Source organism: Pollicipes pollicipes, unplaced genomic scaffold (assembly GCF_011947565.3).
Source record: "Pollicipes pollicipes isolate AB1234 unplaced genomic scaffold, Ppol_2.1 Scaffold_5724;HRSCAF=6776_pilon_pilon_pilon, whole genome shotgun sequence".
Lineage (NCBI taxonomy): Eukaryota > Metazoa > Arthropoda > Thecostraca > Pollicipedomorpha > Pollicipedidae > Pollicipes > Pollicipes pollicipes.
This window is the reverse complement of record NW_023596746.1, coordinates 45521038-45585654: the sequence shown is the minus strand read 5'-3', so window position 1 is coordinate 45585654 and position 64617 is coordinate 45521038. Positions and strand designations below refer to the sequence as shown.

General features: G+C 54.5%; 2 protein-coding genes across 5 annotated transcripts; one reads left to right on the top strand and one right to left on the bottom strand.

Annotated features, from left to right (window-relative positions):
• Positions 1-1919: 1919 nt before the first annotated feature.
• LOC119103723 (uncharacterized) lies at positions 1920-5400 on the bottom strand. Of its 3 annotated transcripts, none has more exons than XM_037227356.1 (4): positions 5232-5400; positions 3265-3573; positions 2714-2933; positions 1920-2410 (listed from the first exon to the last, which is right to left on the bottom strand). In XM_037227356.1, the coding sequence occupies exons 2-4, from the start codon at positions 3557-3559 to the stop codon at positions 2278-2280; spliced, it is 648 nt and encodes a 215-aa protein (XP_037083251.1). In that variant the 5' UTR covers positions 3560-3573; positions 5232-5400; the 3' UTR covers positions 1920-2277. The 3 variants fall into 3 exon arrangements, with proteins under 3 accessions (XP_037083251.1, XP_037083250.1, XP_037083252.1); XM_037227355.1 differs by having other exon boundaries at positions 5298-5400; XM_037227357.1 differs by having other exon boundaries at positions 5305-5395.
• Positions 5401-20199: 14799 nt separating this feature from the next.
• Positions 20200-56922, top strand: LOC119103998 (influenza virus NS1A-binding protein homolog A). Of its 2 annotated transcripts, none has more exons than XM_037227712.1 (13): positions 20200-20332; positions 36962-37120; positions 37404-37588; positions 44628-44826; positions 45495-45677; positions 49749-49862; positions 50193-50337; positions 50757-50969; positions 51277-51522; positions 53478-53603; positions 54331-54504; positions 55112-55282; positions 55660-56922. In XM_037227712.1, the coding sequence occupies exons 1-13, from the start codon at positions 20309-20311 to the stop codon at positions 55980-55982; spliced, it is 2262 nt and encodes a 753-aa protein (XP_037083607.1). In that variant the 5' UTR covers positions 20200-20308; the 3' UTR covers positions 55983-56922. The 2 variants fall into 2 exon arrangements, with proteins under 2 accessions (XP_037083607.1, XP_037083606.1); XM_037227711.1 differs by lacking the exon at positions 20200-20332 and adding an exon at positions 28258-28533.
• The last annotated feature ends 7695 nt before the right edge of the window (positions 56923-64617 follow it).

Below are 64617 nucleotides of genomic sequence, written 5' to 3'. Positions count from 1 at the left end.
AAAGCACGGGCGCACGAAAACCAAAGCGCGTCGAGTCGTGCCGCAATCTTGATCAGACAGCGCGGGGTAAAATGACCTGCTCTTCATTTCCGGCACGTTGTACCGGCACTGGCCGGGACGGCAGGCCTGTGCGTGAGTGTGCTTGCATCTGCGTGTGCGTCAGTACATTCTAAAATGTTGTGTCTGCAACTGAATGGTCCATTACCAACGCCTGCCACGACCAGCTAGCTCGGGTAGTGCGTTTTACAGTTCAGGTGGACGCTAGTTAGTCAGTCCGTGGCATGACAGATTTCCACAATTTTTCGTTCCTACAAACAACCGATCATTGTTGACCGATGGCTGGGCGCGCGCGCTGGCGAGGAGGCCCGTCCAGGATACCTGCACGACGCGGCCGGCTCGCGAGCCGTGGGACGTTCCCACTCAGTTAACCACCGCCCGCTCCGACGAGCCGAGCCGGGACGCCGCTGAGGCGCCCGCGGGGACAGGACCCCGTGTTACGTTGTTTGATCAGAGTATTTCCCGTTGCCGTTGCACGTTGGCTTTTCCGTTCCGATACGTCTATACTGTGCGTTCAATACGAGAGATTACTGCCGCGCCGCCCGGCGGCCGGCGGGCCTCGGACGGCCTTGAGGGCCTTAAGGGCCTTGCCGGCGGGCCTCGGACGGCGTGCTGTGAAAGGTGTACCGTGTGGTTGTTGTTTTATACACACGGCTTCCAGTCCTAGAATACATTTCCAATCCGAGCCCGCGTTTAGCGAAACTCATGTGTCGGGAAGAAGGAAGTGTGCCAGGCGCGTGCAGTGAGGACTTCGCATTGGAAACATGGAGGCTCGGACCTCAGTACGAGCGACACAACTAACAACGACCACCCTGCGACGGCCTGCACGGGCTGCCGGCAAACAACGCGACGCGAGCACTGCCATGCATGACCGAACCGTGAGGTTCCCGCCGCCCGTCTCCGTCATCGGGCGGAATCGCGCTAAGTGCCGCGTGCCAGCGCTCCCGCCAGCCGGCTGGCTCTGTCGCGCCGCCGACAGCTCCCGCCAGCCACCTGGCTCTGTCGCGCCGCCGACTGCTCCCACCAGCCGCCTGGCTCTGTCGCGCCGCCGACTGCTCCCGCCAATCGCCTGACTCTGTCGCGCCGCCGACTGCTCCCACCAGCCGCCTGGCTCTGTCGCGCCGCCGACTGCTCCCGCCAGCCACCTGGCTCTGTCGCGCCGCCGACTGCTCCCGCCAGCCACCTGGCTCTGTCGCGCCGCCGACTGCTCCCGCCAGCCACCTGGCTCTGTCGCGCCGCCGACTGCTCCCGCCAGCCACCTGGCTCTGTCGCGCCGCCGACTGCTCCCGCCAGCCACCTGGCTCTGTCGCGCCGCCGACTGCTCCCGCCAGCCACCTGGCTCTGTCGCGCCGCCGACTGCTCCCGCCAGCCGCCTGGCTCTGTCGCGCCGCCGACTGCTCCCGCCAGCCACCTGGCTCTGTCGCGCCGCCGACTGCTCCCGCCAGCCACCTGGCTCTGTCGCGCCGCCGACTGCTCCCGCCAGCCACCTGGCTCTGTCGCGCCGCCGACTGCTCCCGCCAGCCACCTGGCTCTGTCGCGCCGCCGACTGCTCCCACCAGCCGGCCGGCCGCGATGGCGAGGCACGCTTCCGACGAGCACTCAGCATTGCACGCCTTCTGGGCCGTAACATCTCGGTGTTGCGAAATTCAACGCGAGTTACGCTGGGTGCAAGAGCCTCCAGCCCAGTACCGTTGAATCCGGTGTGAACAGCGCCAATGAAGCTAACTCGCAAGCTTATACTCGTGATGCGCGACATGATCCCTCCGTAACGAAACAGCTGATGGCCCCAGAATGGACATGCTTGACGATTGCACTGTTTGGTATGACTATATCATAATTGTTGCGTCGCACATACTACCGCATCATGAACCGCTGATGCTTGTAATGACTGAACGAACACAGTGCATGCAAACTATTACAGGAGAAACAACAGGAAAGTGATAGTTTGGTTCCAGCGTGAAATGCAGAACCCACTACGTCTCGAAATACATGCCTCAGTATGAAGTCACTTGCATGTAGTGCCATTAGTGTATCAAACATGTTTTCACCTTCGTATAGCATAAAATAAGACCAAAGCAATGCCGTACGTCAGCTTTTTATAATCGGCAAATACATGGCAATGCAACACACAATGCAGGGTTACCAATATGCAGAAGCACTCGCTCCCACAAAACACAAAGTGACACACATCACGGCTGCACAGCACGGGGCGCCGGAGGACTAGGCCTCGACGTCCATTCCCTCCGCGTCCTTCAGCAACCACTGGTGGACGTGCTCAGAAACTATGCCTTCTGGGTCCTCCTGATAGATGGGGTGGTCGATCACTCGCTGAAACTGGGCAATGTCGTCCAGGCTAAAAGGAGAAAATATGTTACTAAATGACACCCAGTCGGAATTTATTACTTCTTCTTCTGACTTCATTATGCTTCGAAACCCGTCTACAACACGAGCGCATACCAACACCACATCGTACGTAAACATTTCACAGAATCCATGTCGCTTGGCGCCTCGAAGAGAACGCCATCGTCTCCTTCACTGGAACAGAGCCAGCGAGCCCCAGCCCTGCCGTCGACAGCCCGCGAGCGAACGCCATCGTCTCTTTAACCGACACAGAGCTAGCGCCCCCCAGCCCTGCCCAGCAGTCAGGCGTACTCACTACTGTTTATGCAGGACTTTCTTCTTGGGCATGCCACGCCGCTTGCGGCTGGGTTGCCGGCGCTGCTCGTGGGCCGCCTTGCGGGCGGCGCGCTCCTTCTCCAGCGTGGCCGGGTTGGGCAGCGCGGCCGCCAGAGGCTGCAGGTCGCCCACCACGGCCGTGGCGCGCCGCGCCTTGGCGGCGCGCGCGCTCCGTAGCGACTCCATCACGGCGTCGAGCTCTGCGGACGGAAGAAAGGGGGCGTGACAGTGTGCCGGCCCCGTGAGTGGCTGCCCGCCGTCGGCCGCGACGGGCGGGGCGTGTGGCCGCTGGGGCCAGGCATCACGGATCTGTCGCAAGTAAGTCATCCTTTGGACGTGGATAAGTTACCAAAGCATACCAAGTGTTGTTGAAGTGTTGCCCACCAAAAGTCGCAGTACGCACAATAGTATTAGATGTTACACACACCGACAGTGAGGAAATAAATTGGGCGGAAGTTTCCAGCGCGAGAGATAAAACACTATGTTTGGTTTCTGATTCCAAGATTATTATCTGATTTCTTTGCTACCCACTTTGCATGAAGGCTTCGTGACGTACTTTCCTCTTGTCCTTCTTCTTCATCGCTGCCTGGCCCCTGATGGTGGACTTGGAACTGCGCACAGATCGGGCGTCAAAGTCCGGCAGCCGCTGCTGCAAAGCCTCCAGTGGGATCGTCAGTCCCGCAAACATTCCTTTGCCGGTTGTTGGCAACGAGGCGGCCGCTGGCGAGGTGCCGGGCGCCACCATGGCAGGTTTGTTACGCCCGCGTTCTTCGCCACTGACTGCCGGCAGGTGCAGTTCCTGTCGTGCTCGCCGGGTTTTCCCCATGCTGCGGAGTGTGCCTAGAAGTGAGTATGAGTCCATGAACTTACACTAATTTTGAAGTTTTTGACACAACCATGACCTCAGAGATGTTAAATTTATGTTTGAATCATGCATGCAACAAAAGGCCATCATCTTCTCCTCATATGCACATCATTCCTTTAGCCAGCCATGTGTGTTTTACACAGTAATATTACAGTAAAGACTGCTATAAAATGGGGTTTGTGGAAAGCTATGAAGTTATCATGGCTTGTGCACTCTGATGCAGTTGTATCACAGGGTTGCAGCAGTGAGGCAAAGCCCATATTGCACCACACATTACACCTTTTGTTCTGTGTCAGTAGCACTAATGCAATTTTTGGCAATGGAAAAGTTATTGTCTTAAAACTAAAAGCCCGAAAGTTTTGAATTATTGGCAGGAACAATTCCTGTAAGTTGGAACACTGACTGACTTTGCAAACTGGCAGCCACACTGACTAATCCATACCTTCCATTTCCTGGGCAAAACACTATAGGCATCCTAGGTACCCACAACCAGAGAGTTCAAACAATCTGATCACTGACTGCCTAGTGATCCTCCAGAGTGGTATGCCACACAGTCACTGAAGCCAACATGACAGCTAGAATGACAGCTGAAACATACTGATCACTATCAAATACCACACATCAGAATTCTACAAGAACCAGGTGCCTGAAACATGCACACGCTGCCCCATTTTTTTTTTGGTCTCCGACTCTGCATGGGCAGGGTGTTCCTGGGATAGCAGAAGGCAAGCTGAGCATATGCCATTGCAGCATCCAGACACATGACCTGAGGAGAGGCATGAAGTCCCCCATGACCCAAGAGATAAGTGCTTTCTTCAGCATCAAGAAACTGTTTCCTTCAGTAATTTATGTAATACAGCTATTTACCATGTTCTTTTCATACCAATGCACCCAAATATGCAAAAAACAGAATATTTCATGTGGTAGAATAGGACAAATAGCAATGCTGGTATCAATCTGTCAACTGAATTGATGCAGTGGTGAATGACCATGCCATACCACTTAAAGTCTGACATCAAAGCCATGGAAAACTGAGGTGATCTGTATAAGGTACCTTTACAATAAGGTAAGCGCAACCTGATACACCTGTGCAATTCTAGCCTTGGTATTGACCACAGACCACTCAAAATTACATGTTTCACAAACAAACAGCAGCTCCAGCAATAGGTGTCAACAAAGTATTGGGACCCATCAGATGCACCATCACAATGCTAGCCAATGTGCTCTACTGCATCTGCCCTTCAGAACTATTGCCAGGCAATATATGTTATCACAAGTAGCCTGATTGTGTATGGGACTTGATACCAGATGAGTTGCTCATGATGCTTTGGATGAAACAGGCAAGCACCATACAACTTGTGCAACCATACAGCAACAAGTGCTACAAGCCAGCACTGAAATGCATTCAGAGATTATCTGTTCATCATGCATAAGCCATTAGTCCCCACAATACAGGGCATTTTTGGTATCTGCCTGAGAGTGAGCAGTGATCACTAATTCGTTCTGCAAGGAGGCCAACAAGCAACCACGGTGATGCAACATGAGCAGGGTGCAGCCCATTCAGTGTAGTAAATACGAAACACCTGCAAGTCAAAATAGAGAAAAGCGAGCACTGTCCACAGCTGTCTTTTACCACATTCCCTTCGTTAATTACGGCTATTTTAACCGCCAGAACACCACAACTTCATAAGATTCCGACCTATCACCGAAATGCTTCCCGTTCACCGCAATTCGACTTCCCGACGGCCGACAATTCTGGGCATCACTCTTCTTCCTATGCACTCCGCTTATGTGATGGCTGTCCCTCCGCCACATGGAATAAATACCTTTAGATATTTCGTCTCACACCAGTCATTAAGGCCTCCAAATCTTATTTGGAAGCAGCGTGTACAGGGAATACAGTAGCATATTTTCATTGTGTGAATTGGCGCTTAGAATGAGGCTTCTTTTTCTTCGCTCCAAAGTCCGCTATGCTCATTTTCAAACGGGGTCCATTACTATCACTTGCTGTCTCTCCATAAATTTGTAGTATTCCTGTACCATTCTGCAAGTCGCACAAATTTCTGGGAATAACATTGGACTCACGTCTAGCCTTCCAAGCCCAGAGGATACCAGTAACCGTTGCTTCAAACGGCTCAACGTCCTCAGGTGCCTTGCTGGTTATACGTGGGGTGCAGACCAAACGACGCTTACCGTACTTCACATAGGTATCATCCGATCAAGACTGGCGTATAATTGCTTCTTATTCAGCACTATCTCGGGCAACCTTTGCAAACTATTGGAAGCCATTCAATCAGCTTGTCCACGTCTGATCACAGGGGCCCTCCGCACGACCCCAGTTCTCTTCATCCGTGCTGACACCAACCTGTCGGCGCTGGCGGGCCGGCGTTACTTTTTGCTGCTTCGGTGCTACCACAAATCTCAAAGTGTGTTGCGCCACGCGGTATGCGCTGCTCTTGAAACTAATAGACCGCTCCGAGGCTGTCCAACAGGCGCGACGAGGTCTTGACATCTCGTGCATGCGTGTTGTTCGTAACCCTCCATTGACGCCTGCCTGGCTTTACAGTTAGCTCTCAAAAAAGTATCTAGTTAGATCTAAGAAATCGGAATGATCTCCTATTGAGGTACAATCTGTTCTCCTGGAGTATTGAAATTCGCACGCCGAATCCGTTTTCTTTCACACTGGTGGATCTGCTCATGGTGACCAGGTTGGTGTAGCAGCCGTCGGTCCGGACTTTCGGTTCACTGTACGTCTTCCAGACTTCAGCACGGTGTTTTCTGCGGAAGTATACGCTTTAATTTAAGAGGCTTTCTGGCATTCGGAGTCACGTTCCTGTCCTTGTTCAGAAAACGGAGTCATGGACGACTCGGGCCCCTACTGACATAGCGTCTCTTGTGAGGCGTACTGCGGCCCCTTATCAACGCAGCAGGTCCTCGTCGTCTCAGAGACCCCCGACCAATGCAAAGGGTCCTCTAACTGACAATCGTTGGGCCCAGGATGGTCCTGGCTTTAGAAAGCGGCGCTAGGCCGCCACGGGGCAGACTGTTCTAAATTCGTGGTCGCGGATCGACTGGTGGGTCCTCATTGCCCCCAGAGGCCTAAATCGGCACAAAAGTCCCTCTGGTGTACATCTGCGGGTCCGGATCCCTTAACACAGTCTCTAGCTAACTCTTCAGTCCCCCTAGTCCGGCCCTTGATCGTCAATCCCGAGGAGCCCTAAGAGCCCGTCTGGACCAAAACGGGACATGTGTGCCCCGGTGCCCCCTCCCCCCGGCCTGTGCCCCGCCTTCAACTTATGTAGGTAGGTAGGTAGGCTCAGAAAGAGCCCTCTTGGTCCGGAAAGGGACATAGTGGACTCAAAATGGCTGTTATTAATCAAGGGGCCATGTATTTTAGGCTGATAAAGTAGGCAGCCCGTGTGTCGAAAAGGCACCTCTCATCCTTCAGACCATGGATGAGCTCACGTCTGGTTAAGCTCAGAATTGGCCCACGTTAGGTCTGGGACGTATACTTTTTCATGCCCAGAAAACGCACAGGTCCTGTCCGCAAAGGATCAATTTTTGCTCTTAGACCTGAGAACATTCCCTCTCAGGCCTGAAAAGACCTGGGATGGGATGATCCCATCTAAGGCCCAAAATGGGGATGCGGATGAACCTCATCTTAGGTTCAGAATGAATTATCACTCATCGGGAGAGGCCCCATGCTGGCACGCCCACCTGCAGGACACATCGGTAGCAAAGCAGTTTTTTCAGCCACCAAGATTTTAATGCTTTGGTAGCATTTGGAAGCTCTAAAATCGTCTCAAGCTTCTGCCTCAGAAACAGTGATGCAGGAAGGGAGAGGAGCACAGGATGCACGTGTCCCCCCCCCCCCCCTAGTTTCAGAGAGGCCCTTCGGGTCCCGAGGGACCTACGATTAAGGGGCAGATTTGAGGGCCCAAAGGCTCGAAAGGTCAGTCGTAAGTCGCATTTAGGGGCCCGGCCCGTAGGGCCGGGCACTCCAATGCGAGCCAAAGGTCTTGCTCGCTGATTTAGGGCCCCTGAGTTGATTAGTCCATGTGTTGGTCAGACGCCATCAGTAATGCAGAGTTTGCTCCGTGGAGACATGGGCCTGAGGGCCCATTTCTCAAGCAGGGATAAAGACGGGGCCAGCGATTTACATTGGTCAGGGCCCCCACAACGCCTAACGGGGCCCTGTGCTGGCAAAGGACCCCAAGTCGGCCAGAGGCGGTGTTCGGGGGGGGGGGGGCGAAGAGCCTGGAGGACCCACCGGGCCCGGTGATCAAGGGCTGGATTGGAGGGTCAAGAACACGAAGGCTGGTCGAAGTCGTATTCAGGGGCTCTGGTTCGCGGGGATGGACCCTTAAATGTCAGTCAGGCGGCCATTTCGAGATAGGGTGTCACCGATCAGGAACACCCTATTTCGATATGCCTCTATATGTTGGTCAGGCACCACCAGTGCCTCACAGTCTGCTCCGAATCGGTATGGGTCTGAGAGCCCACTTCCCAGTCAGCTACGAAGCTGAGGCCAGTGATTTACACTAGCCTGTGTCTCTGTATCTGCCAGGGACCCACAGCGCCTGACAGATGGTGTTGTGCTTGAAAAGGGCCCAGAGGCGGCCAAGGGCAGTTTCGATGAGGCCCGAATAGGGACCCAGGTGGCCCAATGGAACAGACTTTCAAAGGAGAGTAAAGCAACCCGAAGGAGTGGCTGTAGGTCACATAAAGGATGGCGGCCCAGGTTAGGTTGGGGTCGTAACCTGAATTATTAGTCAGAAGACCTCTTTTAGCGTTTGAAGACCTCCTGAGACAGTCCGTGTGTCTAACTCGGCCAGAAACCACGAACACTGAACAGTTAGGTACGTGACGGTCCGAACCCCGGGGCTCATGTTCCAAGCACGAGCAAGACCGGAGCCACAATTTGCATTGGTCTGGGTCCCTGAAACAGTGGTTGGGGCCACCTTATCGTTCTCCACAGGGCATAACAGGGGGCCATGTCTCGGCTAGTGGCTCCTAATCGATCACCGGCTTTGCCGGAAGAGATCTAAAGAAAGACTGGAGGGCCACTCGGAACCAAAGATCAAGGGCCCAACTGGACTCGGCCTCGTAGACCCCATCCCGTAGTGTCATGACCTGAAATGCCAGTCAGAGAGCTTCTACGAAGTCCCTCTTATCAGAGTTCTTTATCCCTGTTATATAGGGCCTCGACACGACGCCAAACAGTCGGCTGTACGTCTGTGTGGGCACTGGATAACCATTTATCAAGCAGGAACGAGGCCGTGGCCCGCGATTTGCAATATGCGGGATCCTTGACATAATGAAGCACTCTTGTGTCGGTCAGGGGCCACAGTTCCTAGCAGGGGTCGTGGGGCGGCACGTGGCCCGAACCGGTCGGGAGCGAAGGAGGCCTGAAAGGGATCGAAGGGTCTCTTGAGACCAAGGATCAAAGGTCCCATTCGAAGACTAAACTGCCCAAAGAGCTGGTTGTAGGTCACATTAAGGAGTGATCTAGGAACCTAAGTGATCTAAGAACCTAAGGAGCCCGAAGGGTCGTGATCTCGAATGCCAGATAGAAAACCTTTCGTGCCGATTGGGGACCCCCTGAGAGGGACCATTACCCCGTTTTGGCCAGAGATCACCAAAACCGAACAGTCGGTTCTGTGTCGGTCTGAGATCTGGGGGGGGGGAGGTGTAGGTATTCATCGCTACCTCATGTTCAAAAACAGCATTGTACATCATTCGTCGTGTTTGAGGCGGAACATATCATAAATAATCATAAAACAGGTAGATTCATGCTCCTTCCTTCGAATTTTAATAATTACGACAGCGAGCTCCCGAACGCCGCACACACGCGACAACCCCGACCGCCTAGCGCCACTGCTGCGTTATCGGCGCATAGTTTCGGCGTTGCTGCATATCAAGGACAATAAAAAATGTACGGGGCAAAGGTAAGAACCATGAATCAATGAAATACGTTTCTTACCGCCTGCAGGTAAGTTTGTGAAACAGCCAGGCCATAATAAACCAGAACCTAGCCTCCACTAGCCTAGTCTAACCTAACCTAACCTAACCTAACCTAACCTAACCTAACCTAACCTAACCTAACCTAACCTAACCTAACCTAACCTAACCTGACCTAATCCAACCTAACCTAACCTAACCTAACCTAATCTCCCCACCCTATCCCCTTCAGCCCAGTGTCTCATTGGTGTCTATGGTCCATGCCACATATATGAACCGTATCAAGAAATTTGTTCCGCCGCCATGTTGTCAGTCTGCTTTTCATTCCCCACCCAAAGAAGTCATATTTGCTCCCCATGTCTGTTGTGAGCACGCCCAGCCGGCCCGGCGGCACAACATGTCATCCCTGCCGTGTCGCGGCGCGGCCTCGGCCGCGCGGTGGAATGCGACCTACCGTCGCGGGCGCTGACCGCCGTCCCGTGGCGGACCGTACGGGACGCTTGGTAGGTGCGTGTATGCAAACTGACTTATGAGTGGTAGTTCGCCCGAACTAAATGTTATGTCGTGCCTGCCTGGGATGGCAGGGGCAGGACGACACTGGACTTGGTCCAATACAAATCGCCGCGTCTCTACACGTATCTCTCTGGCTGAGCTGAGCTGAACCGCTGGACGAAGACATCACAATGTCGACCAATCTACAAACAGTACGGAAGACTGCTTGGATACGCAAGAAACAAATTTCACTGGATTCTTGTCACCTTGGCTCCGTACATTGTTATGGTTCTTGATGCGCAGTAATACTGTGACCACGCGTGGCAATGGCGCCGGGGTCGCGGTTGCTGTGTGTTGGCAGCGCTCGAATGCTCGTTGTTGTAGTTGTTTAAGTTCCAAGGTAAGAGCTTAGATGACCCATTTTACGATTATTTACGATATGTTCTGCCTTAAAAACAAAGATTGATGTCCGATGCTCTTTTTAACATTAGGTACCAATGAATACCATGACCTCTGGGGGCCATTTCCCAAGCAGGGACACGGCTGGGCCCGCGATTGTCATTGTTCGGTGCCCTTGCAAGAATGCGGGGCTCCTGTATCGTTCAGGGGTCCACAGCGCCGAACAAGGCATTCTGTGTCAACAAGGGGACTGGAGTCGGTCAGAGAAAGATGTGCTCAGCAGGGACGGGGACGGGACCCTAAATGACCGAGGCCTCTTGCGTTAGTCGGGACTCTCTGACAATGAAAGGAAACAGAACAGCTTACGATGATTGTTCACATTGAGGCAGTGGAAGGGTTCTATGCCAGCCAGGGCCCCCAGTACCGAACGGTGGGCCCTCCAACCCAATTCCAGCACTGACCCGTTAAGCGGAAATGGGGACTATGTGACAAATATGGGACCACCTGCGGCGATCAGTAATGTTGTTGCGTCACTGGGGGTTCCTGCATCGATCCGGGGTCATCTACAATCTCCGCAGGTCAGAAGAACTCCCGCATCAGGGAGGGGACCAATGTAATATGATGTATCCCTCTAAGGGCCTCCGAATCGGGCAGTGGATTCAGCCCCGTATCGTGAGGATGGCTGCCAGAAGACACCCCGCGGTGGGACGGAATGGCCCCTTAGCCTTTTACCGGGAACAAGAATGTTCCCCCAGAGTTCTTATCAATGGGAATCATTTCCGGAAAGAAATCGTGGGTCTCATAAGTGTTGAAAAGTGTGGGTTGAAATCAGCTAAAAACAAACGTGTCCTTCCCCTGTTTGCCTGAAACCCTTTATTATTTTGTAGAATCGACCAGTGAAACAAGTTATCGAAAGGTTTTAGCCTGCGCGCCTGCGATCTTGGAAGCAAGGACAGCGATAACCTGGGTTGCAGTATGTGTAAAACCGAACAGCGTTGGCTACTGCAAGTAGTGCCAGCCGGCGGGTGCCTGTACGCGCCAGATCGACCATTGTGAAATAATACTTCCGAATGTAATAGAAAATTAATCCGCACCATTCAAATGCTAGGCCGGGCGTATCTTGTTTTCAACCTTGAGGCTGCCCTCTGGACAGATTATGAGGCACAGCAACACGAAATATATATAGAGATTCTTTCGTTACTCCTCCAGTTCTACCATCAGATTCCGATGCAAAACCTACTATTTAAAATTATAAAGCGTTGAAACGTACTTCTATCAAATTTATCATCATTTTCGTCCCTCCGTTGACCAAGGCTTGATGCTAGCCACGGTGCCGAAGCTGCGCGGCTTATGGAGACTGCAACGCCTGGTGTCAAGGCTTTGTTGCCGAGATTTGCGAGCGCGCGTGCTTGAAACTGCGTTACATAATTTGGATCAATTAACTAACGTTACTTAATTCTGACTGAATTTTGAGCCCTTCCAGTCAAACATGGCCTGGCTCCGTAAATACAAAATGTTGGTCGATTTCGATCTACATTCGCGTGTCCTTAATATCTCTGTACAGCCCAGATAAGATTCTGATAAAGTTTCTGAATTGATTCATTCAGCAGAGGTCAGTAAGTCAGTAAAACACTGGACCACTGTAGAATGAAGAGCGCTCTTTATTAAAGATGTATTTCACGCAGTCGTTCAACGCATGATTTCTTCAATTGATTGACTATAAGGTTCAGTCAAAATTTATCTCGCAGTAGCTTCTGGCTTCTATCCCTGTTATGGACGGTAAAAATAAAACTATGATAGGCACGCCCCCATTACAAATTGGCCATATTTGGTGAGTTTTGGTTGGGGCTATTATATTATATATATATATATATATATATATATATATATATATATATATATATATTATATCAGGAGACCCTTTGTCAACCCTGTAGCCTCCCTTGTCATGGCTTGAGCTGCGCGCCTGTACTGAAATATAGGGGCTGTCGGTTTGGGGGCCTTCTTAAATTATTTGTGCCCATTCCGAATTGGGATACGCCTCCCCTGATTCCAGCTGATAATCGTGCTGACGACAGATCGAGCGAGGCCCATGACACATTTCTTATAAAGTGGTGTTTGTTGATGTGGCTCCAGCTCCGGTATTACCACTATTTGTCCCATCCGTAAGTTGAGTTCTTCCCAATTCATTTTCATTTGAATTGCTTCCCTTCTCATTTTAAGCATCCAGTCCATTTCTTGTGCAAAAGTTCCATCGATCCTTTACTGCTACTTGTGCTGGCATGAAGCCCATCATTTCATTGACCTCCCACTTGTACTGACAAAGCCCGTGTCCAAGATGCGGCCCGCTTCGTTCCTGTTCTCCATATTTTACTATCACTCTAACGTTATGAATTTTCTGGGGAACGCTACTACACAGCATGCTAATCACTGCCGCTTGCCTTTTCATTGTTTCTCTTCGCCGTTGAAGCAAATGTGGACCACGTTATAAAGTATCTAGCTACCACGTAGGTTCTCCACATGACACAAATCATTAAGGAAGTTCCTTGCCGCACATGGAGTGATCGGATAATCCCGGTAGGCTTCGCGCAATTTTCAGCTATATATCACTCGGCTCCCGGCAGTAGTACTTCTTTTGCATTATGCTTGGTGACAGCACATTCGCCACCGCCCGTGCCATTTTTCGCCATTGCCTGAAAAGGCAGACTGTAATCCCCGTAAACAGGTGGAGAATCGGTGGAAGAAAGGGAGAAGGGGGTGCGAAATTCACAGGGCTTCGGGTAATTCCTGTGGAAATAAGTGCAAGGTAGCAACAAGGGGATGTCTGTGCGTGGGGATGACGGCACGATAGCTACCACTACCTAAAGGGTTTTTTCGTTGGAATTTTGAGAGACGAGGCTGTCAGCAAGTCACCTCCGCAAGTATGAAGCATTTTATTGTGCAATTTTATTTGTTAAGAACTTATGTGAAAAGGCAGAGCAAATGTGGAAGGGTATTTGAAGGCCATCTTGGAATGCACGACCCACAATAACTTTATTTAATTCCTGCAATTTCACAGTCCACACGCCGATCAGGGGCACAATTTGTAGTTATAACGGCGTCAATCGCCAGCACATTGACTCTCTCACATATCTGCGGCCTTTAAGCTCAGGGACTGGAGGGTTTAGATCTTAAAAACGTCATTATCGTGGGCTGCATCGAAAAGTATTCAGTATGGCTATTTCAGTTCAAGACCTCATATAAATGTGGAACACTCCCCTTAATTGCAATATTTTGCATGTATAAGTGATACGTGATGCCTGATTACTGTTTGGTTGAAATCGCTCGCATGCATCACTGATATGCAATGCATGATGTCTGTTTACTTGCATTCGTTTGCATGTACACGTAGTTTTGGCGTACTTTATTTCTTAGATATAGACTGTACCATGGTAATGGATGACAACTGTACTTGTTTAATCCTCTGAATGCCGGTGATCTGTAAAAACTGTGGCTCGCTGTTTCAAAAAAGATAAAAAATTGAATAGGATCATCGGTAGGCAATTTTGAGCTCACTTCTGTTATCCGTTTCAGTAAAGGCATATCACCGAAATATCAATCAATCTATCGCTCAATTCTCCCGATTATTCTGCGAGGAATAAAGCTATTAGTACTGTCTTATCGGTAGCTACAATGCCTTTAGTTTGGGACAAATGGGCCTCCCAAATATTTTGAAAGGCAAAAATATCCTCTTTAAAAATGGGGCAAATACATAGGTTAGATGAGCTCAGTGGGTTAGGGTGAGCCGTACCGGAACAGCACTAGTTGACCTTTTACCACATTACTCCGATAGTTAGCTTGAATTTAACGATCGGATAGCGGACGGTTCAGATTTTAGACAAACACAGGCAAACATAGGCTCTGCTCCAATGATGCAGGCAGGGGGGCACACGGGTCACGTGCCTTTTTTTAGGTTCCAGGGACCGAGTGGCTCTGGGACTGCCGGTGTAAGACTAGCTTTAGGGGCCCGAGCTCTACGGAGATTGGAAGAGCATACTTTTGGCGTTTTGAACGTATGAGCCAATTATAATTTGGCAATTTGTAATACTGGCGGTGTTATACAGTCCATGGAAGATATTTCATATGGGTGGTTTTGTGCAGAAGGGAGGTCCAAAAGTAAATATGCACTCTTTGCCGACGACTGTTCAATGAAGTAGCTGAGATCTGACGGGAAATACAAATTTGGGGCAGATTGGACCGTCCTTGACAATGCCTTGAGCTTGCTAGTAAAACCCGGAGCACTCTGGGGCCCAGGAGGAATGGTTAATGACACAGAATCCAAATATATAATGAATTTCAATATGAGATCATGTGCCTAAAACGTACAGTAACACATCTGTGATTGTTTTGTTATCCATGTCTGAATTAAGCTCATTTTTCTTACATGCCTATAACCGAAGAACCAAAACGTTTTCAGATCCCAGCTTTCTGTTAAGATTCACGTGCGATAAGTGTAAGGCATAATCCCAAGTGACAAAGTGAGGTACTAAGGTAAGCGGTAACTGCCCCCCCCCCCCGCCCCCCCCCCCCCCCCCCCCCGCCCCCCCCCCCCCCGCCCCCCCCTCCTCCCCGAACAGAAACCTGTGTATATGCATACCCTATCTCCATCGCAATACAACATACCACGGCTTCCTTCCGCTCTTCCTTCCGGCTACAGTTTTCCAAATCGTCCAGCGATGAGAAACGCTCGAAATATCAGAGACGGCACCAGCGACATAGCGTCCTTCCCCAGTCTTATGACGCCGGACATGGTGCCCCCGACTCTCAGCATACGACACTCTGCAACAAATATAGCACGTTTAGCTACCACATTTATTGAGCCCATTTAGCCTGATGCACTGCTGCAGATAGGAAAAAACAATGTCCAAAGATTGTCAGCGTTGGTTAGTAGTCACCTGTTGGCATCACACGGATCAAAGGTAACCTTGGCGCTCGCCGAGTATGAACACTGCAACGTTGGCTGGCATAGGTGAGGTGAGTGGCGGAAATAGACGCCTTGCCGTGAACACGACTTATGAAGGATAGTGGACTGGCAGGACAGCCGGGACCAGGGCCAAGACCACCATCATAGAACCACCTTTCCAGCCGAGGCATCGTACATACATCGTCGAGGTTTTCTGGTCATGGTACTAATAACTACTGATACAACACTAATATGAGCTTGGCCACGCACCTACCACCCGTGTAAGATCATTCGGGGCAGTCGGATGCAGTCAACATAGGGCAAACGGGTGAACTGGTGGTAGGAAGGCTGCAAAATTTATTTTCTGTGATATTGAACAGACTTGAGCTAAGTGACCTCAACTCTCCCCTCGTGACCTCGCTCAAGTCGGAAAGTGCGGGAAGAGCGGTTACCAACATTCAATAAAGCAAAGCTCCAGTACTGATCGGAAAAGTCGCAGCTCTAGCGCCTTTGGGAGAAAAAGCGGCAAGGGATAAATTTCAACGACCCTGCAGCGCGTGTTATTCTGACGTGCTCTCCATGCCGCGCATTAAAAGCGGGGCGAAGCTAAGAGGAAGACGCCCCCACCACATTAGGCTTGGATTTTCCCACCATAGCTTGCTATGTTAAAAAGTTCAAAATCAGCGTGATGCAGTTAAGCCCGTCACTGTCTTTGGCGACGAAGGAGAAAGGTGGCAGTATTTGCCCTGTTCTTTTTTTCCAGTTGACAACACGAACCCCGTGCCACAAGCGTAATCACCCGCACCTCAGGACTTGGGCTGTCAACCGGCTGGTTGCGGCCGAGTGGCCGGGGCTAGCACTGCTGCGTTGGTCGTGCTGGTCCGGTTTGAAACATCGGTGCAGGTGGAAAAGACTGCTCTTGACAGCACAATGCTCCATTTAGTGAACATGCCTCTCAATGCGTCATGACTTGATTACGTCGTTGCACCATGTAAAACATTTATTACGAGCCAATTGACGACCGTTATATCTGGAAATCGTGCTCACGAATGCCAGATATGAACGCCTCAACAATCATATTTTTATTGGACTTATCGCCACATGGCTTATGGGATGCTATGATTTCAATGACGTTATTATGATGTCATAAATGCCAAAGTGGGCTCGAAATACCCTTCTCAAAAAGTGCACTCATCTTCGCGGGTGTATAGCTAAGATACAACATAGAGAGGTTTATATCTTAAGAAGGGCAGGCTGTGAACTGCACCAAATGGTCTTCAAAATGACTATCTCAGCTCAAAGCCCCAAAGAAATGTGGAATTGTGCCTATGACACGCGCTCGGGTGGGCATCAATTTGATCCCCCTCCCCCAAGATTTTTCCAGAATAGTTTCCGAACGGCGCGATAAAGCCACGCCAATTTTTGCAGAGCTGTAGATAATTGAATAGCACATTGTTTGGTATCCAAAATTTAGATGTATCTTGTAAGGTTGCTGACCTACGGCAGACCAGTCAGGCCATGGATTGATTGAAGTCAATTTCTAAGGAATGTTCAATCTAATACAACAACTGAGTGTTAGACGAAGCAATACATCTCTGAGATACTTTCCTAGGCAACATAATAATTTAATAACTAAATTCATTTGCCCTAGGATTAGGTAAGAAGGTCAGACCAAGGTAAAAACCAGCATGCTTTAATACTTAACAGCTTGTTAAATGGGGTAGCTTCTGCTGCTCATTTCGAATTTGTTAATAACAGGAACCGCATTATGCATCTTCCATGGACTTCTTAAGAGTCAGAAAAGGTCACTTACCTGAAACATCCCGGGTCAACATTTTGTTTGTGGGAACATACTGCCTAGCGTAATCTTCAACGCTCATTCAAATGCAAAACCTAGAACAGTTTTGTATGATTTGGGTCATTATTACCTGCGAAGGTCAAACAAGGTCATTGACCTAAGACGAGCACCAATGACCTTTTTTATTTTTGCATACAGCGCCAAGTACCTTTGAACGCTTTAGGACACAAAACAGTACATTCAGCGATATGCCGGGCGTAAACTTTAACTCTACGATTTTGAAATTGATAACAATAACGTATTGGTCTTCACAGCGCCACGAAGTGGTGCTGGAACCTGGTGGTGGGACTGGAAGAGTAAAGATAAAATCTTTATTTTTCATGTTACTGTGACTGCTTATCTGTCGAGAGCGCAACCTCAAAGTTATGGAAAAGATTTGCCCAGTGTAATATTTTAACTGTACGAATTACTTTCGAAAGACACTCAGATACATCATTTTACGATGGTCGCATTGCGCGCACGACGCCTGCCGCCTGAAATTATTTGCAGCGGTCCATATTGTTCGGTTTTACGAAAACTACAACCCAGGCCATCGCCAGTCTTGCTCCCCGAGATTGGGCGCACCACTGCGGCTTTACGACAAACTCAGTTGCTAAAGGTATGTGGCGTCGCCCGCCTCTCACCCTGGCGAGAAGGGCGGGCACCGCGGGCAATCGAACCCCGCACCTTTGGTTCCCCACACGCGCAGTGATTAACGCGGGTGCGTTAACCACTACACTTTCGGCATTCGGAGCGCAGGCTCAAGGCTTCTGACGTTGCTTGGTTCACTAGTCGATTCTGCAAAAGAATGCTGTTGGCAAATGCAGAATGGCCTTGTGCGTTTTTCAACTCATTTCGACCCACTCCATTCAGCACTAATGAGCCCGCTTATGTAAACAATAAATTGCGGGCCCTTGCCTAATGTTAGGGTCCTAACCTCACCTATTGAATCCCTAGGGTGAATTACGAGCCCGACCTTGTCACTGCTATAAAAATGAGCCTCAGAGCTCAGACCAACGCGGAGCCGATTGTTCGTTGTTCGTAATCTCTGGTCGGAGTAGGGGAACGCTTTATCTCAGGGGTCCATATCGGTGCAAGAGATCGTCTTACTGACATCTGAGTCGCGGCCCTACAGGATGGGTCTCTCAACGTGACCTACAGTCAGCCGTTTGGATCCTACAGCAATCCCATCGGGCCATTGACCTTTGGTCTTGATAGACCCGCCGGTTCTCTTCGGGCCCCCTCAAACACTGCTCCAACTCGGGGCCACTTGCCAACATCTGTTGGGCACTGAGGCCCCTTACCGACAAAGAAGCCCCTCATTGTGTCAAGGACCCCAAACATTGCAAATCACGCACCCCGGCCTCGTTTCTGCTTAGAAAATAGGCATCAGGAACTCAGACGGACATAGAGCCGGCTGTCCGGTGTTCGTGGTCTCTGGCCGACTTAGACACCCGCATTGTCCCAGGGGCTCCTCAAACGGTGCGATAGGACCTCTGACTGATATTTCGGGCCACGACCCGACGAGCCGCAGTTCTTGACGTGACCTACAGCCAGTCCTTTTGGCCCTTATGCCCTCCAACCGGCCCTTTGATCGTCGGTTCCGCAGGACCGCCCGGCCCCTCTTCGGGCCTCATAGGACGCTTGCCTTGGTCGGTTCGGGGCTCTTATGAGCACAGTACCCTCTGTTAGGGACTGTTGGCCCCTAACAGGTACAAGATCAGGACCAGACCAGTATAAATCCCCGGCTTTATAGCTGATTGGGAAGTGGGGCCTCGGACCCATACCGACACGGAGCTGACTATGTGGTACTGATGGTGGCTGATCGTCTTATAGATCTGTATCGAATCAGGGGGTCCCGATCGGCGAAAAGGGTCCCCTGACCGCCATTTAAGGGCCCGCCCGTCTTCGCAGACCGGGGCCCCTGAATCCCGGGGGCCGCAGAGCTCCGCCTACATCTTTATGCCCTTAGAGCCCCAAATCGGCTCTTGATCGCCGTGCCCGGTGGGCCCGCTAGGCTCTTCGGGCCTCCTCGAATACTGCCTCTGGCCGGCTCGGGGTCCCTTGACGGCGCAGGATCCCTGTTGGGGATTGTGGATCTCAAGCGATGTAATTCGTTGACTCCGGCTTTGTCTGTGTTTGGTAAATGTGCCCTCAAGCCCATGCCGCCATGGAGCCGACTGTGCGTTAATGGTGGTGTCTGACCGAAATAAGACCCTTGTCGACTCAGTGGACCCTTAGCCCGCGCACAGGGCCCACTGGCTGCAGGCTGGCATTGGAGTGTCCGACCCTGAGGACCCTGCGGGTCGGAGGCCCCGTTCAAGGCCGGGACCCCTGAATGGGACCTCCGTTCGGCCTTCTGGGTCCTTCGGAACCTCACATCGGGCCCTTCATCAACCTAAAGGAGGCAGGTGCACCTTGTGCCCCCCTCGCCTGCTTGCGCTACTGAAAAAGACCCGGTGGCGGTGGCTATCGCGCCACCATCCCCACGCGCAGTCATGTACCTGTTACTCCCTTGCGCTTATCTCCACGGGAATTCCCCGAAGCCCTGTGATGTTTACCGCCTTTTCTCCCCTTTCTTTACCGATTCCCCACTTGTTTACGAGGATCTCAGTCAGCCTCCCCAGGCATTGGCGAAGAGCGGTGAGGGCAGCTGCGAATGTGCTGCCACCAAGCGTAATGAGAAAGAAATATTACTGCCGGGAGCCAAGTGATAAGTAGCTGAAGATTGTACAAAGCCTACCGTGATGAACCAATCACTCCATATGCGGCATGGAGTTTCTGTAACGATATTTTCCATGTGGAGAGCATACTTTTTATCTAGATGCCTTATTGTATGGCGCAAATTCAACCATCTTCCTTCTTTCATGATACATGCCGGGCTTTATTCGGCTTATTGCGTGTAAATCCCACGCCTCTAACTCTGTGGGTGGGAGACGGCCTGTCCCGTCGCTTGCGAACCTGGCCTGTCCCCGCCGCTCGCAGTCGGCGAAGAAGGCTTGGCGCGGGAGAGCTGGACTCGGGCACGTCTGCAAGCAGCCTGACCTCCGGCAGCACCAACCGACACACACCTATCACCATGCCAGCCACGTCCATGCTGTGGGTAAGTGCAGCAGCGCAGCTGCGAGACCAGGACAGCGTTAGGACGGGACTCGGGCACACGTGGTGGCGGCAGTGACATCCGGTTTAGCACAAACGTGCTTCGCTTTGAGTGAGGTCTTGCTGTGTGTGAAATATGGATGGCGGGTATAAACGAATCAGCTGAGTTTCTCCCGTCGTTCCTATCGCATTTGCTACATTTCCCCACATTTTCTTCCCGTGTTGCCTGTGCGCGTCTCCGTCCGTCCCGTGCCGAGGCGGGCGCGCCGGCCCAAAATGTCGGCGACTGCGCGTGTGGCGGGCGCTGAGCAGCGCCTGGTCGCTGCACGTGGCGCGGCGACGGACACGTGGCGCGCCGTGCTGCTGCAGCGCCGGGGCGCCATGTGTCCGTCTGCGCCGTCAGCTGGGGGCGGGACGGCGCAGGATCGCGCGAGGCGCCACCGAGCCTCGCCCAGAGCGCCCCCGCCGGGTCTGCGGTCGGACGCCCCCACCCGCGCTTTCCGGCCCGATATCTGGACATTGTCTCTCGTGGTCGTGGTCGGGTCGATATCTGGGTATTGTCCCGTATTTGGGTGAAGGGATGTGGACGGGATTTTATCTTGCGCCAAGCTGGCGTTTCAATGAATTACGATAGTCGCGCGCGGATAATATTTTTTGGCGTCTCCGTTCGTGCTGGTGTATCGCCTTTGTGTGCTATGGAGGATCATCTTGGGCGTGAAAAAACGCCGTCGGGCACTCTGACAAAACACCATGGCAAATGTGCAGGAATATTCACCACTTCATTCATATCATTCTGCAGAACCCACAAAGGTCATTCCGTGTTTGATGTTAATATACAAGCCCTTCTTACGTTAGAAAATGACGCACAATGACACCAAATGCGGTGTGACTTTCGGTGGGCACGGAGACGCAGTACGTCTCCGTACCCACCGCGCTGACGCGTCAACCAAGCGGGACCGGCCGCCTCTCGCGCGTCTGTGACGGAGGAAGAGGGAGCGGAGGGGGGGGGGGGGGGTCTGCGCGGGCAGCGTTTTCGTTGCAGTTTGTGGGTCTGGCGACGTTGTGGCTCCAGTCGGGCTGGATGCCTCGGAGTTCGAGAAGCGCCTGTGCGCATGTATCGGCTGGTCGGATACCAACCGCACGTTGCCCAGTCGAGCTACCGGGGCGAGACACCTCAACTAATTGACTCATGTTTTTAGGCTCTGTTTTGGTGGGTGACAATATTGCTGCAGACGTTTTCATTCACATTTAGGCTATGTGAACATGACGCGTGGCGGTCACCACGACCCATGGACACGGTATTCTAACTGGCTGACCTCCGCAGAGCACGTGGAAAGTCCGTGGCCATCGCTATCCAGTTGAAAACTTTGACCCGTAGCTTGAAATCCTCTCGCTAACCTACACGTATTGGCCCCGAGCAGCGGAAATAAAGGAGAAGAAATTATTATGATGGTGGGTAGTGTCAAATGAATGGCGTCAGGCTGTGTAGTTGGTCGCGTTGCTCCAGTGCCCCCTTTGCTTTTCGCTGGAGGAGAGTCCTTCGTACCAATCGATCGACCAATGCGGTTTGGCAAATAGATATTCTGGAGCTCAGCACATCGTGCAATTTTTGGTTCTGGAAACACTGAAGCTGTTTGAAAGCACATGTGAGGCATAATGTTTGGATGCTGGGTGTTTAGAATCGAAGCAGAAGTGGCAGCTGCCTCAACTACTGCTATTGATATCAACCTGCTTCCAGCATTTTACTTTTAAGATCTGCTCGTTGCGGCCCTTTTCCACCCCCGAGTTTTCCCTGCTCTCTCCGCCCGTGCCACTGCAGGCCGACTACGCCACGTGCCGCGAAATGGAATCGTGACTCACAAAGCTGATACACGCAGCCGCCATTCTTCCGCCTCTCACAACCCGAATTTGTTTACAAGTCAATGTCAGAATCGCGGCAGCCTGCGCTTATAACATTGAAAATAGATAGCGTTGTTGCATAAGCAAACAAGGCGCTGGGGGACACGGACGTGTCGCCCCCTCCCCTCGGCGCTGACGTCCCCCTGGTGACGCCGGCGCCGGGACCCCCGTCACGGCCGGGCCTGGGTACGTGCCGCGGCGTCGGGCCGTCGGCAGCGGGTTGAGCCCCGGCGCCGCTGGGCCGCCGTGGGACCAGGCGGCTCAGCGGCGCGCTGACCGGCCCGGACAGCTCCAGGAACGGCCGCGCTTCTTGGAACGGCCCCTGTGTGACCCCACGTGACCGGTGCCAGCCGGCGGCAGCCGCGTGCAGCGCACACGGTTGCAGGCGGCGGCACGGGGCATGGTCGGTGCGGGGATACGGAGGACGGCTGCGGGGGGCGGCACGAGGCATGGTCGGTGCGGGGATATGGAGAACGGCTGCGGGGGGGGGGCGGCACGGGGCATGGTCGGTGCGGGGATACGGAGGACGGCTGCAGGGGGCGGCACGGGGCATGGTCGGTGCGGGGATATGGAGAACGGCTGCAGGCGGCGGCGCGGAGCAGGATCGGTGTAGCGATATGGAGAACTGGTGGGTGGTCGCGTTGGCCGTGTCTGGATAAGCGGTGCTGTCGGTTTGCAGCCGAAGCCTTGCACAGGACATCGGCCGCCCAGGATCCTCGTGGACGATGGTGGTCTGTTGAACGCTCAATGTTGCAATGCCTACTCTGTGATGTTAGGTTGGGGGAATTGGGACTGCTTATAGGTTCCCAAATGTCTTTTTCCTGGAGTTAGCAGATGAGCTTCGATCAAGAAGGTAGCCATCGACGGAAAACTGTGAACACCACTTTTGTTTATTTTGTGTGTATTGCCACTTTTGCACTTTATCGTGACGAAAACGACGACGACGTTCACGATGGGCGGGCCAGGGGGGGGGGGGGGGGGCGGGCCGGGGGGGGGGGGGGGGGCGGGCGCCCAGCCCGGACTCTTGTTTAGGCCCGGATTTTTACACCGCAGATGCCTTCGGACAGAAATTTCAAAATCGGCAGGTGTACTAAGCGAGCCCCGGAAGAAAGCGTAGGAAACAGACATCACTCTCAAAAAAAGCCTGTTGGACGGGTTCAATAGACTGGTTCAATGGACTGGTTCAATGGACTGGTTCAATTTTTCAACGAACAAGTCTGTTATTGTCTTTTGTGCGCCTCCCTGTGGCGTGTTCTCCTCTCTGGAAGGCTAAAATCCGGCAGGAACCGGTTTCGTTCGATCATTTGTATCTTCAAACATCATCAGCAGCCTGCGTGACCTCTTTCTGTCAGATCCTCGCACATGGACACCTGCCAGACTTGTCCTCGGTGGCCCTTACGCCGCTCAGCAACAGGCACCCGTCGAGACCCCTCCCCCTCGTGCGTCTCTGCTGTGACCTGGTCGAACCGGTCCCGTCGATGCGTCGCAACGCTTGTGGGACGGGGGGGGGGGGGGGCGAGAAGTGAAATCACTCCGACGGGTCGCCAGATATTGCTACCGTTTTTTCTCTGGTCTGGGTGGTAAACCTGCTGAAGTTTTCAAACGCAACTAACCATGTGTATCACAAAAGAGATTAAGAGATAACACAGTAAGAATTAATAACACAAGCGCAAGGTATGTGCATGCCTACCTCGGAGAACCACGGAGTTGTACCACAATGCCTCGCTTTCTACGCTATCTCCCATAGAAAGCGAGACAAAACACGGATTAGTCGGTTTTGTGGGATCAAGCCTCCGTCTTCCCGTTTTTTCCTTCGCGTGGAGCATGATGGATGTTAAAATGCGATGTTATTTGAAGGCCTGCCGTCTGTCGGCGGATGAGCTATGCTGCGTCCTTATTGCTGTGTGCGGGAGCAGCCGGATCCGCAAGCTACGTTGCTGGACAGGAGATCATGACGGCCGTGGTGCCACTCGTGGACTATTTGGGTCCATCCGGCTGGCTTTGCACCGTCATTCTCTCTTCGCCGAATGCCTTGTTTCTAGTAGATTATTTCTGATATCAGAAAGGGGTGTATGATTTGATGTGCTAGGCCTGGTCACATACCACCGATCGTGCGGCTCTGAAACAACGCCGAAAGACCAGGCTCCCACTGTCCGGACCTGACGCGCCTGCCCCGTCTGTGGTGCGGGTGCTTGCCTCTCACTGTCCGGACCTGACGCGCCTGCCCCGTTTGTGGTGAGGGTGCCTGTCTCCCACTGTCCGGACCTAACGCGCATGCCCCGTCTGTGGTGCGGGTGCTTGCTTCTAAATGTCCGGACCTGACGCGCCTGCCCCGTCCGTGGTGCGGGTGCCTGCTAGCCGCTGACCCGTCTGGTCCGATTGCAGCAAGCACAGGCCTCAGCCTGCAGTGCAGACCTCGCCACCATTTACCTAGATTTGCCTCGTCGCCATCTGTAGGGTTGCCGACCCGGAACGAGGTCACGGAGCGCCGCAGACTCCGTTACAGAGCGCCGGCGGCGGCCCGCGCGGCCTTGGGCTCGCTCGCGCAGTGGGGAGGGCGACAGCCCTGTTGCCGGGCGCGCGCGGCCGCGGCGCAGGCGCTGCCGCACGGCCGTTGCGCCGCCGTCTCTGACGTCACGGCACATTCTCGACCGAGCTGCGACGCCGGCGCATTTGCGCTGTTGCGACTGGAGTGCGGGCCGATACGTCGCCGGGCGCGTGTTTATTCAGGAACATCGGGCTGCGGCAGGCGCTGCTGTCGAAGGGAGGCCGTTGTCGAAGGGAAGCAGTTGTCGTTGGTCGAAGCGGCGCGCACGGGGTTGGTGTGGGTGGTGTTCTTATCACTGGAGTTCTTTAGCACCAAATATAAACACTGCAGAGCCGTCGCGTGCCGTACCCGGCTGGACCCAGGCCGCGTTGGCTGCAGTCCCAATGTGTCCTGTTGGTTACGCTCGGTCTAGTCGAATAAGAGAGACGAGGGAGGTGGCGGCGGACACGCAGGCCTCCGTTGAGCCTTAACTCTTGGTCGGAGGGATCCAGACGCGTGGAAGTCTGGTAGATCGGAACTTACCGCGCCAGTTGTGTGCGGTTCTCAAATCGAGAGATGGGTGCCCGTCATGCTGCATGCCGTGCCGCATGTCCGATGTTCACAAATTACACACCCAACGCCTACTGAGCGCTATATGGCGTGCGTATGCTTAGATCTCTCCAGATTTAACCTCATGACACGGATATGTCATCTCGAGATGTGCCAATGACGTTTGCATTACGTAAGCCACAGGCCACACGGCTATAAGTTTACATTCGCCGATCATTGCGTGGCGACTGTGACCTTGTTGATCAGGGCCGCTTCACAGCACATTGCTCCTGGTCTCAATATCCGAACTGTTGGGTCGCTTTGATGACTCCAGGTGCGCGAAATGGTGAACCCAGAAATAGGACTGGGAATTCACGGCTACAGCCCGGCTGTCGGGTCAGCCCGCACGCGATGGGCGCCAAGGCTGATGTTCAGCGGCTTCGCTGAAGGATCAGGCGACGTCCGTCGCCGCACCGCCCGACACTGGCTGGACGCGGCAGCGCCGGCGGATTGAGAGCATGAAATCAGCGATGGCAACACACAGCTGCGTATGTTACTTTAACGTGCGCCCGGGTGGCCGGCTGGATACCCTTCGCTCAGGTGGGGTGGGTCAATTTGATCTCCGCCCCCCCCCCCCCAAGAGATCTCGAGAACTACGAGAGCTACAGACACCAAATTCACAGGGTATGTTGACCTGTACATGGACTCACTTAGGTCAAAGTTTGAGGTTCCTAGATCATGACCTTCAAGTCAAATAAGGTCAGACAAGGTCAAATTCCAGGTTGGTCTCCAAGGTGCCTCCGAAACCTAGATAATTGTTTCTAAGTAAAATGTCACATGCTCATCTTAGATCAGTGACATTGTTTGACCTTTGAAGGTCATGGTGACCAAAATACTACAAGACTGCTCTGAGTTTTGCATTTGGATAAGCGACGAAGATTACGCTTGGCAGTATGCTCCCAAAAACCAAATGCTGACCTGGGTCATTTTAGGTCAATGACCTATTCTGACCTCTAAGAAGTCCATGGAAGATGTAGAAAGCGGTACCTGCCATCAATAAATTCGAAATAAGCTCCAGAAACTATCCCATACAGCAAGCCCTAGAGTAATAAAACAGGTCGGTTTTGACCTTGGTCTGACCTTCATACCTGAACTCAGGTCAATGCAGCTTGCTCATCAATTGTTGTGTTGTCTAAGAAAGCATTTCAGAGATGTATGGCTTCGTCTAACACTCTGTTGTTGCATCAAATTTAACGATTTCTTTGAAATTGGCTCCGCTGAAACCATGGCCTGACTGACCTGCCGTAGGTCAACGACCTTACGAGGTACGTCTAAATTTTTGATGTCAAACGATATGCTATTCAATTGTCTACAACCATGCAAAAGTTGGCGTGGCTACCCCACACCTTTCGGAAATGATTCTGGAAAAACCTTCGCGGAGGTCAATTTGACCTCCGCCACCCGAGCGTGTGTTAGTGTTCTGCCGTGAAAACGATGGATGGCAAATTGCCGGTGGGATAGGTATGGGATATATGATATTGGGGATAGGGTATACTTTTAGGCGCATATTCATTGCTGGAGGTACTAATAATGCACAGGCACGCCAGATATCGTTGGTGAGCTGGTTCTGTTTCTCCCATGAGATTATTGGTGGGTTCCACAACACTGGTGCTACAACCAAACCTCCTACCAACAGGAGTGCTACGACATGAATTCTTCTGCTTTGATTTATAATCTAATGAGAAGATAACTTAAAATCTTCTGCTTAGATAATCACTTTGAAACGACACTATTCTTACACGACAAAACTTTGCTGCAAAAACATATGCTCTTCATTACTTGCACTGCAAACAAGTACGCAGTGATTACTTAGATGCGGTCTTACTTTTGCTGCAAAAAGACTTATGCGTGCCAGTGCAATGCGACAAAACTTGCGCTTCGAAAACTTATACGCGTCATTATCTTTGCTGCAAAAACTTAAACAGCTACTGCTGATACACGGTAATGCTTTGGGGTGCCGGTAGTGTAGTCGTTAGTGCATCTGGGTTAACCACGCGTCTGGGAAACCAGAGGTACGGGGTTCGATTCCCCACGGTGCCCGCCCTTCCTGCCAGGGTGAGAGGCAGGCGACGCCACATAGCCTCAGCAGCTGGGTGCGTCGTAAAGCCCCAATGACATGACACACGGCAATGCTTCTGCTGTAAAGGCCTATGCGCAACATGGGTGCTACAGCAAAGAATTGTGGTCAGATCTGCTGTAGCACTAATAGCACTTATGTAGTCTGCAAGTGTTTGCAGTAACCGTTATGCCGCGTGTAATTAGAGCTTGCAGAAGTTTTTGCATCAGTAGTAATGTCGCTTATAACTTAGCACTTATGTCATGACACCAATTTGGTGAATGTCGCTAGTAAGACTTGCTCCCGTCGCCATGAGCAAAATTGAGGCGTGACATCTGAGAGTGTAGATGGTTGCGCAACATCTCGAGCGGTGTTGGCGGTGGTGGGTACATACCGGCGCCGTTGATTTGCAGTGTGCCACTGAAGCGAGAGCCCTCCCTTCCGCCTCGGTTTTCGTAACCCGGGTCCAGCCAGCTCTGCTTCCTGCCTCTCCGCAGTTACCAGTGCTCTGCGTTCGTTCGCGGCCGACCGAAACTGGTTTGAACCGGTCTGTCTGCCCGCGCGGCTGTCGGGCCCGAAATGAATGGCTGGTCTGTGTACTGCGCGTGGAAGTAGTTGCTTTGCTGTGCAATGCTGGCAGCTGTTCGCGCCCCTAAGCATCCCGGTCAGCCACGGTGAGCCCCGATGGTTGTCTCTGCCCCTGTCTGGATGACTCCAGAGCGTGTCTGCCGCCGGGTCGGCGGGTACAGGCCCACGTGAGCGGGGCGGCGCCGTCCGACCGGCGCGGCGCGGTATTGATTGGGTGCGCGGCGCCCGCGCGGCGTCCGGGAACTCGACAGTCCCGTTCCGCGACAGCACGTGGTGCGGTCGCTCCGTCCGGCCCCGCCCGGCCGGCCTGGCTCGTCCCGGCTCTCACTGGCTGGCCCTGAGTGACCTCGGGTCGACCTGGGCTGACCTCCCCGGGACGCTCGCCAGCCTGAGATGGCCCTGTTCTGCGCGACTGTCCTCGCTCGACGGCAGTTGACCTCACCTGGCCTCTACTGACCCCGGCTGACCCATCGCCATGGAGCAAAGGGGTCTGGCGCCGCCGCCGCCGCCCAGGGACCGACCAATCGTGAGCTCCTCAACGCCGGCACCGGCTCTGTGTGCTAGTCTCAAAACCTTATCGCCACTGTCATATTTGCGTGCGATGACGGTTATGGTGTTTTTGAGTTATTCTGTATTGGCACTGGCGCCCGTGATGATCCGCCCCGTCTTGGCTGCCGGTGTGACTCACTGGTCATCGCAAGGAGTCAAAATACGTGGTCCCTGCACCAATACTGGGCACAGATTGGCACGATGATTCTAGTGTCGCCTAGCTACACTGCTCAGAAATACCCTTAGCCTGTGGATATGTGTCGCTTCTAATGAAACGGCTCCAGTTCCTCTTGCATCCAAATCCACTCCATGATTTCAAGATGGGTCATTTATTCTACGAGCTGTTAAATGATTTCGCATGAACCGGTGCCGCCCGTGCCTTTCGACTGGCGGGCGCCGCCGCTGCCAGCCGAGCGTCACCCCCGGCGGGCGAACCGTTGGCCCGCCGTGGCCCGGCTGCCCTCGCACTCTCCGGATCTCTCTCGGGCCGCCGGGCCGGGCTTGGAACGCCTTTCTCCTCGGTCCGGTCTGATCATGTCGGCACCAGGAGCCGTTGTGAGTCGCACGCCTTGTGCCAACGGTCGCTTTGTAGCGATTACCATTTTGATGTGCTTTTCTTAATACGTGCTTAAAATCCAGCTGGTACCCAAAGAATAGCATAACAAACGTGTTACTGAAACGTCCATCCGGTCCTCCAGTCACGTTTTATCAAGTCCCGATCATGTCCCCTGCGACGTTTATCCTTATCGTAAGCACCTCGTTTCATCGGTTTGTTTCTTTCAGACACTGACCGGCTGCATGCCTAAGGGACTGAAAGCAATGCGCTTTAAAAAGTAGTTTGGAGTTAAGTGTGCAGAAAGTTTGAACATAGTCCCCTTTTACAACCGGACCTTCGTTTATGCCAATCATTTTGTGTCTATGGTGTAATAATTCTTCAAAGCTTTGACTGAAGCATACGCGCTAGTAATTGACAGAGGAGAGTATCATGGGGGGCTGCTTTCAGTCCATTCTATCCATTTTTCAGTTATGGCGTGGTTTTGTTCTACAACAGTCGTGACCTTAACTCGTCTGTTTCTGGGAATGAACTTGCAGTTTTTTCAAGGAGGCAACGTTTTCCTCGATGGGCTCATTCGTGCGGTGGATTAAGACCGGCCTGTACCCAGATGGGGCCCGGTTTTTAACGGCGCTTGACAATGTAATAATACCAGGCACAAATGCCCGTATGCAATAGCCTGTTTTCCATTGCGCCACGTGACCGCTACGTCATAGCTCCAAGTTACGAAATTGTGAGCATTGCGAATACACATCTGTAGACAGAATGTGAACACAGAATGATCTCCGCAGTGGACCCTGAAAAAATATATTCAGTATAACCACGAGTTAAACCAGCGAGACATACGACTTGCCCGGTGTGTGTATCAGCTCACCCACGCGAGAGTACCGTGATCGCAAATAGCGAAGCACGTTGGGTAGCAGTGATTCCATTCTGGTCGCATTGGCATGTGAAGGTCTGCGTATACCCCTTTCATTAGCGCGTGCGTTGGCGTCGATAATATTGCTCCGTCCACAGCGCTGGTTCGTCTGCATCCATTTACGCCTTCAGGTGGGACGGCAAACGCGGCCGAAACGATCCCGCGTCCGCCTCAGCGTCGATGGGCGCTCTGTTGCATTACTACAGCATCTGAAGCACTGTGATCGTCGTCCTCGTGGTTGCACTCGCGATGCGTGGGGAGCGAAGCGTCCTTTCCGAACGGTTGGCACATGCACATGATAGTCGCTGTCATTGGCCGCTGTGGCTGGAATAGGGCAGTTAGCCGGGTTAACAGTGTCTCAGCTGCCGGTTCATTGTGCTGCCCGAGGCGCCAGCACGGTCGTGTCACGCAGGTCAACGGCACCAGATGTCGGAAATGACCTCGGCGGCTCCAGGGTCCCCGCGCCCGAGGTCTCAACACGAGCTCGTGTGGGGCTGTGAACGGCCTGGGAATTCTACCGGTTTCAGATTGTGCTGAAGTGCAGGTCGTACCCAAGCGCGGGTCGCGGACGCCCGAAGGTCAGGTGTGACGTCACATAGTCCGGAGTCCGGGCGTGACAGCGAGGCGCGGCGGATCGCCGGGACGATACGGACGGCACACTGCTTGCCGGCGGTTTGACGATGTGTTTATCTGCCGGAGCGGCGTGGGCGGCGCTGGCGTTGTTCCCGATTTAGGCCGGGTTCGCGCCCTGGCTTGCCGCCGCGGGGCTGGCCCGCCTGCCGGCGTCCGGGTCAGCTCACCGGCACGCTCGGCACCGGCTTCAGGGCGGCGCGGCGGGCAGCGCCGCTGGGGGCCGTCGCCGGCAGACAGTCATAGGAATCTGGGCATGACCATGTCGGCAGGATCATGACTGTTGTGGGAGATATGGCGGGCCTGTGACAGCCACCAAAAGGAGGGTGAAGAAGGGGACACATGAAGGATGTGCCACGCTCCGTATTGCCCTGCGCAAACTTTGTTTTTCTCAAACGGCGACTGGTTTCTTACACGTATTCTGTGGGTCTTAGAGGAATGTCATGGTTTATCGTGCACTGAGTCCACCGCCTGTGATAATCACGACCTTTGCTGCGTGATTGTACGAAAATCAGCGGAGAGTCCCATATGTCGCCCGTGACCCTGGTAACATACCAAAGTAGTGAAAAAGCGTGCCGGGACCCACAACACTTAATCAAGCACGCTCCGCCTCCTGAGGGCGTTGCTTTTCGGCGTGGCCGCCTACCAGTGATAGTCAACAAGTTGTCCAGCGCACTCATCCCTTACGGAATGAGGCCACCAAAAAACCAACTTCATAATTTCTAGAACGAGAGGAGAGCAGTTTTACCATGGAGCACGTTGTTAACCCCCGCATGGGTCAGATGGCGGACATATGGGCATTTAAAGCAAGCGTGACTTTGGTCCAATGCGCCGTAAGGCATGGGGCGTCTGAATTCTGCGTCCTAGTGCTAGTGCCACTACATGGCGTACCGGCCTGTCGCAAGTGCCGGGAATATCACAGCTTTGCAAAAAATATTACAGCATGAAAGCAAACGGCTGGTAGCGGGAAAGATGAGAACCTGGAGATACCCTGGCTTTCTACGCTTGTAATTAACAAATGTGATATAAATGAACTGGTATCTCCATTTTTGCTGACAAATAACCGGAATATTTTTGCATTTACCCCACGCACGGAAGCAGCAGGCTGGGCCGTGATCTTGAGGTGTTGAGACGCAGTCATGATGTGCTCTGAGCCCTCGGAGCCTGATGGGGACGAGCCCTTATCCCGTCACCGTATCTGGGACCGGGCTGCCGGAATCGGGTCAGCCGGTTGCCACATGCACCCGGGGCGGACTCGGTGCTGTCTCCGAGCCGTGTCAGCCGGCTGCCACATGCACCCGGGGCGGACTCGGTGCTGTCTCCGAGCCGGGTCAGCCGGCTGCCACCTGCACCCGGGGCGGACTCAGTACTGCCTCCGAGCCGGGTGGGCGGGTGCCATCTGCATCCGGGGCGGACTCAGTGCTGTCTCCGAGCCGGGTGGGCGGGTGCCATCTGCACCCGGGGCAGACGCGGTGCTGTCTCCGAGCCGGGTGGGCGGGTGCCATCTGCACCCGGGGCGGGCTCAGTGCTGTCTCCGAGCCGGGTGGGCGGGTGTCGCCTGTGCCCGGGGCGGACGCGGTGCTCTCTCCGAGCCGGGTGGGCGGGTGCCATGTAGAGGCGGGGTGCGGCGGTTCCGGTTTTAACTGGACATATCGATAACGCTCAGCGGCCCGATGAATCCGTTGCCGCTGCTGTGTGCCGGCCTGTGGCCGCCAGCGCCGCGGCGCCGGCGGCCAGCGAGTCAGTTCGCCCAGATTCCGCTGCCGTTCCGGCGAGCCCAGCTGTGCTCGGGCCGACCTTTCGCGCTGGGGGCATTGGCGCGGTCATCTGTGGCTGCGTGGGCTGGGGTGAACACGGCTCTCTGGTAGTGGCTACACGCTGTCGTCTCTACGCTGTGACACGGCGGCGACACGGACCGCGGCGCGCGGCGCTTCGGTCCGATTAGACAAATAAACCTGACCAGCATTGCGCTGCGTATAACTAGATGTATGTGCGCATGCTCACGTGGCTGGTTAGTTTTTCGCTTTGGCCGGGATAATTGCGGCCCATTTACTGTGAACGGCCCATGCGCAGGCTGCGCGTCTGATGGTTTCATGTCAGCGGGCCGTCCCCGGCGCCCTCTACACTTATCTGTACTTTACGGGCCTGGTGATCGACAGTCGTGGTTACTAATTTTCGGGCACCAGTCCGATAGCGCTCCGGCAATCGGCACACATATTCACGGAGGGCTCATCCGTAACCAAACAGAACACCCGTCGGAAATCTGCTCCAGCCCCCCCCCCCCCTCTCTCCCTCTCTCGCTTGCTCGCGCTCTCGCTCTCGCTCTCGCTCTCTTTCTCGCTCTCTGGAAGGGTGCGCCACAGGCGGCGGGCAAATGAGCCGATAACTGTGACCTAGACTGTCTGGCCCGTGGCCCGGTGCCTCGGTGGTGCGGCGGGCTACATCTGGGCCACGCCTCCCTCCCCCCGCCGGCGGTGGGAGGGGCGTGTACCCCCTCGGGGCGGGGAGCTGTGCCAGACGCTGATCTCAGCGGGACATTTGCGTGCTGTCACGTCAGCCACGCCCCTCTTTATCCATTTATTTGTCTTGCCACATCGTGAGCTATGAGGGCGAACGGTGGCCTGTGGTGTACACATGGCTGAGTGAGGCAGGCGTACCTCAGGGCATCCAAAGGAGGCAAGGTGGCACCAGATAGAAATGAGTGTAGCTGTGCTGTAGGTACTTGTTTATGTCTGCCGTTGAGTCAAGATGCCAACAAAAGAGTAGCGCTGACCTTCTGGAAAACAACCATTTGCCAACTTCGAAACTCTGTGCTACTACGTACCTACCTCTGGAGCCCATATACATGTCAATGTTGGATTCATAAAAGTGTCCGTCTGCCCAACATATGCCAAGATTGGTCGTTGGCAGCTCGCCTCGGCCGCGCCTCCCTAATCATTCTTCCCGGGGCTCACAAACGCCACCGTGGTTGCTGCGTCGGCATCGCGGTCACCTGGCGTGCGGCCTGGCCAGCTTCGTCAACGCAGCCGGCGGCGTATAAATACCCAGCAGCCACGTGATGGCCCAGCCACTGCCCTCCTCCTCCCCCCTCCCCCTCCCCGTCACTGGGTGTGGGCCGTCGGAGAGCGGCTGACGCAGGACTGGGAAGTGGGAGATCAGTCTGAGCGGCAAAAATTGCTATGTGAAGAGCTAGGAGCTCTCAGGTGGCGTGGTAAGTGAAATGTCGTCCACGGTTTTGTATGCGGATCGAAATTGCGAATTCGTACGTGACGTTATGCGCACACGAATGACGGACGAAAGTCTAGCGCTGAGCGTCGTGCGCGCGTAAGTCCATTGAAGCCAAAGACCATCGAGGCGTTGATAGCCGTGAGAGCGGCCAGAAGACAGCTCGGTATGCCGCTGTCAGTGGGCGGCCGTCCGCGCCGGACCTCGAGCCGTTGGCCGGCCCTGCCGGCGACAGCTCACCGCTGGCGGCGATTGGGTGTCGGCCGTAACGTGTGAGCGACGTTTCTCGGCCATGACGCTTCCTCGGTCGTCGTCCGGCGTGTCAGCCCGGCCGCGAGGCGAGCCGTGTCGGAGGGTGACATGTCGCCAGTCCGCCAGCGAGGCGTCGTCCGGCGTGTCAGCCCGGCCGCGAGGCGAGCCGTGTCGGAGGGTGACATGTCGCCAGTCCGCCAGTGAGGCGTCGTCCGGCGTGTCGGGGCGGTCTTCTGCGTTCGTATACAAATTAGCATTCTGAAATTCGGGTTTCCGTCCAAACATTGGCCGAGAATCGTCCACTTGAAAACAGACCACCTGAAAGTAGCCTCGAACGTAGACCTTCTGATAAGGCCTCAGGAACTTAGACCTGCTGAAAATGACCGTTACGTTACGTAACCGCCTGTTTTGTGCGTTGTCTTTCAGGTCAGGGATGGGATCAAGGTGCGTGGTTTCAAGAGCCCGTTGTTCAGGTGTGGTATCTCTTTGTATGCGGGGGCGCAGATGCGGCAGCCTGTGGTCGGACATGCCTCACCTTTGACGGGGTGGGAAACGTGCGTGCGCGGGCAACTTACTGCGTCACCTGTTCGCTCCCCCCAGTCCCTGGGCGCCGACCATTGCTGAGATGTGAAGCCAGGCTCCGAATTAACCGCCAGGCGCTGGCCGCGATCAGTCTTTCGCGCCGTGAACCTGACTATGCGCGGCGCCGTCGCCTGGCGCGGCCATTCCCTTCTCCGGCCCCGGCCCCGGTCCCGGTCCCGGCCCCGGCCCCGGCCCCGGCCCCGGCCCCGGCCCCAGCTCCGGCTTTGCGTGGCTGCCAGCTATGTGTTGACACGGCCCAGTTTCGCCGCCACCAGCCATCATTGTCGGAGGTGGGGAGTAGGCGTGGAACAGCCTCCGATGTCCGGGATGGAGAGTAGGTGTGGAACAGCTCCTACGCACTAGCTGTGCCCCACTGCTTAACTAATGGGATTTGCATGGCACGGTCTCGCGCCGGCCGAAGAGAGAACCGCAGTAAGTTTCGAATGCTTTCACCAGAAATGTGAAAGGATATTTATGCTGGTATGAGCTGGTCCCCGAGACCGCCTCCTGATTCGGCCCATCGCAAACGCGTTGAATAAATATCATCATTTGCGATACGCATTTCGGTCGTGCTAAACTCAACTCAGCCCAGGGGTCCCATGTTCGTGGCAAGAACCGGCTGTGAGTACCAAGCACCACCAAGCGATTTCGCTAGCTCGTGAGGCAAAAACATGACGCTATCGCGCTGTGGCATGTGATCACCAATCCGCAGTGTGCCTCCAGTAACCTGGTTACACACAGCTAAACGCGCCTGAAATAAGTTGCTCTAAAACCTCCTTCACTGATCTTGATGGAAAGACACTGCCGCGGCTCCTCCCGCCATGTTCAGAGACCGCGTAGAAGCGTCGGGTCACGCCTCGAGCGCGTTCAAAATATCACGCCCGCCCAACGGTGCCGCCGTCGCCCACAAGCCCTGTCGAGCCAGCTGTGTCTCGTGTCCCAGACGCTCGCCACATGACCGAGTTTGGCGGCCCGGCGACTGTTCCTTGATTGCGCCACGTTTACATGCGCCGCGCCTTCCCGGAGACAGGTCATCCACGCGGCCGTATTTCAGTGGCGGGCGTCGGCGCGCGTCACATGACGCGTCGGTTGCCATGGCGATCGCGTTGTGGCCTTGGTGAGATTATGGACGCCGAGATGACGTGGTAAACCGCGTGACCGGTCGGAGAGTGTTCGAGAGCAGGCCGCACGGGGATGTCGCCGGTGGAGGGAGTAGAGGACTGAGGCCCCACGGGCCTCGGGTCGCAGGGTCGGTTCCGTTGCTCCTTTCGTGCACATTCGCCTTCCCCCGCCCCGTACACTGAGAACCAGCCGCCGTCGCAGATTTGGGGTGGTTGTCTCACCTGGCGTCAAATCCTTTTTATTTCCAGATCCATTCGCAAGCAATGTTTTTTTCTGACAGGAATATTTTCCGCAGATTACCCGAAAGTGAGTTGATAATGATGTCATAGTTGGATAACGTTAGGCTGGGTGACGTCATGTTTGGTGACATCACTTGTTACATAATGGCATACTCTTTGGTGACGTCATCGCGGTTTGTGCCTTTGTGCACTCCTGCGGCATCTAAATCCCTCGAGAATGTTCTCGCATAAATGCTGTGGTAGATTACGGTATAAAAGTGTTGCGCTTTGTCAGCCGGTACTTGGTTAGTGTTCGCGGGTAGTGGTACGTAAGCTGCCGCGACGTATCAGAATGTCACCTGCCTCTAAGTCTTCGCCGCTTACCGGTGTACCTTCCTGACCTTCCTGACCCTGACCCGGAGTATCGTGAGTGCCACACCCCCGGCCCTCGCCCAGACCTACCCAAAGCCTCCCCCCCCCCCGCCCTGCCGGTCGCCGTGAGTAAGCCTGCCGTCTCGCTGGGCCTCTCTCGCCGCCAACTCCGAGGGGCCTCGCTCGCCATTGATTCCGAGGGGGTCTCGCTCGCCGCCGACTCCGAGGGACGCCCATCACCACCGACTCCGAGGGGCCTCGCTCGCCATTGATTCCGAGGGGGTCTCGCTCGCCGCCGACTCCGAGGGACGCCCATCACCACCGACTCCGGGGGACCTCGCTCGCCATTGATTCCGAGGGGGTCTCGCTCGCCGCCGACTCCGAGGGACGCCCATCACCACCGACTCCGGGGGACCTCGCTCGCCATTGATTCCGAGGGGGTCTCGCTCGCCGCCGACTCCGAGGGACGCCCATCACCACCGACTCCTAGGGACCTCGCTCGCCACTGACCCCGAGGGGCCCTCGCCGCCAGGTGCCCACGGCCGAGATGCTGGGAGACGACGCCGAGGTGGAGCTGAAGCGCAAGGTGCCGGACGCGCTCGTGTTTGCCGACGACGAGTTTGTCGGCTCGCTCCTGAAAAACCTCAACACGATGCGGAAGAACAAGCAGTTCTGTGACGTCACGCTGCGGGTGAGCCTTGCGGCCGGCCGGAGCGCAGGGCGGCGTCCGCATGCGCTGGGATGCTGGCGGTCTGCTACTCATGACACCACGAAATGTGTTGAAGCACGCTACAATCAGAACATACTCTCGTCGTGTATTTTAACACGTAAGCCATGAAATGTTCTGAGAAAGACACCCACTCGCAGTTTTTAGAACCTTTTTGTGTGTGTACACCCAGTCAGCTTGTCCACCGCGCGTCAGCTTCACGCCATCGGTCGACCGAGGCCCGAGGCTGACCCCTACCCGGCCGCAGGTGGGGAAGCACGAGATCGCCGGCCACCGGTGCGTGCTGGCCGCCAGCTCGCAGTACCTGCTGAAGCTGTTCGGCGACGAGCGCGGCCAGCCGGCGGCGCGCGATGACCCCAGCGTGTATCGTCTGAGCGACAGCCTGGACTGCGAGGCCACAGACGCGCTCGTCCAGTACGCCTACACCGGAAAGTGAGTACACATCACGCTCGTCTGGTGTCCAGGTCAGCTGCCGCCGCGACCAGGGTCTGATCTGCGGCTTCAGGTGTTCAAGGGGTGGAGAAGATTTTGTGGGACTGAAAACAGACGTTACCGAAACAAACGCACGAAAACAAATGTTGACCACTACGCTTTGCTCTTCTTTTTCAACTTCCTCTGTATGGTCTGGAACAAAAGGCGTTGAGAAAAAACGGCGTAATTAGTACTTCTGCAGTGCACTCACCGCCTTGTAAACTGGTGCCTGCATAACACGCGTCCATTTGTATGTGCAGGCACAGAATGTCCACGAGTTGACCGAATTAATAATTGATAAAACTATCATTTCCTTCTGCGAAACAGCAACAAACTTCAGAAGAAAGGTCTTATCGGGTCTGGGAATGATGCGGAGCGTTTTTGGAATAAATTTGTATCATTTTGGCAAGTGTTCAGGTGCTTCTATGACTCAGTACATTATTTGACCGTAGACTGTGATCATTAATAATACTATCAACCGGTTTTCGGCGTCCCAGAATTCGTCAAATTCAAATGTTCAGTTGCCTCTTATAATATTTTTATTTGGGTGGTCATCTCTGAGTTGAGGCTTCTCCAGTCCAGTAAACACATGGAAAGACTGTGTATTTGACACCGGGAGAGATGGGACGAGGCCAAAGGTCGCCAACCTATGGAAATATGGCTGCTTATTCATCATTCAGTGAGCGATATTTTTGTGTCCACTGAAAATCCTTCAGCGGCTGTACGACCAGCCGCCTTGTTCGTGTCCGTTTGCATAGCGCAGGGCAAATACGGACGAATGTTTGACGGGCTAGTTCCGACAAATCTGTTTCGACGGAGTCACTGTCTGTTTCGTAGAGTCGCTGTGAAACTCGTAGACGTTTGACAGGCCACTGATCTGGCTTTTGTTTGATCCCAGGCGTTGTGTCGACCCACCGAGCCTCCTAAAATTTATAGCTTTATCACAAGGCGTCCGGTGCCATCTCGGACTCATACACTTATCTCATTATAAAAACGGTTTTGCTTCAGGCCATTACATGGATATTTTTACGCTCTTGGTCATATCATATCATTATGAAACGTTTGAGGTTGTTTTTTATTGTTCCATCGGCGGTTGTTGCGCTGTGGAAACGAGCGGAAGGATGTTTACACCCGGCTGAGAGGCAGTAAAATTTGTGTTAGGTAGGGCTACACAATTCCAGAGTGATTGACCCAACAGCCAGCGTATTTTGTTTTTTTTATTTTTGTTTTTTGTTTTCCGAATACGTATTCACGTCTAGAGGTACTGTGATCCTCAAAGGCCGTAACTTTTCTTGTCGCGCGCGGGTGTGATGTTTGTTAGTGTATTTTTGTTTTGACATATGCAAGCATTGTGGCGCCATTGTCATTGCATTTGTATTCATTGTTAACCATATTTGTTCATAAGAAGTTTGTCTTCGTTCATAATGCATTATAATTTATTATGCGACGGTTGCTGGTTTTTATGGGAGGTTAAACATGCAGTCGATGCGCCCCAAAGTCCCAAATCATCATCACCGTTTCATTACCGTTATGACAACCCTGCACCGCTTGTGACACCTGTGGAGACGGGTGGACATTGACCACATGCAGTCTCTGTTGCCTGCGGTGCTCACAAGTGCGAATGACATGGACATCATTTGTTCCATCGCCAATAAAAGTCGTAGTTGATATTGCCCGGCTGCTGTCCCCTCAGTCCCTGTCAATAGAAGCTATTGCTGGGTGTCGGGGCAGCCTTTCATCATCGCAGTAGCTTTTTGTAAATGTGCCGAGAGGCGTACTATATTGGGGTTAGGCATCAACGTGGCACCGATATGTGCAACAAGTCACCCATATATCTATGATGTTCATATTGGACGCTTGGGGGACAACGGGCAGGCTTGATGATAGTGACCAATGATGGTATCAGCACGACTGTAATCCGGTGGATCAAAGGCACAAAGGCAGGGGAGGGGACGAGGACCATGGTCTCAGTTTGTGGTGGGCGGGTAACATAAATCCTATAGTAATGCACGGACAGGACGGGGAGACTTAAATGCTTGATAACTTCAAAAGAGTGATCGCTTCCCCCCCCCCGCCCCCCCCCCCCACCCCCCCATCCCCCCAACCCGTCCACCCGACCCCTTACAATGACTTCCTGGTACGCCCACGCATCTCTCGCTTGAATGTCGTGTCAGCAATATCTTGCCAACAATCATATGGAACCTCAGCGAACCGGGGACTCCACGAAGCAGGCGCTTCGGCCCCACCCAGCGGCTGCTCCCCGGCAAGCCGGGCCGGCGCTTTCTTCCAGGTAGAGCCTCACAGAACAAGACGTCACTGATATCTTTTCCTCGAATCTAGCACGCGTGGCGTCGGATTCACCTACGTGATGGACACGGTTGGCACTATCTACGATTGGCCGAGAATCGCCGGCAACGCTGCGTGTCGCAGTTCATCGGTGGAGTGGCCTGCTCGCCTGACCAATAGCATCGTCCGCGACGGTTTTCGACACCGTGCGCCGGGATAGCCTGTTTAAACCTCTTGCCACACCGAGACTAGGCGTATAGTTGAGCACGTGGGGAGGAATGGCGATGAGAAGACGAGGGAGCGCGGAGTGGGATTGATAAGATGTGTGGGTGTAGAAGCAGAGGAGTCTCATCTCGGTTGCTCGAAGAATGGAACGGCTGACGCTTCCAAGACTGGAAAAATGGGCCGAATGCGGCCTCCCCACGTGACCGATACCGTCATTGTCTAACAGCCCCGTCGATGGATTGTCTCGGCGACATCGGCCCTAGTCTCATCTCGGGGAAGCCCCCAAGGGATGCCTCCGATCGTCCTTGATCTCATGTAGCTGTGTGGTCCGAACAATAAGGTACCGAACTAATGGTTCGGTGGCGTTCCGGCAACAAGCTTACAATATTACCCGACCCATCGCAAGTACCGTAACCAATAAGGTGCCGTTTCCACAAAACGTTTTATTTCCCGGCGGCACCGTATCCAATGTCATCCAGCAGCTTCGCACGTCTGGTCAGCTCTCAGTCTCTGTGGAAGCTTCGCACGTCTGGCCAGCTCTCAGTCTCTGCGGAAGCTTCGCACGTCTGGCCAGCTCTCAGTCTCTGCGGAAGCTTCGCACGTCTGGCCAGCTCTCAGTCTCTGTGGAAGCTTCGCACGTCTGGCCAGCTCTCAGTCTCTGTGGAAGCTTCGCGCGTCTGGCCAGCTCTCAGTCTCTGTGGAAGCTTCGCACGTCTGGTCAGCTCTCAGTCTCTGTGGAAGCTTCGCACGTCTGGCCAGCTCTCAGTCTCTGCGGAAGCTTCGCACGTCTGGTCAGCTCTCAGTCTCTGTGGAAGCAGGGGAGGGAGCTGCCTGGCATTGCGCGTGCCGGCGGTGGCCGCCGCCGCGTGGGCTGGGCGGACGGCTGCCTGCAGCGCCATTTCCGACGCCCGTGGCTACACCCCGCCGGCTGGCTGGAAACAGCTGACGTTCTGTGGCCACTCCCTGGCCCATGGCCCGCCGCTGCCATGAGCCCCTCGTCGTCCCCGCCGCCGGCACCCGCACGGAATCATCGGCACTGTCACCGCCGCGCTGTGTCGCGCGATCTCGACCGTCACGGTCGTGTCGTTGTCTGTGACGCGTCGCGGCCGGCTGTGTTTCTGTTCGGGTCGCCTGGGATAGCTCGTCACCGTACCCTGAACGATCGAGCCAGCCCGGCTGGGCCCGTGACAGTCGCCTACGCGCGCTGGATCCCTAAGTGGCCGCGTTGGGGTCGGTTCGCCGGTGCCAGATGTCTCCCACGTTTTACAGTCCGTGCAGTCACGGATGGCGATGAACTCCGACGCCTGCCATGGCGGGCGTCGGAGTTCATGTCCGGTAGCGATCTTCCCAGCTCAGCTGCAGCGGGGGAACAGAAAAACTGTCGGCATTACGCTAAAATCGCGGCGGCCCAGCGCGTGACCGAGGCATCCATTGAAGTAGTGCGTAGCGCCGTTCAGGAATGAGCGCGTAGGGTCGGAGCCACGCTCCACCTCCGTCGTGTTTGGAACGCCACCGGCCGGTCCGGCCGTCCCGGCGGCACATGCGGGCGCGGTGATTTAACCGGGCGTCGCAGAAACATCCCGCCGTGGGCGAGGCGTCTGGTGCGCGTGACCACTGCCTGGTCAGCGGCCTCGGAGGGACCGTCCGTAAACAGCGGGCCCGGCTGGCGGGAGTGAATGACCGCGTTGTGTGATGTGTAGCGCCGGCTGAACCCTGGCCGCTCGGTGTATTGCGCTGTCCGCTTTGAGTTGTGTGCGCCGCCGGCGCGGCTGGCGGACGAACAGCTCCGTCTGCTTTAGCCCGCCCGGGTCGGTCGGGGCGCGCTGCGTTGCCGGGCAGATCACATGACCTTTGACCGACGCTGCTCGGCGGCGTCGCAGCATCTCGGTTGTCATTGTCAGCGGACAACAGAGGCGAGGCGGAATGAGCAGCGGCATCAGACTGGCCGCCGTCTGATCGATGCGTGCGTCATATCTCAATGTAATGCCACCAGGCTCTATGTAATGCCACCAGGCTCTATGTTCGTGCTCGTAATCCATACAAGATCTCTCTGGCGACGCCGGGTGGCCCTTGAAGCTCTTATATAAGGCCCCAGATAGGAATTGCACCGGTAATTCCACTGCACTGGGACCAGACGGGGGGGGGGGGGACGATACGGCGGGGGGGGGAGGGGGGGGGGGGTGCGTCATGCGCGCGACTGATTACAGCGGGGAAAACATTCGTCCACATCATGAGCCATGAACCCGCCTGGCTGTCACACATCACAGCTTATACGGATTGCTGATTATAAACAAGGTCACCTGAGTCATTGAACGGTTCATCAATTGACATGACTTGCAGCATTTTTCAATAATTTGGTAATGCTACAAAATATTCTGCCTTGGGAATTACTTCTGCCAAATTTCTATCAGTGGTTATAAGCTCTAATCGTGTCCTCTAAATTTGAAACAAATGAAGACGTACTGACGAGTTGCACTGAGCACACGGCTAATTTGCTGCATTCGCAGCAACATAATTCGTGGATTGCGAATGTCATCAGTCTGCGTCCGTCTGCCACGTATTGCTGCGGTCAGCGAGATGTCCCGTTTCATGTGTGACATATTTTTAACGTGGTCCCTGCTGAGTGTCGTAAAGCCTGTGCGACTAGGACACCAAGCTGGAAACGTACAAACGGTCCAGATCATGGCTGGAGTTACTTAGCTTGCCGATAAAAGAAAAGTTTCTGCATCACAGTCGGTGCCACACAATAACGTTTGGCTCACACCAATGCAAGTTATGGTCACCACCACAGGGAGCCTTTGAAATGCCTACTCCCTGGTCTAAACTCGCTCGCACGGTAAAATGGCAGCAAAGCTTCGCCTTTAAATTTGGGTACCGAACCACTTTGAATTGCAATGCACGGGAATGTGATTGTCGTCTGCGTACGCCGGTGTCCATCATCACTTAACCCGAAACGTCTTCGCTATATTTTCCAGAGTGCCCCTTGCATTCAAGTAGGCATTGATAAAAGGCGTTTCGATCGCCGAAGACGTTTTCGAGCGTAATTATTTCTACAGTGAGGGAGATATTGATGATGATTGGGGTTTTACGGCGCGCCGACTTCTGGGGTCATTTTCGGCCCACTGTGAGGGAGATATTGGTAGATGGTATGTTGCCTATTACCCGAACCCAATACCGAACAGCAGAGATTTTACCACGTGCGTGACTCGGCTTTAGAACCATTCCACCGTAATGCTATGCACTTCGCGGCTGTGCCGTAATGCAAGCCAAGAAAATGCGCTGTTTCCGCGCATTGAGCCCCCGTTAAAGACTGACCCGCGATAAACGTCGCACACCTGAGCCGACGTGTGCTCCGGTCCGCTTTCGGCCTGGCCGCCAGCCTTGACCCAAGCTGCCGTAGACAGGTGCGTATCGACGCATAGTATCGATCTGCGGTCCGGTGCTGCGCGGGCGGGCGGGGGGCGGGAGAGGGGGGGGGGGGGGGGCAGCCGCGCTGACACGCCACCCTGCGTCTCCCTCGCGGCCGTGTGCGAGAAACGAGCTGAGTGGCCCTTTCCCCGGCCGCCGCCGCCGGATGGGCTGACCTTTGGTCGGCTGTGCGTGCAGCGCGCGCCGCGAGGCCGGCTTCCGAGTCGGCCAGCGACCACCATCGACCCAGAAGCCATGTTTGGCCGGCCGGGCCCGGCGCGGGGACGGGAACGATGGCATCGCCGCCGGCACGGGCAGCGCCAGGCACGGCCCGGCCGCACGCACGCACCACTCCCGGCCGAGGAGTGGGGACCGAGACTTTGAATTCGTCTGATGCGCAAGCACGTTCGGCTGTCGTGGAACAACGGCTGAAGGGAGTGCGTTTGGCAGGCTTGAGCGAACTGGCGCAGGATTGGTACGCATCCACGTATCCGGACGTGGGAAACTGCGAACCTGTTGCGAAGCAAACGCGGAGGTTTACTGCGCGACAGAGAAGGCAGAGGACGAGCTGAAAGTTGGAAAGGCATTCTAGCAATATTGCGTGCAATCTTGTCAATCTAGCCGTGCAGGAAGGGGCTTGACTCTGAGACGGCCCTGACATGCCAAGATTCAGTGTGGGCGTAGGAACGTCTCAAAAGGAAGGCGTGGGGAGGTTCGTTTTTTAATTCAAACTTATTTTTGTGCCATCACGGAGCGTATATTAAACTTCCGTGTCAAGTTGGCCGGATGGTTCTGAAAAGAGCAGCAAATGTGCCATCCAATGTGTGATTACCGCCAGCGGCTGGTTGCTGGCGGTCCGTTGCCGTTGGCCTTTGTTGGCAGGTCTAGGATCGATCCCGTCCGTGGCCGGTGGACTCTAGTGGCAGACTGGACATTCGCTCCGGTCTCTGGTTGCAGTCCGTGCTTACATGACCGGTCTGCCCGCCCGATTACAGGCTGTACGTGCACCCGTCCAAGGTGCGCGCCGTGTACTCTGGTTGCAGTTCGTGCTGACATGACCGGTCTGCCCGCCCGATTACAGGCTGTACGTGCACCCGTCCAAGGTGCGCGCCGTGTACTCGGCCGCCGCCCGCCTTAAGATGGACAGGGTGGCGCGTCGCTGTGCCGAGTGGCTCGTCAGCAACCTGGACACCCAGTCATGTCTGGAGATCCGCTCCATCTCCGGCGTGGCCAGCGACTCCCAGCTGGTCAAGGTGGCCGACGACTTCATCGTGCTGCACGTGAGTGAGGCACCACGCCGCTGGGGACACGCATTACGCCCAATCAGGTCGGTGGTTGGGGGGGGGGGGGGGGGAGGAAGGAGAGGGAAGGGGTCTCGTCGATGGCTCCGGGTTTTCGCTTCTGGCCAGGGGATATGTCATCAAGCTTTTTGGAAGCGGCCCTTAGTTTGATTTGGGTACGGCACGAAGCTCAACGTATTTGGGGTTGAATTGCAGCCTCACCAATATAAGCCGGTGTGGTGTGCATTTAGTGTGGTTGGGCTTTCAGTTCGGTGGTGTTACATCCCGGGGCCCAGCGGTAGTTATTTATCAGTGGTACCGTGGCCTTTACTTGGCCGAAACTTTGGCCGAAACTTTGGCTGAAACTGTGTCCCCTGCAGCTATGCTATGGGGACACATAGCATTTTCAGCTAAGCCGAGACCGTGTCTCCGGCACCGCCTTGGTTTGCAGCTGCCTGTGAAGCCATATAGGCGCCTAAACACAACAGTGGCGGAGGCGGCGGGGAGAAGGAATCAGACAAAGTCCGTCCGCAACAGACACGTGGGCCGCGCAGGTCTTGTATGTGCGCGAACGAGCAATGGAGATTTCGAAAAGAGTGTTACTTAACGATCATTTCGCCTTCCTTAGTTATTTCGGATCGTAAACGTGGCTTCTTCTCTCTCCTCAGTTTGCTGAGATGGTGGCGACGAAGCAGATGCTGAAGCTGCCACAGGTGAAGGTGGAGCTTCTCACGCCTGCTCTGGAGGAAGTCACCTCCATCAACATGTCCACTCAGGCCTTACTCGTCCTTGACTGGTTGCGCAAGTTTACGATTGACGAGAACGTGTCTCTGGAAGATAGTACGGAAAAGGTAAGCAAACATGCAGTGTTCTCCTGGATTCTGTTTATCCTGTCCCTCCTTTTTCCCGTCTTGTGTTTTCTTTATCCCTTTACTCATCCTGCCCATCTCCCCTGCTCTTTGGTCGTTTGCGATGCTGCCCCGCCCTCCGTCCGGTCGCCCACTCCCCCTGCCGCTCTCTCGCCCCCTGCCGGGGGCTGATGGATGACGGCTTTGTTTACGCCCCTCTGCGCGCTGGCTCCAGACGGACTGGGAGAAGGGGAGGGGGAGCACGCGACCCCTTGCGGATCCGCCGCCACTTTTACAATGATTACCAGCCTTGTTGACTGCCGCGCGGGAGAATCTGGTCTCGTGACCTCAAGAGTGTGGGCGCTGACGGCTGTGGCGCCTGCCTGGCGCCCCCCCCCCCCCCCCGCCACTTGAGTGGTCGGCGGTGGGCGTGATTGCGCTGCGATGGGAGCAGGGTCACGTCATGATTGGATCATAGGTGTGACGGGAGGGGACGGGTCTGGTGCCGGCGCCACGGCCGAGTGGTGTACACGTCTCGCTCGAGCCGTGTGTATACAGACAGACGCTTCAGCCGCCTCCACGTATCGTCAAGGGAAGTGTGCGACGTTTCCGGGCGGTCGAAATGTTTACGGGAGGGGGGGCGGGGGGGGGGGGGGCAGATGAAGGGCCGCTGCGATTCATATGGTCAGTACGTGTAGATGTTGACTCACGGCTGAGGATGGATGCTATTACTGCATTGATTATTGATTCTAGGGTTCATTGCGTAACTGCAGGATGGTCGCAGCCGATGGTGCTGTAACGGGCAGCCGTAGATGGACCAGTGAAAACGTTGAAACATCCATGCCTTTGGCCCACTGGACGCGTTATAGTTAAGCATTTATACGCATTTATGCGTATTCGAAAGGGAGGAGGGCCGTCGTTCAGACAATATTGGCTAGGAACTAGAACAAAAATCGGGCTCCAAGGCTCCAAGTGCCTGCCACCGCTCTGTCATCAAACAACGATGTTTTCAGAATCGATTCCGGCAGGCGGCCTATGGATTTGTGAAAGCGGTCTGTAAGCCCTCACTCGCCATCTCATCATGCAATGGTTCTGTCGCTTCTTAAACCCCGAATGCTCTCAAATGGCTGTGTGGTGTTGTACGACTGCAAGAATATCGGGCTCATTGAATTGGCGTCAAATTTAAACTGGCAGCTAGGCCACTCAGAACTCGGGTGTCCTGCAGGCTGTACGAGGGGCTGTGAATGCTTGATATTCTCACGTATGTTTTTGCAACAAAATATTTCAAAAGGTGAGCCAAACGTATCTGATGGGAAAATTTTGAAACTCTATCAAACCCAGATATGTGTGGTTAAAAGGAAAGATGAGAACAATAAATATAATAAATGTATCAGTCACTCATTCTCAGTTTATCTTAATCCCGATGCACCACTCAAATTTACTTAGACTTTACAAGTACCCTGACTTCAGATTATGCATGGATCAGAAGACTGATAATGAAGGCATCCCGAGTGCAGGGTTTTTATGCTAACAGTTATCAACCTTTATTGTCAGCAGGGGTTGGTTAAACGACGGTGGCATGCCAACATTGGTCATATTGTCAAACCTCGACGTGTTAGGTTGTGCTGACGATCACGGGAGATGTATGACATGTGTGATCGATGACATAATTCCTGAACCTACCTATGGGCGCGTCACTGAGGGCACCAGGGCCTTAAATGTGTATTTGCGCGGAGGGTTATTTCCTTTCCTCAAACTTCTTTTAGGCTCTTCCCTTCATAGCAATGGATCGACTTCAAGCAAACGAGCTTTGTCTAACCATGTGTGGCTGAGCGCTACTAGATGCTGCTAACCATGACATAGACGTGTTTATTATTTGGAAAGTCATCGGACGACTTTGTTAAGCACCACCGTTGACATTCCTCGAACCTTCTGGGTGTTTCCTGCGCCGGGTCGGACCTAGAACCAGACTCCGTGGCTGCACGGGACATCTCCCCCCTCCCCCCTCCTGGTGGTCTGGCGACGCCAGGTACGGACGGCGGGGGAGGGAGGGGGTCGCCGGTGCCGGTGCCAGGCCACACCCGGGCTGCGCGGCACGCTGCCAGCGGCCCGGGGGGCTCGCCGCCGCCGCCGCCGCCGCAGACGGTCACATGTGTCCGTCGACCAGCGCACCTGGCATTAGCCCTTCGGCCCGGCCAGCCCGGCCGACAGGGGTCCGACCGGACCCCGTGTTGTCGCAGCGCCTACCGCCTGCACGTGGTGCGGGGTCGCGGCACTAATCGCCGCACCTCTTGGAACTTAGCAGCGCCGCGCCGTCAACAGGGTCTTTAAAACGCACAGTATTGGGGTCGGGTAGGGGGGGGGGGGGCAGCGACTTGGCAGGAAAGTGACATCCTGCTCGGCTGGGCCGGCCGGGGAGGATGCCTTTGTCGCTACCCCAGCCTCTGGTCGTCACCTGACCGCGATACCGCCGGCAGCGGGGGCGAGGGTTAGCGGGGACGGTGCCAGCTGGACCCGGAAGTGGCGCCGCCGCCGCCGCCGGGCAAGACCGCCGCGCGGCTCGGGTTCCGTTACAGCCGGGCAGCAGGGCGCGGCGGCGGCGGCGGCGGAGATGGCCGACGCGGGGTGACCGCCGGTGAGCCGCGGGCACGGACGCTGCCACCGCCGGTGTAGCGGGGGCTCGGTGCGGAGAGGCGTGCTGATACTAGAGAGGAACGAGTCCCGCACGAACTGCTGTCACACCGGCGGCAGATCAAACACAGTCTACTGGAAGAGAAGCGCATTTCTCCCGTGAACAAATCCAGGCCCGCTGTATGTGGGTAATAACATGGGGGGGGGGACCATAGGCACCAGTGGGATAAGATACGTTGCTTGCTTGTTGGACAAGAGACATTTTTGGCTGGACTTGAGGCTTTCATCGTGTGTTTGACGTGCCTGACTCCCTACAGTCGGGAACAATGAGCATCAATGACCATTATTGCGAAAGCCGACGTGCTCCATAATACCAAAACCTATAATTGACGATCCACGCTGTGGTAAGTGTAATGGAAAGGAGACACCGTGCTGCAATGGCTGGCCGCAATTGATAAATGCTTCTATTGCTGTCAGAAGTCAATTTGTCAAATGCAGCAGGCGCCGTCGGGTTTCGTTCCGCGAAGCTTGCTTCTGCCGGATGAATCACAGTGAGGGTGCCTTGTTTGCTGGCCGCGGTGTTTCGACAGAGCTCAGGGCTATCCCATTCCTACTGCAGCGCAGCAAGGCCTCGGGTCTGTCTCTCTGGCCATCTGCGTCGTACCGTATCTCGGTCATCGCCGGTAGCTCTAGATTTGTTGCCGTAAACGAATCATTGCGAGTAACAGAACTTGGAACGGTGGTAAACATTTAGTTTGGGTTATAAAGCTGTGACACAGGGAAGGCTGTGGTAAAGTAGCACTGATAAGACAGTAGTAAAACCTCATTCTTCAGAGAAAAACCAGGAGAATGGAGAGAGGCTGATATTGTGGCAACCTGCCTTTATCGAAACAATACCAGAAGAAGGCAGTTCGTGGACCGTGATGAGAGTGGAGATTTACATTGGTTGATATTTCGGCAACATGTCATTATCGAACCGATGGCAGAAGATTGTTGGTGGGCCGCAGGTTATTATATATTTATATCATCATTACATATCGTTATATTGAAAAAATACCAGCGTTTGAAAAAGGCACGACCTAAAATAATCGCCACGTAGACTTAACTAAGATGCAGTATTGCCATCACACTTTAATCGCTGTTTGAAACAGTCATGCCCATATGATTTGCATTGTGTTTTATTCATCGGTTTTAAACATCTAAAAGCGCATGTCGTTTTCCTTGCTACCACCACCATCACTAGGGCATGCTAACCTCCTATTGCTAGCATGCCCTCTCAATGTATAGTTGGGATTGGTGGCGCCTGAGCTAAAAGCGCAGGTCGTTTTCCTTGCTACCACCGCCATCACTAGAGCATGCTAACCTCCTTGTACTAGCATGCCCTCTCAATGTATAGCTGGGATTGGTGGCCCCTGAGCTGATTGCCGACCGCTTTTGTTGCAGGTGCACCTGTTGTACATGAACTTGGACCAGTCGCTGCATGATTGCTCCGACATCGTTACCGGTGACTCGGCCGACACCGAAATGGTGCAGGACTACAAGAAGCTCAGCAGAAAGGTGATTATTCCAGCCGGTTTGACGTAATGACAACCAGTGCTGACATACGCACGCGACAATATTCGTCTCGAGATGCCTTCTTCAACCTCAATCGACACGTGGTTTCGTCACAGTTCCCGTCAGCCGATGTCTGTCGCCTCAGCGGCATCACATGTCGGGGTGTCGGCATCCTTGTCCGTATGACCGGACGCCGGTGAGCTCTGACGTCACGGTGGCCTGAGCCGGCGCCTGACGGACGGCTGCGAGCGGCCGTGGTGACCTGACATGGCCTATCCTGACCTGACCTGATCTGACCTCACCTGATCTGACATGCGCTGCCCGTCTCGGCAGGTTGGGCGGAAGACGTCGCCGGCCGTGCAACAGCCCGTGCCGTCCTCCAAGCAGTACCACACCATCACCTACTCGACCGAGGTGGCTGAGCGCATGCAAGAGGAGGCCTACGACTGGAAGACCATCGCCTGCTCCAAGGTCGACGGTGAGTGCCAGCTTTGACTCTCACATTCCGATGAAATGAGTTGGCGCAACACTGTCCCATTCTTTAGAGGTGCATGAGTGGAAAAATGCCCACTGTTTGTTTCCCTTCTGAAGGTATGACCGGTTCTAGCATCATCTCCGCAGGCGGAACAAAGTTCACATGCACATTGTCTTATTATTCGATGCCCTTCCAGGCCCATCCGTGCTGTCCCCACGGACGGGAGGGAGGGAGGGGGGGGGGGGGGCAGGGTAGCTCCACCCTGAGGACATGTTATTCATGCTTGTCTTCACGCTCGGCCCGGCTCCAGTATGCTCTGTCTTCTTCCCACTGAGCATGGTCCGCTGGACGGGCGTCCGCTCTCTCGCTTTCGTTGACTCCCGCCGATCCCAGCGCCGGCTGACTTTGTCCCGCCTCCTCAGAGCGGGGCATGGTGGCGCTGGTGACGCTGGGCGGCCGCCTGGCGGTGCTGTCGGTACGCCAGCGACTGAACGCGCCCTCGCCGACCGGTTCGCCGCGCACCAGCCGGCCGCCCAGCATGGAGAAGCCCGACTCGTACAGCGTGCTGCCCGAGCTGGCCTGCGCCAAGTGCGCCATCGGCGTCGGCAACATCGACGACAAGCTCATCATCTGCGGTGCGTTGTGCTCCTCGGCGGCCTCGGTGACTCTGTACTGGGTTCCGGGCTGGTCTGGGCTCTTCGGGCGCACGGAAAGCCAAACTTGTGAGCCGTCTTGTGATTAAGCGCTGATTATTCATGACGTTTGTTGATGTTGTTGGTGTGTGCTTGCGGTTTCGCACTCTGTTCAATGCGTTGTTATGAATTGTAGTAACTCCCTAGCATTAAAGCAGCTCACCAATTAGAGGACGCCAGTGAAGCCGGTGGTGGTAGACCACGTGGGGAGAGCCTATCCGAGCGTCATCGTCAACACCGCTGCCCTCAGGCGGGTACGACCGCGGCGAATGCCTGCGGGAGGTGGAGATCTACGACCCGGCCATCAACCAGATCCGCGCCCTGCCTCCGATGCGGGCGGCGCGCGGCCGCTTCGATCTGACCGTGATCGACGGCCGAGTGTACGCCGTCGGCGGCTGCGACGGCAACAACGAGCTGTCGTCGGTCGAGTCGTTCTGCCTCGAGGACGACAAGTGGACGCCTCGCGCGCACCTGCACATGGCGCGGTCTAACCTAGGTACTTTTAGTTCCGTGCCCGGCCGACAGGTGTCCCGCCCTCCAGCACAACTCGATCTCTCGCTTATTCCAGATATGGGCGACCGTTCTGCCCTGGCGGCTGTACGCTGGCTGCGGCTCAGAAAGCGCACGTAATGGTCAGTGGCGTCAGACTTGTCTCACGAGTATGTCAGGATGCTGACGAGCCCAGAACTCTAGCGAGGTAAAGCCCTTCCGGTTTCGCGGTAGTGATGGTCGTAGTGGATGCTGTTTGAGTTCACAGACCTGAGTGCTCAGTGCGCGAATGTGTGCCGCTCTGACAGCTCCTGTCCTCATGATACCCGCTCTGGTAGAGAGCACAGCACTCATGTGTGGCCTCCTTCCACTACACGATACTAAAGCGGTCTTTTCCATTCACTTTTTCAGGTGTGGTGAGTGAAGTCGCGGTCGCCCTAGCCAGCTGACGTCGCCGACTGTTGACAGTATTTTCAGATGCCACGGTCAGCTGACTTTTAGCTAGCTGGTTGGCGTCACCGCTCGGTCCGCCACTGCGCGCGGTTGACAGGGGCAGTGGGGTGGCGCACTCTCGGCTTCTAACCGCGCGCTGTCAGGCGGGACATGTCACGGGCCTCGCTCCCGCAGTGGAGGTGCGCCGCAGCACCGCGGTCCGAGGGCGTGGCGTTAACCAGCCAGCTAGATACGTCACTCGTATCTGTATCTGACCAAATTCAAAATTAATTCTCCCTTCCGTTTACGAAGGTGAGTTCGAGACTTCTTTTGATTTACCGTTCTTGACGGCAGGAGTGTTCAGCTATTTTTACAGAGCCTTTTACTCTTTCGTTGACTAATTTGCCCTCGGCATTGATCAGATGTCTGCTCCAATCCCTCTTCCTGCAGCAACTGCCCCGCTTCTTTTTATCGTTGAGTCAGAGGGCGGAAGAGAACGTGTGCCCTTCGTTCATTATACGCAACCATTGACCTGGCGTCTGTGACGGAGGCTGATTGGAGCACTCATCCGACCTCTGCACCCTAGTCGTAAGGCTGTTGCCATGATAGCTATTTATGAGTGTGCTGCCCTTAGATGGTTTTGTCAATTAGTTTAGCTTTGCCGGTCAACTTGGCTCGATGCGTTGTTGGCTCTCCGGAATCTTTTTCAGAGTTTCTTCCTTGTTTCAGTATGGTAAGGTTTTCCGCGTTTTAGCTAAGACAATAGCATCGTATCGCTTGCCTGTGCACTTGAAAGCCTGTGCTGGCTTTTGCTAAATGCCCTTCAACTTAACGAGTGCATCTTACTCCGCGTACGCACTAACGTAAGCAGACCAAAGCAAGAGTAAGCTAAGTTTGTTAACTGTCGTGTGATATAGCTTGTTTCCATGTATTGCAATATTGTTTGAAGCATAAAAATATTTGACCAAAATGCTTGTAAGATTTGTTAATTGAATCTTGTATTTGCAACTCGTGCATTGTTAGTGTATTTTGCTACAATGCTATTTTGTCCTTAGGCCATTGTTTAGGTGCTCTTGTCAGGTAAACGGTTGTCGTTTATGGTATCGTCGTGTTCCCGCCGTGTTTATTTGGGGATTGGTGTTTGTATGGATGACAAACTCTAGTTAAATGCGCAACAGTTTGTAAAGTTGCTTGCTACTGGGCTCTTCAGCGACCAGCTCTTTGTGTTTTAGCAGGATCATTACGTGCGCTTGGTTTGGTGGTCAAAATGTGGCGACCAATGCCAGCACTCTCTCCAAAACGCCATCATTATGGTATCTGTTGAAATCTATTGCCTTAAAGCCGACGTTATTCAGACATAAAAAGCTCCCGCTAAGCCTACATTTTGACCATCACTTCTCGACCGTTGGTGTTTTATCCACAGATAAAACATTCATGATATTTCAGGTGCTGCATTCCCCGGCCAGTGTATTTCCTTGGCAAAATATGTGGTCGGCCGCGTGTTCTGAAGTCTCAACCGTTTGTCGCCAGGGGTGTGTGCGCTGAACGGCAAGATCTGCTGCATTGGAGGCTGGAATGGCAAGTTCGGCAGTAGAAAGTGCGAGATCTATGACCCTGTTACCAACAAGTGGTCCCAAATGGCTTCACTCAACGTCGGTAAGTTCATATTCAGCTGTCTACGTGTTCTTGCTTTTAGCTCGAGATGTTAATATCATTGGATGCTTTGTTTCCCCATTGGTTGTTTTGATTTGAGACCAGGATGAGGGGAAGGAAATTTACAGCACATCTATGCTTCTTATGAAATGTTCAAAATTCATCGATCCCTAACTGACATTAGTCGTTCCAACGACGATCCCCAGCGGTCACTGTTTACCGTGACCTGCGCCGATGCTGCGCTCCACCGGTCATCCGACGTGTACGGGTACCGCTCCTTGACGCGCCGGAGGTGTGGCAGGGCGGCACGAGGCGGCCGTGACTGTACCGAACGGGCTGGTGCTGAACGGGTGATGATGGGTGGGTGCCGCTCCCTGACGCGCCAGAGGTGTGGCAGGGCGACACGAGGCGGCCATGACTGTACTGAACGGGCTGGTGCTGAACGGGTGGTGATGGGTGGGTGCCGCTCCCTGACGCGCCAGAGGTGTGGCAGGGCGGCACGTGGCGGCCGTGACCTTGCTGAACGGGCTGGTGTACGGGTACCGCTCCCTGACGCGCCAGAGGTGTGGTAGGGCGACACGAGGCGGCCGTGACCTTGCTGAACGGGCTGGTGTGCGGGCGCCGCTCCCTGACGCGCCAGAGGTGTGGCAGGGCGGCACGAGGCGGCCGTGACCTTGCTGAACGGGCTGGTGTATGGGTGCCGCTCCCTGACGCGCCGGAGGTGTGGCAGGGCGATACCAGGCGGCCGTGACCGTGCTGAACGGGCTGGTGTATGCCGTCGGCGGCTGCGACTCCTGGAACTGCCTCAGCTCGGTCGAGGTGTACGACCCGGAGGAGGACGCATGGTCCTTCGTCGCGCCCATGTCGACGCCGCGTCGCGGCAGCGGAGTGTCCAGGATCAAAGGTACGCTGACTACAGACGGCGGGCGCCAGTCGAGGCTCGCCGACTGGTCCGCGTTACTTCTTAGTGATCTGCTGCTGTAAAGATGCGTGTACGAACTCGCCGTGTGGCAGGAGGATAGCTGCAATGTCTTCTTAAGCCCGAGTTATTCTGTCGGTGTAGCTATGAGCATAAAGGCACCAAGGCCGTCCTGTTATCGTGCAGTGATATTGAACTTGGATAAGTATTGGGTTCTAAACGTGCGCTGTGGGTCGTAAAACCTAACCATGTTCTATAAAAACAAAAATATTTTGTAAGCTCCTTGTCACCGCTAGCAGCCACAGCTACATTTCGTTCAGCTCGGGCCCAGTTGCGTAGGGTATTTCGTCTGGCAACGACTCTCGTCGGTGGTGACCTCGATGACATTAATTGGTCTTGCAGAGCCCCATATGCTGTCGCGCGCCCTCGAACGCTTTGTCCCAGCCTTACGTGACCTGAACGGTCAGTCTACAAGACAACCGGTCACATCTTTCCACACCACGTCCACAGGTCATCTGTTAAAGTTCAGGAGCATGAAGGAGGCCTTAGCCCCAAACAGGTGGGAGTCTCACCGGTGGTGGCGCGTCCTCAGGTAAACTGATTGTGGTGGGCGGCTTGGACGGCGTGCAGTCGCTAAACACCACTGAAATCTACGACCCGACCGAGGGCACCTGGACGCCCGGGCCCAAGATGCTCTCGCGGCGGGCCAATGTCAACGTGGCCGTGGTGGACGGCAAGCTGTTCGCTGTCGGCGGCTTCTCCGGTGAGCAGTGGGCACTGACGGGAGTATTTAGCAGGCAGGGCCAGTGTCGTTGGTGATGTGCCGTTGTGCGATCCGGTGGGAGGAGCGTGCCGTGAAAGAACCGGGCCAGGGCTGCCACTGCCGGTGATTGTTGGCTCCTGGCTCGGAAATCATTGTCGCCGAGTTTTAACCATTTCCATTATACCGTCAAATTCGGATGTCGAAACAAGAGATTACATTTGGTCCAGTAGTCTTCTTTCGACATTTGCCCTGTTAGGTGGTCAGCCGCCTGTCACGCCACAGGTGAGTGTGGGTGCTCTGTCCTCCCGTCAGGTCAGTGTTCTGGACGTGCTGCAGCCACCTGTTTCCGTGTCTGACTGATCCTCTCCGCCGCGCAGGAAAGCAGTTTCTGAACACAATGGAGTTTCTGGACGCGCGCACCATGAACTGGACGACGTTCATCGCGCGTCGGGCGCGCGGCCTGTCCGGTGGCAGTGCTTCCTCTGAGGAGGAGTGCCCCGAGGCGGTGACGGCCGGTGGCGGTGACCCGGCCCACGCCGCCTCTGATGGCGTGTCTGGCGCCTCGGAGTCCACTGGCGTGTCTGGCGCCTCGGAGTCCAGTGGCGCCTCGGGTGCCTCGGAGTCCAGTGAAGCGGCCGACAGCGAGACGGACGAGCAGCGGTCGGGTGACGCCGGCGCTACCGACGGCACTTGCGCGTAGTGCCACCGCCAACAGATGGCAGCACGAAAGAGACGCCGCGGACGAGTTCATTCCATCGCGAGTACTGAAAGGCTTGTGACAATATCGCAGCTGCTGCTGGCAGCACGCAGCTTCTGACCCCGCTCCTGGCGGCTGCTGCCGGCTCTGACCGAACCGCGCGCAGCGCACGCGAATTTGGCGTGCAGGGCCACCTAACATCGATGTGGAAAGCGTGGGTCACGTTGTTCGGTTTCCCTTTGGCCCAGTACATTCAGCATGGGGACTAGGGGAGCAGCTGTCGACTGCTGGATGGCGACAGTCTCTTGTACAGTGTAATGTCGCCCTGTTTTAATGGCGTCTGTTTACAACTTATTGTGCGAACCACGCTCGCAGTAATTAATTACCAAACTTTGTGACCGCTGTGAGCAATCTGAACCCTTTTGTGCCCACATCCTGGCTTCCGCTGTGCCCAATCTTCTCTGAGATGCCGACTGTTGACGGTCCTTTGGGTGCCACGCACCCTCGTGTATTTATGTCCGCCCAGCGCATTGGGGCCAATGTTTGTGTACGTACCGTCATTTGCACGACCTTCGCTACAACGCACGTTCTGCCTCCGGTACCAAAATTTCCACAGCGAGGTGTACTGGTGGTGAATGGAAACTGTCATTTACGGGCGGGCTGCGAGTGAACGCTTCGGAAATGCCATCTTTCTGCGCCTGCGGGCGATTTACAAGAGGCTCGGCTCTATTGGACCTGCGGGATATTTTGATGCTCGGCCGGTGTGTGGTGTCGCGTGCTGCGGTCACCACAGGTCACCAGGGGTCACCGGTGACTACTTCGGAGATGCTTTGACGCCGTTGTGTGCGCGTGTGCTGGTGGCTGCCGCACTGGACTGGACTGCGGACACGTGAACCCGATAACCCTGTCAATACATGCGGCTGAGAAGCAGCAATGTTCGGCACGGCTTGGTACTCTCCCGAGCCCGGTGTTTTTCGTTCTGCATCCCATACACTATGCGATGGGCGCCCAATGACCCCTGCAGTCGACGCGGCCGAAAGCTGTAATAACCAATCAACACGTAACGCGAGTAGTCGTGAACGGCGCTGTTCGGTTTTATCCAGTAAGCTGGTTGCTGAAAGGAATGAACCGGAGACATGCCTGGAATAGATCCGTCACCCCGATGGGTCGAAAAGTCCGGCGCGCCCATGGATTTTGAGGGAAATCCACTGGAGGAAAACAACCCTGAACAACTACCATGCAAGATTCTTATCCCGGCCCATCCATGGCTGAAGAACAGTCTCACAACTGAGGTGCTCTCGCGGTAGTAGTCATTCCACAGTTACTTTAAAGTTTCCAGGCCAGTGATCTAGTGTGATGAATGTGGCCCGTTAGTATGGATATTTCCACAGTGTCTGCAGAAAAGAAGTAGAGGACAGCGCCGCCAAACATGGTGTCCTCGGGGGGGGGGGGGGGGGAGTGGTCAGTTGATGTGATTGTTCGTTGACGAGTGCTCTGGTTCCAAATGCAGGCCGTTGCAATGCATTAGACGTGCGCGGGGTAACCAAAATGCCATTTTAGCTATAAACCATAATGTGCAAGAAGTCATGATCTGCGACGCCGCAGAACTAGCCCAGTCAAGAGACTGCCGAATCTGCGAGGGGTCTGTGAGCTACGCATGGGCACTGGTGGTCTGTGCATAGCCTCGTGGCATAATAGGTGTGGTCCTGGACGGATTGTTAGTCCCAGTTTTCTTCGACAAAAAGGTTGCAGTGCTGTGGAAAGGCACCAGTCCTGAGGTAGCGTCATGCTGCACACTTAGCTTCTGCCAGTCAGGGCTCCTGTTGGCAGGTATAGTGCTATGATGGTGCGGGCTACCATGTAGACCTAACAAAGGCAAGGATAGTGCTGATATAGTGCTGATAGCCCTTGGTTCCTCTCCACAACATGCAACGTTTTTGTCAAATACGTCCTGTAGTTAAAACGCCCTGGAGAACGTTGGAATCTTTCCGATATAGTAGCAATGCAAAATGTGCTTTTATCTCGGGGGCGCTATGCAGTTCGGGCGGCATATGTTCAGATCTCCTGTGACGATTGAAGGACCTAAATGAGGTGTCCCGGCTTTCCTTCATCATACATACGCACAGCGTACGCTCCCCGCCCACTTCGCTAGCTACCGGAGGGAAGGCGTGATATTCAGCGGTTAATGGTGCCGGGCGTGATACTTCAGCGGTTAACGTCGCCGGTTGTGATACTTCACCCGTTAACGGCGCTGGGCGTGATACTTCAGCGGCTAACGCCGCCGGGCGTGATACTTCACCTATTAACGGCGCCGGGCGTGGTTAACGGCGCCGGGCGTGATACTCCAGCGGTTAACGCCACCGGGCGTGATACTTCACCCGTTAACGGCGCCGGGCGTGGTACTCCAGGGGTTAACGCCTCCGGGCGTGATACTTCACCCGTTAATGGCGCCGGGCGTGATACTTCACCCGTTAACGGCGCCGGGCGTGGTACTCCAGGGGTTAACGCCTCCGGGCGTAATACTTCACCCGTTAATGGCGCCGGGCGTGATACTTCAACGGTTAACGGCGCCGGGCGTGATACTTCAGCGGTTAACGCCGCCGGGTTGGCCATGGGGACCCAGGATCTTTTCCACATGGATTGGGTCTACGCCCTTTGTCATCATATGAATATGGTAGCGTCAGCTCTCCGTAAAGAAGGACACGACGCGTTGGTCATCTTAAGTCTGGACCGCCATGATTCCCTCACCGTGAATGGGCTCAGGCCCGTTGCGAACGGCTGCGAGCCAACCTCATGAGCCGATTCACGGCAAGCAACAGACCCCACCCAGAACACACATCAGGGGCAACAGATCGCAGCGTCCTCACAATTTTCATGGAGCGTTGGCAGCTGAGCACGGCCTCAGCCAGCTTGAGCTCGCTAGGCACGGTCCCTCTGCCGCTCCCCCACCCGAGAGCCGGCTGGGCCGGGGCTGCCTGCACGGTCCCTCTGCCGCTCCCCCGCCCGAGAGTCGGCTGGGCCGGGGCTGCCTGCACGGTCCCTCTGCCGCCCCCCCGCCCGAGAGTCGGCTGGGCTGGGGCTGCCTGCACGGTCCCTCTGCCGCTCCCCCGCCCGAGAGTCGGCTGGGCCGGGGCTGCCTGCACGGTCCCTCTGCCGTCCCCCCCCGCCCGAGAGTCGGCTGGGCTGGGGCTGCCTGCACGGTCCCTCTGCCGCTCCCCTCGGGAGAGTCGGCTGGGCCGGGGCTGCCTGCATGGTTCCTCTGCCGCTCCCCTCGGGAGAGTCGGCTGGGCCGGGGCTGCCTGCACGGTCCCTCTGCCGCTCCCCTCGGGAGAGTCGGCTGGGCCGGGGCTGCCTGCATGGTTCCTCTGCCGCTCCTCCTCACGAGGGCTGGATGGCATGAGCCGCCCCCACCCTGCCCACTGCTGGGATCGTTCTGGCGGAACAAGGGCCTATCTCATCTGCTCAGCCATACTGCAAGCTGCCAAAATTTATGCCGTGACGTAATTGTTTATTTATTCACCCTCGGTGCCAGTACGAGACCATCGGCGGCCAGCGAAAAAACATCTCGCCATGCGCAGAGGCGAGTTCAACCCATAGGGAAATGAAAATGCACGCACATGGAGCCCCACGCCTGTCCAGTCTTACCTCCAAATGCCTGCGCTATGCCCCTCACACTCTGCCGTGCGCAGAAGCCGACGCAGCCGCTCGAGAGTGCTGGGGTCGCCCGTGCGCGAGCGTGCCGTTCGGCGCGCGGCGCGGAGCTGCCTCAGACCCCGCTGCGCCCCGCTGGCGTGAGGAGGGTAGGGCGGGCTGTAGGCGACCGAGGCGGCGCACCGCCGGCCGAGCGATGGCCAGCCGGCTTCTCCTGGCTTTGACGAGCCTGCTCGGGGCCGCCGGCGCACTGCCGGGCCAGATCAAAATCGGTGAGTCGTCAGGTGAGGATGTTAAGTTGAGGCAAGGTTACGGGCTTGTTTTGCGATGATGTCGAGCATGCGAGTGATGCGTTACTCCATTGCAGTTGCTTTCAAAGCAGCATTTGGGGTTTCTGGTGTACCCGCTAGAAGGGCTGGCACGTGCAGCAAATGCACCGATCGAAAACCCAACCAAATAAAAGAGTCTTTCGGAATCTTTATGCGGTTTTCGTGATTGGAATGTTTGGCGCTCTCCATCCTTGTTACATTTCCATTTGTGTCATGAAGAGAGCCGTCAGGCACCTTGCGTAGCATGCAAGGAAAGATGCGATGCAGTTTGAGAAGCATGGCGTTGCGAACTGTAAAGCATCCAAGTCAGTCCAAACGTAGCAACAAATTTTGCCATTTGTCCTATATTCAAAAGGATCTAGGATTGCCAAAGCGAAAGCTTTTTGATGCTGTTCACCCAGAGAGGACATTAGTTTCTTATCCTAAAGGGCGGATTTTTAATTCTACAAACCCTAAACACCAAAAAAGTCCATCTTTTCGGCTTTGCCTTCAGTTATAACGCTATGGATTAAACGGTTACCCTAATAAGAGTGCATCAGTATACGTCTCACATAAAGCCTGTATTAAATCCAAGCCTTTGCGGACTAACTGCATTGTAGGTAAGATCTTCTCGATAAAAGAAAGGCATGTGATAAATCAGGCAGCTACGCCGTAATTAACCCCTCATATCCCAGGGCTAAGGAATAATTACTCTTAAAACCACGCATCTTGCCCACCTAAATTACACCGTGATTATGGAACGAAGTGATTGTGAACTGAAGTGAAGTGAAGCGAACGAAGTGATTGTGAACTGAAGTGAAGTGAAGCGAACGAAGCGAACTCTCCGATGTTTCCAAGATAGGTCTTTTCTTTTATTATTTAGATGCCTCAGTGTTACTGTTATGTTGACTGTCAGTTGATTGAAGGCCTTGGGTTCAGATACCCCATTTTTACCTACATGCGTGGGAAGCTGCTAAATTGCCATCGCCTGATTTGTATGAAATAGCTCTTTTTGCCAGCCGTCTCCCCTTAACGGTATGGTAAGTCTACAAAATGATAGCTTTAACATGGGCGCTGTGGAATGCCAGCATGCAGTAACAGTGGGCAATGGCATTACGGTACCGCGTTAGGCCTTAGCGTTGCGCCCTGTAAGTCGAAGCGAAAGGTACGAATAGGGTAATATTGACGCTGGTCCGCGTTCATTGGAGTTGAAAAACCTTGTTTGATTGTCATTGTTTTCCTCCTGCTATCAGACCAGCTGGACGACCAGTCGGACGATCGCGGCCAGCTGAACAAGCAGTCTGACAATCGCGATCCGTTCAGTCCTTTTGTAGCGTATTCCAAATCCTTTAAACGCTCTGGAAACTCATGATTTCCTCTGACCATCCATTTCACACAAACTGGCTTAATTTGAGTTTCCTACGTCGCCCAAGGAAGGCTCCAAGCCGGGGAAGAATAAATAACAAATGACGGCATGTTCAGGACGCTGGTGTTGTTACGGGGCATCATTTAGCTCGGGCCGCCGCTTGACTGAGGTGAGTTGCATCACGGTGCTTTACATCCCGACCGAGCAGCCTGCAGGTGATAACGTGAGCTGCTAAGGCTGGACCTCGGAGCAACTTGGGAAATACTCTGGATGCGTATGTGCACTCATTAGCCACGGCTTATGAAAAGAGTACATAGTTTTACTGCTAGAAATAGTAAAACTCAGCATGCAATTATTGAATAAATGCAGACAATGCATATTGTGTACATAAATCGCAAACTTGTTATGTGGAGGCGGCGGCAGTCGGTTAGAATGAAGGGGATGGGAGAAATCTATAAGGTACATTTATTTTGGGCTAAGCCATCGCACAACCTGATCGCAGTTTTTTATCTTCTTTTCCTGCACGCAGCGTGCTGCTCATCAGTGATATTGCTTTTTAGGCATGCATGAACAATGACGAGGGCGGTGTGAGGTGAACTGGAGGGAGGCGACCATTTTGACGCTGCGCGGCACGGCTGGGCTGGAGTTTATGTCATTTCGCGGTTTTGTTTTATTGATCACTTCTGCAACAGTGTATGTGTGCGAATTTGATCAGCTGTCATCCGGAAAATTGAACAAAGATAAGCAATCGGCGCATCTGAAGCCCTGAACCCTGTGACAACCAGCCTGTCCTTGTCCTCAGGCGGGTCGGTTTTGTCTCGATATACGGGCGTGGAGTGTCGTCCTCTCGCGATAGTGACAACGGGGGACAGCGCGTGGCCTCTGTTAAGCAGTTTTCGGAATTGTCAGCCTGCCAATTCTGGCTTATGACTGAAAACTTGTACCGTTGACAGATGCGGCTGCGAGAGAGAAACGATTCTGATCCTCAGGACTGGGTGGTCAGGAGCGGCACTGGGGCGTGAAGTCTTCAACTGATTTGGTTATGCGTTTAATCTCCGTTCATGAATTAGCCTAGAGCGAACTGTGCTTGAAATGTCGCTTAATTATTAAGCTGGGTATTTAGCTAGCAATGGTTTGCAGGCGATGCAACTCTGAACCTTTGGCAGCCCATGTGTTCAAATCAATGTACGCGTCATTGGATTGAAGTATTCCTCACAGCGCCTCCTTAAGACGCGCTGCTTTTAGCTTAACATACCCGGCAAACTAAACAATAAGTCGTACGATCCTTTTAGCTTAACATACCCGGCAAACTAAACAATAAGTCGTACGATCCTTTTCATCGATCATCTCCTCAAGCTGACTTGGTCCATGAACTCGGGCAACGCAGCGCACACTGTCAAAACCGTCCAAACTTCATCAGAGAGCTTCTCTCGGATCGATCTCTCCCGTCAATCACCCATCCTGTGAGCCGACACCGAGCTGAGACTTACGCCGCCGCAGGGCAGACGGCGCCGGCCGGCAGCGGGCGCCGTCACCGGCCGCGGGCGCCGGCCACGGGCGCCCCCGGCCGCCGCCGCGCGTTGCCAGGCTGGTCACGGGCCCCGTGCCGGTCATTACAATCCCCGAGGCGGCCGGTCGGCGCCGCCGGCCGTAGACGCCGCCTATCGGAGGGCCGCCGCTGACAAAAAATGTCACGACCCGGACCCCACTCCGCACGAGGGCCTCATTAAGGAGATAAACTTTATTTTCTGCCGAAATCGTAAAAATTAGATTGTGGCGCGGGCGCGGCGCCAAACGGGAATCGCCGGAGGGGAGGTGGGTGGCGCAGAAATGGATGGACAAAAGGAGGAGCTGCCTGTAGGCGGCAGAGAACAGAGCAATGCAGCAGGGGGAGCGATCGACAACTGCGCTCCGCCAGGGCAGGTCTGGAGTGGGCGTCTTTTAAATTGTCTCGAGTGCGCCTTTGGAGGAATAGCCGCAAAGATTTCCGGATGTGGAAGAGCGTACGGTGACCAGCCGTGGCGCGTGGAGGGGCTCGATGAATCGAAAACAGTTACTGCAATCGTGTGTTGGGAGAAGTTGTAGTATATATTGCTTGTCGTTTGCGATATTGTTGGTCCTTTTTCAAGGACCAATAGATCGGTCCAATAGTTCCAATGCGGCTTGCTCTTTCCGTCGCGATTGCTCTGCATAGTTTTGAGAGCGTTTTTGAACGAATAAGCGATTTGTAACATTATGACGCACTGGCCGCAGATACCAGCCGAGATTACGCAACCTTCTACGAATTACGATTTTCGCTGAAATGTCCATGGCTCAATCCTTCCAATGTTTGCGGAAGGAAGACATGATGGATCGCGCGTCCGTGTGTGCTTCAGATATGTGAAGGCTGGAGCAATTCAAATCCATTCAAGATACGTTTTGCTGCAAGAGATCAGGCATAGTGGGAAAGGGGGTCTCCTAGAACGAAGCGAATATTGTAATTTCAACTTGTCTCCAACCCAATGCATGTAGAGCAGACGCTTCTGCATGAGTTTGCTGATCGGCTGACCGTGTCAGAACGCAGTTGCTTCAAGTGCTGCCATGTTTTAATAATTTCTATCTTAGTTGAGACAAGCGCTTGCACCCTTGTTTCGCTGCGCTAAGTCGGAAAATGTTTCATTTTGAGTTATCTATGTTTTGCAAGTTGATTCCCGGTTCTAGGTGCCTTTGTTGACCAAATGTCATGGAGGGCGTAAAAAGCGGTCGGAAATGGTCGAATGCATCTTGCTGGGTCGTGCACGCGTGCACAGCACGTGTGACATGGCAAATTATACCACGTGGTTGGCGGTTTGATTCTCTATCCATGCATGCCACTCTTGAGTTGGTCCGTGCCCTGGGTACCGAAATGTGGCACACAGCCGGTAAACCTGTCAAAAATAGCAGTTTCAGTATTTCTGGAGGGTGCGGGTGTGACACGTAATCCGTGCGTACGCACACAAAAAAAAACGCGACTGTCTGTTAAGCTCCTTATCGCGGCATGCCAGTCCCGTGTCGTTACATGCCCTGGGTGCGACATTGTGGCGTGAAACGTGAAACACCGACGAAATCAGCAAAGTGCATCTTCACAGCTAGCGTGTGCGTGAAACGTGACACGTGCGGCATCATATCTTACGTCACGTGATTGCTCGTTAGATTGTCTATTAAGCATGCCACTCTGGAGTCGCCTCGTGCCCTGGTGCCGAGGCATCGCAAAGACGCTCAGACCGGCCGAAAATAGCAAAATCATTGTATGCCATGATACATGACACGCGTGGCCGATGATTATCATATCGCC

What these genes read in the sequence shown, in the direction of transcription:
- LOC119103723 (XM_037227356.1), bottom strand. Translation starts at nt 3,559, where the DNA reads ATGGGGAAAACCCGGCGAGCACGACAGGAACTGCACCTGCCGGCAGTC. An exon ending in TCACGAAGCCTTCATGCAAA is followed by an intron (nt 2,934 to 3,264) that starts GTGGGTAGCAAA and finishes TTCCGTCCGCAG; the next exon opens with AGCTCGACGCCGTGATGGAG. An exon ending in AAAGTCCTGCATAAACAGTA is followed by an intron (nt 2,411 to 2,713) that starts GTGAGTACGCCT and finishes TTCTCCTTTTAG; the next exon opens with CCTGGACGACATTGCCCAGT.
- LOC119103998 (XM_037227711.1), top strand. Translation starts at nt 28,483, where the DNA reads ATGGAGCAAAGGGGTCTGGCGCCGCCGCCGCCGCCCAGGGACCGACCA. An exon ending in AATGGCTTCACTCAACGTCG is followed by an intron (nt 53,604 to 54,330) that starts GTAAGTTCATAT and finishes GAGGTGTGGCAG; the next exon opens with GGCGATACCAGGCGGCCGTG. An exon ending in CGGAGTGTCCAGGATCAAAG is followed by an intron (nt 54,505 to 55,111) that starts GTACGCTGACTA and finishes GCGCGTCCTCAG; the next exon opens with GTAAACTGATTGTGGTGGGC.